Here is a 72,089-nt window from a genome sequence, read left to right on the forward strand (position 1 = left end):
CCTCCCTCTCCCTCTTTCTCTCTTTCTTTCTATGTCTCTCTCTCTCTCTCAATGATTTTGCCTTTCAAATAAATAAATAGATCCTAATAAAAAGATTTAAAGAGTCAATGAAAATGGTAAAAAATAGTAAAAATAGTCTAATTAAAATGCATGATAATTCTGTCTTTGAAGGAGTAAAAATCACATCATATAGGTTTTAATATATGTATAATTTAATTTTACTTATTTATTATTCGCATTCATTTGAAAGGCATAGAGGCAAAGACTGACATAGATCTTTTATTTGCTGGCTCAATCCCCAAATGTCTGTAACAGCTGAGGCTGAACCAAACCGAAGGCTGGAACTGGGTAATTCCAACCAGGTCTCTCAAGGGGATGGCAGGGACCCAACTACTTGAGCTATTGTTTGCTGCTTTTCAGAGTTTGCATTAGCAGAAGCTAGAGTCATAAGCAGAACTGAGACTCCAACCAAGGCACTTAGATATGGGATTAAGAGTTCCAAGTGACATTTACACATGGCTCCAAACTCTTGCCCTATATGCAGAATGTAAATAGAATAATAATACAAAACTGGGAGTGAATAAACAAACTGAGCTATCCCAAGGATTTTACATTGTCATAGAATGTCAAATTAATTTTTATTACAGTCTAACAAACTATTTGTGTTTTGGTTCATAGGGTAATCATTAAAAGCAAAATAATGTATATTCAGTTAATGAAAGAGAGTGAAATAAAAATAAATTACTTAACTAATTCTAAATAAACAATAGTCATGTAAATGTATAACCAAAAAATAGAAATATATAACAGCAATAAAAAAGATTGGAAGCTAGCAATTAGAATTAGCTCAGAGATTGCAGAAAGTGAGGGTGTGGGCCTGTTTTAGAGCCATCAGGAGAGATCAAACAATGAAATGACTGTGCTCTTATGAGATGTGGTTGAATTGGAGTGGAATGGAGTCCACCTATTTCCTGGTAAACATAGTACACTAGACTATATAATGTTAGAACTCTATGGACTAAATATTTACAGAGGAAGAGATTAAAATGAACAGTGATTAAGAAAATTAAATTGCATTATTGGGTTTGTTTTCTTCAAACATGTTTCGGAAACAATCCCTCGAAACTATTCTCTGCCACTTATGAGAGCAATTTGGGAACTTAAGCCTCATCCTCCATATTTGCACAATGCAAATAGCAACAGAATTAAAATACAAGGATAAGATGTCCTGACAACAAAATCAGAAATGTAAAGTGATCAGTAAGATGGGAAAACCGTGCTTGTTAGAGTTAACTCGTAAAGTCACTGTCTTAGATATCCCATATGACAAAACTGGGAGATGATGTTGTAATCTGAGTTATATTTTCCTAAATATTCTGCTCCTCTGCTCCACCTCACTCTCTGATAAAATACCATAAAGATGAACATTAAGGCTGTAGGTGCGGTAAGAGGAATAGGGCAGCCATACTCCTGAGAAACAGTGGCTTTTCTACTTGCTACTTGTTGAATTCTATATTTAGTGGTGGGATAAGCTTGTGATTACAATGTAAATTGAAAGTGCATAATTTTAAAAATTAAAAAATAGTAAGAAAGGAAGGAGAAGGTTGAATGGGAGTGGAAGAGGGAGTTAAGGTAGGGTAAGAAGCATCATTATGCTATTAAAACTGTATATATGAAACACATGAAATTTGTTCACTTTATGTAAGTAGAAAAAAAGGGGGAAAAGAGGAATGACAAAGGATACAATGCACATCAGAGGGACTGAGATAGGTTTGGTCCTGGGGAAGGACTCTCAGAGGAAGGAGTGTTTGAGCCAAGCCCATGAGCATGAGGAGCCTTGACTTCTCTTGTTTTCATTCAGGAACGTTTGCTCTCAGAGACATTTACTTAGAACACAAACATGTTCTTTCCTGCATGATAGTATAATTCTGTCTTTGAAGGAGTAGCTTTGTTTTCTCAGTTACATGTTTTATGACAGTGCCTTGCCCTCTTCGTAATCACTTAAGAGCAGGTAGCTTTCTCAAACACAGCTTGTATTTGTTTCATCACTACTAAGCACCAGGCACTAGGCTGAAGAGATACCTGTGTAAGTTCTCCTATACATGATAACAGTGTACATGGGGCATTCAGTGAGCATGGTTGAGTTAAAGTGCATGCTGAACACTCTCTATATACTTATTAAATTGATGATGAGTGATATAATGATATAAAAATACAACTGAAATGAATATATAAATGATGGATGGGTAGATAAATTTGTAAATGGATAGCTGAGTAGAGGGAAAATGGAGAAACACAGTGAAATAATTCTTCTAATAGTTTTCACAGATTAGGGTAACACATTTGAGCTATGTCTGATTCCAAGTTTCTATGACTTGTGAAAAGATGCCCACAGAACTTATTGTCTCACACTTTTATCCTAACTTCCATGGAAATAAACAGTGCTTGTTCTGTTATCTAAAACTTTTGCTCCAATGCATCATCAAGTAAATCAGATTTCACATCACGTTTTGTTGTTCTCTTTTGTTTTCAATATATTCAGTCTCCCATAACCAACTTTCTTTTTCCTGTCATAACAAACTATTCACTAATCCTTGATGGGAGCAGACAATCTCTAAGAAGTAATCCTAATAATAATACAGCAATATTTTCTGTAAACAGAAGTAAAAATAAGTAAAGTTGATAAAAATAGATGTCTTGCTGTCTCCAGCAAGAAAGGTCCATGATGAGAGTTAGCAAGATCTAGGTTTAAATTTGAACATGTACCAGCTGTGGGTTTTAGAGAAAGTTACCCAACACATTTTAACTGTCTGTGCTTTGGAATCCTACATCCCATGGTTAAATTATAAATTTAATTAGATTAACTAACTTGTGAAAGTACTCTATTTAGTGCTAGATATGTTAAGTTCTGAATAGAAAACAGCTATTAAAAATTTGATTTTTTTGTAAAAACCCATTGAAAATGGATTAGTTACAGTCCGTATAGATATCTAACAATTTACAAGGTATAAGCCACATACAAATATATTATTTAATTTTTATTTTTCATCTCCCTGTTATTGTCAAGAAAAATATTGTCTCAGAGTGGTAAAGTGATTGACCCAGCTCAAATATCTGGAAGTAAAATAGGGGTTCAGTTTCTCAGATCTTTCCTCTCCAAAAGTATTTGTCATCATCTCTCATATCCCTGAGTGTGCTGTCAATAGGAAATAGACCTAATGAAAGGGAGTAGAGTCCACAAGGCAACCTGAGCAACTAGATTTCACTCTTATGCAGTGTAAATCATCAAATTTCCCCCAAAAGTAAATTGCATGCCCTAGTTCTAACTGGTGGAAGTATAAGTAGATTGGACCTTAGTTACTTCTCATAAGTCATAGCAATTTGTGATGGGAAATGTAGCAACTGTCTCTGGTGTCTCACTCATTTCATAAAGCCTTTCAATGAGGCTCCATAGCTTACAGCAATACTCCCCAGATTAGTGGGCATAGCAACCCTTGGGGAGCTTCCCAGTCCTGATTCTCTAGATGTCAGGAAGGTTCAGAGACCACGTCAGTTGATTCTAAAATAGAAAACTCCTAGCATACAGCATGAAAATGCTGATTCACACAATGAAGATAACACTTGGTAGTGCAGCATTCACATCTTTTTTTTGCCTGTCTTTGTCTATCTCTTCAAATCCCAGCTCTGCCAATAAGCAATGACATCCCATTCATGCTGGACTCTTTGAGAAGCCATACAACCTATCATGCTCTCTCAGGACTTGTTCTTTTGCTCAGGTCAACTTAATACAAGTGCCTTGGCCCCATATATGGATATATTAATTTAGCTGGTTTCTGATGGCACCCTAGCATTGTTCATTTTAAAGTTGTCCTGAGCAATTTCATGTGTTCCCACTGTTTAAAATCAGAGAAGTAATCTCAATTTGTTCTTGAATTTGGCTCCTAGAGTTTATTGTCCTGTTTCTACTTTGTGTCCCCATCATTTCTTTTTTCTGGTTTAATTAGTAACTAATTTAAGAGGTAGAAAGAGAGAAGGAGAGAGACAGAGACAGACAGACAGACAGAAAGAGAAGAGAGAGAGAGATACTATATTCTTGTCCACCGATTCACCCCCCAGAAACTCACAACAGCTAGGCCTGGGCCAGACTGAAGCTGGGAGCCGGGAATTCAGTTCAGTTCTCCCACATGAGGGGCAGGGAGAAGGATACTTTAGACAACACCACTGCCTACCATGGTGGGCACTAGTAGGAAACTGAATCAGGAGTCAAATTGAAAAGTCAACCCAGGCACTTCAACATGGGATGTGAGCATCCCAATATTCCTCCATTTTCAATTCTCTCTACTTGTTAACCCTTATTTACTGCACTGTCATTTGTTTAATAGTCATGTATTTATCATTTCTACTGGAATTCAATTTACTAAAGATGAAATAATATCCCTCTCCAACAAATAATTGTACATTACACAGACACTGCATGCAACAGAGAACAAACTCCTTGTATAATCAATGACAAGTCTACCTTCTCAAGATTTAAATATTTTCTCTTCAAGGCAGCCCATTAAGCAAAAAAATCATGGGAAGAGTGTGTATGTGTGTGTGTGTGTGTGTGTGTGTTTAAGGGGCAGAATGAAGCAATTTCTTTCATACTCAACACAAAGATTTTTCATGCTGGGGTCTAACTCATGGAGGCTCAGAGATTTTGTTGGATGATTGGCTTAACTATTCTAATATGCGAATGCAGACTATCTCTTGGGACTTTCCTCTAAATTGGGAAACCTATTCCATGGTACTAATTAAATGAACAACTGAAGCTTTCTCCTATTGCATAGCCATTTCACCAGATTGAGTTTGATGAATATGGAATTTGGGCTCTTTCTGGATAAGCAGGCAGACTCATTTACATGTATTGTGTTCAGGTCTGGAGGACCATGAGAAACCCCGGTTCATACATCGTTGCCATTGTGAACTTGGATTTTCATGTGTCATAAACACTGGGAGAAGTTCTATGAGATGGGGGAAAGATAGCACCAGGGTAGTTATTGAACAGAGCTTTGTAGAATCTACTGTAAAGGTAATAACGATAAAAGCTAAATTCCAGGTCTGATAAATGCTGTAGCCACAAGCATGTTCCAGGAACTACAGGCTAAATGCAGAGTACCTGGCTCTTCTTCCTGGACAGGTTCGTTTATGAAGAGGGTTAAGGTGTTCCCCACCAGTCTAGAATTAGACCTAGCAAGGCAGTGGTTCAGTTATCTCAAAGTGGGAAAAGCCAGAGAATGGCACAATAAACAGCATGCCAACCAGTTCTTGGAGTCAAAGTTGAGGAAGTTGAATGTTATCAATTTTGAACTTAGGACTTGAAATTGACACAAAGCTAAGAGGTTCCAAGGTTGATTGGGTTTTGGAATTGAATATAAAACAACACTATGAGAAATGGTGACTTGATCAGCCTTTGCCCTGACTGTTGATGAACAACTTAATACGTTAGCCCTCTTAGTATTTTTTTGTTTGTTCTACTTAATACTTTTGGTTGAATACTGTAATCAATACACAGTTATTCTCAATTGTTGAAACTTAACTGAAAAGTGATCACTGTTAAATGTAAGAGTGGGAATAAGAGAGGGAAGAGATGTGCAATTTGGGACATGCTCAAGCTGACTTAACTCAAATGGTAGAGTTAGAAACATACCAGGGGATTCCAGTTCAATCCCATCAAGGTGGCAGGTACCAATGCCATCTCACTAGTCCCAGTGATCAATTTCTGTTCACAATTGATCATAATGATAGGACTAAGAGCCAAAGGGAGCACATAAACAAGAGTAGTGTCTGCAAATACTAGCTGATAGATTAAAAAAGGGAGAGAATGATCCAACATGGGAAGTGAGATACACAGCAGACCCATAGAATGGCAGATATCCTAAACAGCACTCTGGCCTCAGAATCAGCCCTTAAGGCACGCGGATCTGGCTGAAAAGCCCATGAGACTATTTCAGGCATGGAAAGCCAAGACACTCTGGGGAAAAAAAAAACCTAAATGAAAGATCTCCGCAAGTGAAATCCCAGTGAAAAGAACAGGTCATCAAAGAAGGAGGTACCTTTCTCTGAAGGGAGGAGAGAACTTCCACTTTGACTACGACCTTGTCTAAATATGATCAGAGTTGGTGAACTCAAAAGGCTTCCATAGCCTTGGCAGCTCATGACAAGAGCCTAGGGTGATTACTGATGCCATAAACAAGATTGTCAATTTGTTAAGTCAACAACAGGAGTCACTGTGCACTTACTCCTCATGTAGGATCTCTGTCCTTAATGTGCTGTACATTGAGATTTAATGCTATAACTAGTACTCAAACAGTATTTTTCACTTTGTGTTTCTATGTGGGTGCAAACTCTTGAAATCTTTACTTAATATATGCTAAACTGATCTTCCGTATATAAAGAGAATTTAAAGTGAATCTTGATGTGAATGGAAGGGGGAGGGAGAGGGAAAGGGGAGGGTTGTGGGTGGGAGGGAACTTATGGTGGGGGGGAGCCATTGTGATCCATAAGCTGTACTTTGGAAATTTATATTCATTAAATAAAAGTTAAAAACAACAACAACAAAAAAAAAATCCAAGCAAGAAGATCCAAGGAAACAGTTGGAGTCAGAATGAAGATTCAGCGGGATTTTCCAACAGTTCTGTAGGGACATGGTTCACAGGTGGCCCATCCTAAAATAAAAGACACAGAGTCAAAGCTGATGACTTCACTCTTGGCATTGCTGAATAATACAGGATAATCAGTGGTTTCTCACCTTTACTCTTAAATCAGTCTAGTGGTCCATGACCTGAGAAAAATGTGTCAATGATGGGGGGTGCGAGGACACATGCATACAAGGCCTGCCTCATGACATAAACTTCCAATGTATGGTCTACAATATGAAGTTTTTTTCTACTCAACTCTCGTTTTCATTATAAGGCTCATTAAGTTATTTTTTTTTCACTTCAGTTCTACCTCATGTCTCAAATCCTGTGTGTATCTATCTTCCCTCTGAGCCAAAACCATGTAAAATACAGTAGTTTCTCCTTTATCCCAGAGTCCAAGCTGTAGGAGACATAGGGAAGTTCATGCCTTCCCCAAGATACTAGTGGTAGTAGTGTTCCTCCAGACTCCAGTGAACACGATGTGGGATGAGAGCAGACAAAAGGAGTGACGTTTCATTGTTCAGGAAGGTGAGATATCATTCCTCATAGATAATAAATTTCATAAGTTGAGTAGATGAGACATCTAAGATAGTGCTCTTGGGACCTTTGCCTGTTAGATTATTTTGCTAAACATCCAGTTCAGTTCATACCAGATTACACCTCACCCTTGCCAAGCTGAATGAAAGGAAGAACTGTATCCTACAGTGGGGCCCCGTGCAAGAATCTGAACTCATGAACATCCACTCTGATTTGGGAAGTGAAGAAGAGATAGAGTTGGACTTGGAGTTCACACAGTGTTCAACCAAAGCTGACATGACACAGAATCAGAAAAACTGTCTTATCAAAAATTATAGTCTACAGGGGTAAAATGGAGCAAACTTTCACAGAAAAAACATCTTAATTCCTATTCCAGGGAAAGAAATAGAAAGAGATATGTAATGATTTGTAGTTCCAGTGAGCCCATTTAACTTCTTATGCTGGCTTTCTGGATGATTCTTTCCCAAAACTCCCAAAATCGAACACAATAACTTTTCCTCAAACTTGTTAGAGAGATTTTCCTTTACTAAGATGTCCCAAAAATGACTGAGTCTCATGGATTGGCAGATAGATCCATGGAATGTGTATAAGTTATTTAAAAAATAACCTCAATGATCCATCATGGAAATGCACATTTCCAGCTGATTTTTAGATTCATTAGCACATGCAGCCTGCAGATTGTTCATAACTAACTACTGCCACTGCTCTACCAGTGATAGGCACTGTACACCCAGGTGTAATACTGAGTGTCTTGGATCAATTAATTATTGAAATTAGAACTCAATGCAATTAAGGATGGTTTTGAGTTTCTCAAAAACAGCTCCATTACGTGATGAATAAAAGGACATAATAAAAATCCATTGACAGTAAGAAAATAGACAAAAATAAATCTTTTAAGTACTTTTGAATAATATTTGCATCATGTATATTGCCTGTGCAAAGAGGAAGGGTCATATTGAGCCTTTATAACATGCTTTATTATAAAAAAAATCATCTTTATATGTGCTGGTGTTATAAAGAAATTAATGAGCCCAGTATACATGTGGAATCATATTGATGGGACCCAGTTTGAAGAATACATGAATGTACATGATTGTCATATTGTGATTCATCTAAAGAGGGTATAAGGATCCTATATGAGTAGGTTTTCTTAAGGCATGTCATTAATGGATACTTATTTTATACCTTGTCCAGTTATTTCATTGACTTGCTCTTTTGTCTTGCTGCTACAAGCATTCACCACACCAATGCCACATCCACATAACAGCTAGACCAACTTTTCCAACATATAAATCAAACAAGGCTCCTCTCTGCTTGTAACTTCTTAGCTATCGCGGCATGATTCTCAAGCTGTCACGTGGGTAGCAATCACCTGGGTAAATTGTTATACACACATGCCAGGGGCCCACATTCAGAGATTCCAATATGGCACATATCTGTTGGAGTCATAAATATGATATTTAATTAGCATCCCTAGGAATTCCAAAGCAGTGCCCCAGAAATAAATTTCATTGTCTTTGTCAGCCACAATGGCTTGCAACATAAGTCCATGACTCCTCAGCACAATAAGCCAGGACCCAACATGGTCTATCTTTCATCTGTGTTCTGTCCTCATATCCCACATCTCCATGGTTTATCATAGACCCTATCTAGCCTCATCAAAACCTTCCTGCTTCCCAAGTCCCTTGCATTTTCTTCCAGGCCTGACTACTTTTTTCCTGGTGCTCCCACTTTCTAGAATGCCTTTCTTCATACAGCTCCACTGAGATGGGGTAATGACTGTGCGGGTCCTTACCAGTGAGTGACGGCTTAGGAGCTGAAATCCATAATGTCTCAGGATTGTGATATCTTGGAGGTAAGGACATCCTTATCTAGTTAATATTTGGGGTGTGTGTGATTTTTTTATTTATTTTCTCATAGAGAATGAGTTTTCTAATTTTGAAGGAAGGCTTCTGTTGGAGGAAGAAGCTCTGTCACTTCTCCAAGTCTATTTATTCTCTAAGATCCGGCCAGGTTACCACTGTTTACAGGGTGGGATGCTGTTTCTTTCTACCCTGAAATACCTCTGTTCTTCCCTTACCTCACAGTACTATCATCACCGTGCCTGTTTCTAAGGCTGTGGCTAATTCTAGCTGTTACATAAATATATGATACTGTAAGGTATCTCAAAAGAAATTTTGGTGACTCGCTAACACATCCAAGATTAACAAGAGCAGCTGCTCTGGTTGTCAGTTACCTTTCCCTTTCATAAAAATTATCCAACACATTCTTGAGTGCTAACCCTGTACTTAGTACTTTACCCATCTTTGGAGAGCAGAAGTGGACTCTCCTATGGCTCCCTTAAAGTCCCCTTACCTCTTCCCCTGAAGGAATCTTCTGGCTTCTTTGCATTCATCCTCAGCAGTACCCTACCCCTCCAGTGCAGGTCCCAGGAAGACCAAAACAGCCACTGCCACCGGTCCTTCATCCATGGTGTTCCTCACGCTACTCAAATCCTCTCATGTGCTTCATTAGTACTTAACTGTGCTTCCAGAACCAGCTCATGGTTAATCTTCTGGGATCCCTTCTGTATTTGCTACTCCACTCCAAGCAATACTTTCCATGAGCCCAAAGTTTGGTGATGACGCCATGCTGAAGGCACAGTATACACTGTGTAAGGGAAGAAAGTACCTGGGTGTCACCTAGTGCTTCTCCCCAAGCATTATTTTCAGGCATGCGATTCCCTGCTCACCAAGCCCTCCACTCCCACAGTTGGTTCCTCTTGAAGAGATCCCTTTTCCTAGTTTAAACAAAAACTCATATGGTGACTGTCCTCCCCTTAGCGCCTATAAATTCTTGGAACTTACCTTGATTGCAGTGCATAGACTTCTGCTTAGTGTTTGAGTGTGTAGATTCTCAGTGCTTTATGAGGTTGGAGACTTCATCTTGCTAATTTTGTGGACTCCAAGCAAAATGTCTCATTTGACAGAGAATGCATTTTTAAATTAATGTATTTATCAAGTCAATGACATAAGAAGCCTAAGGAAGGTTCCCACTCACTCACACATGTGTGGTTCACACATCTGCTCACTTACTTCTCATTCATTTCATGCATGAGAATCCCTCTGGGGGCCTCTGTTTCCTCAGCTATAAAATGGGAATAATGATACTTCTCTGATCATCTTACTAGAAATTTTTGAAAGTCAAAAGAGATAATATTATTAAGGACTTTAAGACTTCACAATTTTGTTTAACTTTTATTTAATAAATATAAATTTCTAAAGTAGAACTTTTGGATTACAGTGGCTTTTCCCCCACATAATTTCCCTCTCACCTGCAACCCTCCCATCTCCCATTCCCTCTCCCATTCTATTCGCATCAAGATTCATTTTCAATTATCTTTATATACAGAAGATCAATTTAGTATAAATTAAGTAAAGATTTCAACAGTTTGCAATCACACCAAAACACAAAGTGTAAAATACTGTTTGAGTACTAGTTATAGCATTAATCACAATTTTTAAAAATACTGCAGTGAGCCAGGTATAAAAACATATAGACACATTCTAGAATTTTTCCATGAAGTTAATGTTTATTTTAAAGCAGCAATATCTAAAAGGATTTTATAATATGAGATATTTCCTAAAACAAGGTTTTGTGGAAGCCAACTTTGGTAAGAATGCATTTTTAGGACGCTGATGAAGCTTTTACACCAAGAATTTCAGAGTCTTCAGTATGTGAATGCTATTGTACATAGGCCAGAGTTACTGATGCACAGATTCTCCGTATTTTGGCCAGAGAACCTTGCTGGTCTGGAATTAGCTAATACAACATTCCTATCTGCCCAAGAACACATTGTGGAGAAATGTGCAGGAAGATATTCCATTCAGATCCATATTCCTCAGCCAAGTCAGCACCAACTACACACCACAAAAGATCATTTTTCCAAATTTACAAAATAGGAGATCTTCAGAAAACAGATGAGACTCCCAAGAGAGGCAGTAGAGGATATTAGATTATCTCCGGAAGCCCAATAAAGCTGCAGCATATTTCAAGACAAGTTTAGTCTTATCACTATGACTGTTTTGCACCATTTGCCATCCATGGCAGAATGCATTTTCCGTATTGCCTTTTCCTCTAGCCATATTTCTCTGTGTTTTTAAGAGTTATTTATTTATTTGAAATGCAGAGTCACAGAGGGTGGGAGAGACAGAGAGATCTTCCACCCACTGATTCACTCTTCAGATGGCCACAACATTAACAGCTGGGCCAGATTAAAGTCCAGAGCCTGGAACTCCATCCTGGTCTGCCAGATGGGTAACAGAGACCCAAGCACTCAAACCACCTTCTGCTGCTTTCCCAGGCACATCTGCAAGGAGCTTTATCGGAAGTGGAGCAGGTGGGATTTGAACCAGCACTCATATGGGATGCTTGCATTGCCTGGGGCAGCTTAACTTGGGCCATAACACCACCCTCTTAACTCTCCACCCTTCTTAACTTCAGACCACTAAATGACAGACTTTTTTTGCTGAGTGAGGTCTGTCTGGCAGTTATAAACCCACTTGCCTCCCCACTATTCACTGGCAGGATTCTTTGCCTCCTCTCTAACCAGTTTGCTCAGTGCTTTCCCGGTTATTCCACTCAGTTGCCATCTCTGGGCTCACCATAAAGGTTTCCTTCCTCTGCTTCATACTCCTTTCCTTTTCCTCCTCTCCCCTTTCCTCTTTTCTCTTTATTTCATCCACTCATTAGCACACAAGCATCCACCTATTACCATCTTAACTATTGGAAACACAAACACAACTAAAACTGCGTTCTTTTCCTTCAAGAAACTTAAAGAGGCAAATATGCAAACCTGAAGTCTGCAGTGCAATGTGCTCAGCTTAAAATGGACAAGATACAGTGGTGCTCACACACATGTATCAGGGAAAGAAATCTTCTAGGGAGAACTAAAGGAGATCGGGAAAGCCTTCCCAGAAGTGCCTAAGAGACATACCTTGAATAATAACATCACTGCACAGACCAGGAGATGTCTAGTCAGGAGGACAAATGTGTGCGAAGACACAAAACTCAGAAAGCAAAATATATACAAGGAATTGCTGCTAATAATAAGAGCTGACACTTTGGGACGCATACTGTGTTCAAGGCACTGCCCTATGCCTTACTCAGTAACTCTTTGGTTATGTTTTTTTTTTATTATGCTCATCACACAGACGAGAAAATTGAAGCAGAGGGACACAGATCTAGTTAATTGTTGGAGTGGTGATTGGACTTTAGATTTTAAGCTTTTAAAAATCTCTAAAGTCCAATCACCACTCCAACAATTAACTAGATCTGTGTCCCTCTGCTTCAATTTTCTCGTCTGTGTGATGAGCATAAGAGTATTTCAGGCATGGAAAGCCAAGACACTCTGGGGGAAAAAAAAAAACCTAAATGAAAGATCTCTGTGAGTGAGATCCCAGTGGAAAGAATGGGTCATCAAAGAAGGAGGTACCTTTCTCTGAAGGGAGGAGAGAACTTCCACTTTGACCATGGCCTTGTCTAAATATGATCAGAGTCAGTGAACTCAGGGGGCTTCCATAGCCTTGGCAGCTCATGACAAGAGCCTAGGGTGATTACTGATGCCATAAACAAGAGTGTCAATTTGTTAAGTCAACAACAGGAGTCACTGTGCACTTACTTCTCATGTAGGATCTCTGTCTTTAATGTGCTGTACATTGTGATTTAATGCTATAACTAGTACTCAAAGAGTATTTTTCACTTTATGTTTCTGTGTGGGAGCAAACTGTGGAAATCTTTAGTTAATATATGCGAAACTGATCTTCTGTATATAAAGAGAATCAAAAATTAATCTTGATATGAATGGAAGGGGAGAGGGAGCGGGAAAGGGGAGGGTTGCGGGTGGGAGGGACGTTATGGGGGGGAAAGCCATTGTAATCCATAAGCTGTACTTTGGAAGTTTATATTCATTAAATAAAAGTTAAAAAAAATCTAGGCATTCAATCACAGTTGTGTGCCTGTAGGAGTGACTGATACTAATGAATATGAAAGCATATAAGGAACAGTCACAGAGGATTTTTATGTCCCTCTCAGGTGTCTGAACATTCTGAATCGCTTCTCTGGTTACTCTGACTGTATCACTCTCCACTTGTTAAATCCCAAGTACTCACTGTTTGTGGGTTGGCCCTTTACTTCCCCATAATCTACCCACATCCCTTGAACTGAACAAGTTGATGATTGATGCGTCTTTCATTCCTCACCTCCTAATTAGATGGTGAGTCCTCTGGTTGCAAGCATCGCATATTTTCTTTATCCCCTTGGTATGCAACATAAAGCTCTGCATATCACAGATATTTAGTTGAAATGGAAACAGGGAATGAGCCTGTGAATCAGTATTAGAAGTAGTAACTCAAGGCTTTATTATTTGTGGAGCATTTTCATATACAATCTTTGCTCTGATGGTAGGTATGTGCTTAATCCCTATTTCAGAAATGAGAAAACTTGGGCTCAGTATGTGGGGATGAATAGTGGCATTCAGTGTTGGAATAGCAAAAGAAATGATACCAATTGAGGTTCTGAACCCCTCATCATTGATAGTCATGTTCAAAAATGCCTTAACAGAAAGGAACAGGCGTTACTGGAATGGAGTCTCTATTGATGTGTTTAATCTTGAGTCCCTTTCTAAAGTCTCTCTCATCCCTGGAAGCTGGCCTATGATCCAGGTTTCTTTCACTGCAGCAAAAGAACAGTTCATGGAGGCAAAAATGCATGATGTTGGCTGAGTTGCTAAGAAACCCAGAACGTTTTTAAATATGCCAGGTCACTGTCCCACAGAGAGACCAATAATATGTCATGTCTCCATAGTAACCCACTGTGAACAGGATGTGAGTTGAAAATAGAAGAAACCAAGAGGGTAGTAATCAGCAATAGGTAAAGCTGGAGAACGCTGAGTAAGAAACTAGTATGTGTAAAATACCGAGGGAATTAGTAGTCACGCCTGTGTATTGGAGTCAAAGAAACTGGGTTAGCATCCATACCCCACCACTGAAAGTTGTAAGACTTAGGCAAAACAATAAAACTCTTTGAATTGCATGTTCCCCAGCTGGAAAGAAGTGCTGTATGCTGCCCTACTTAACTCCCAGGGATGTTGTGAGATAAAGGCCTATGAAGATAGAAAATATTTTTTGAAGAACATTAGAATCTTTGCCTTTAAAGGGGTATACTCTCCCACATAAACTGGAGTGGTAAATAACTTAAAGTTCAATTTTTTTTTTAGTTTGAGAGAGGGAGAGAGAGAGAGAGAGAGAGAGAGAGAGAACCAATTAGAGCTGAAGTCAGGTGCCAGGAATAACCCAGGCACTCTAATATGGGATGTAAGCTTCTCAAAAGCTAGGCTGAATGCCTACTGCTAAAAGTTCATTTTAGTTGGCTTTGGTTTATATTACTCAGAAAAAAATTTATGTTGCCAACAGATTGTCCTTCAGATTTGGCTTCACGAGGCGGATGTTAATTTCCCCGGCTGTTTGCTGGAAAGGGTATGTATTTGGGGATTTGAACCCAGATTTCAGCCCATTTCCCTATTTGTATGATCTGGATCTAGTTATTTTGCCTCTTAGCCATAGGATTTTTTTTTTGTAAAGTAACAATGGAAATATTGACAAGTAGCATGCTTACACTCTTGCAAGGATGCCTCTGCATGATCCCTGTGTCTCATTGGGCTCAGGACTTTTCAGCCCCTCCTCAAAGCAGCACCAGGATTTCTGTCTATGGGTTTATTACAGGGCCTGGCCCTAATTCCTGGAGTATGGACTGGGGAGTAGATCATTATCTCTAGCCAGTGTGGCTTTTCTTTCATGGGATATGGCAAGATTCAGTTACCAGAATGTATTAATATGCAGATTCAGGATGACTCCCTCACACTGGTCACAGGACAAGTTCAGGGCTCTGGGATAGCAGCAGCCAACTGCTAACCCTCAGGCTAGAACTACAAGTATAGATCAATGCATCAGTTCTCATCCATCTGCATACAAGTGTGGTGCCAACTCTGATCTACATCACCTTAGGGTGGTAGTATAGAGGCACGTGTGTTTTACCATGCACACTCCTTCCCATTGACACCCAGGGGGGCCACCTCCTATACTGCAAGTGTCATATGGAAGGCAGGACTCAGAAGTTGGCTATACCTGTATCCTATGAGGTCTTTGGAGAACACAGCTGATCAAAATCAATGAGCCCTCTAATTGGATGCCTCTGTTTGACTGATTGAGTGATGTTATGCTTTCCCCAGAGTTGGTCTTAAGTCATGCTGAATGTGTGATGAACTTTTCTTGCATGAAGTATATTAATTTTTTTTCTACTGCTCACATTTCTCCATGCTGGTGACAGTAGATGAGAGGCAGGAATATGTTCAACATTGAAAGAGATGTTGATTAGAATGTCCATAGTCCATATCAAAGTGATTGGGTTTGAGTCTCAGCTCCACTGTCAATTCCAACTTCCTGCTCATATCACCCTTGGAGGCAGGAGGTGATCAGTCAGCTCTCTGGGTCCTGGCTATCCATGTAGGAAGACCTGCACTGAGTTTCCAGCTCCCAGCTTTGGCCTGGCCCAGCCTCACCTGTAAAAAGAACTAAAGGAGTGAACGAGAAGATGGGAGACTTGTCTCTTTCTGTCTTTCTCATTTTTGCTGAAGGAAGGGAGAGAATGAGGGAGGGAAGAAGAAAGAGAAAAAAAAAATTGGGAGAGAAAGCACTTTACTGAGTGCAGTGATTATAGCCTTAGGAGTTCAATAGAAGGCATACTGGAGCAGTATTATATGGTTCTACTCTCAGACTGTGAAATTCTAAGTAGTTAATATAATATGACTAGAAAATACACTATCATTCAAATGTCTCTACATATTTTGAGTTAGATGGCCATTTGCAGCCATCATCAACAGAGCATTAGGGTCACAGGAAACAGGTATCCATGGATGACTTAAAGGCTGATACTGTGTCATGAGCAATGTTATAATTGATGATTGCTGACAAATAATGCTAGGGAGCTGCTGACCCAAGGAGATCTATGTTGTTCTGACACAAACAGATTACAAAGAGCCATGGTATTATAAGTAGTGCTTCATTAATTTGCAATGTGAAATATGAAATTTGAACAATGCTGGTATATTTGACAATGAACAGCATGGAGAAACTCTTGAACTTGAACACACAAAAAAAGATGCCCAGACACTATGAACCTATATAAGCACAATGACTGAATAATAAACAAATACCTAAGTACCTCATCTCTGCCCATTATTCTAAATCACCATGCATAAAATACAGTGCTTCTCTTGGGGCAATTAGTTCTATAATATATTTTTAATAAAATTGCATGTACAGACAAGGATCCCACCAAAAACATTTCTACAAGGCTCCATAAATCCTAAGGTGACTTATATTTACTATACTTTTACCCAAGGAATATTGAAAATATCATTTCTATCACCATTACTTCCAATACTACCACTCCCATAATAACAATAATTATAATGATGACCATTAAATAGTTAAGAAGCCTTTCTTGGCCCATGCCTCTCTCCCACCCCTGAGAAAAAAATGGCCCCTCTCTCCTTCCCCTCTCCTGCTTTTCACAGTGTCAAGGGTTCCACACTGCACCTGTTTCCTGACATCTTGCTCTCACTCTCAGATGTATGAGTGCCTGGACAGTGGCCAAATACAATTCCCTTCTGAATTCACAGAATTTACCATAAATTCTGGTGCTGCATAGGCACTCAATAAAGGTTTGATGAGTGAATGAATTATGGATGAATTAATCTATAAATTATAAAATGAGATAGAAATGACAATATGAGTACAGTAACATTATCATTTCCTGACAGAATCATATTTTAGGACAGGATGGTCCAGAATCCTGAAAGGATGAAAGGATACAAAGGTACAGAGTTTATTTTCAGGTTAAAAAAAGAATATTAAAAATATTCCTCAGCAGGTACCTTAGACAAACGTTTCTAGGAGTCTTAAAGCCTTTCACCACCACTGGAATCAGCTGCAGTGCCCTAAAAACTACAAATTGCTGAACCCCACATCCATCCTCCTGCATCATGGAAAATGAGGGCTTGTGCCTTGGAATCTGCCTACTTAAAGAAGCTTTTCAGTTGTTTTTTCGTACTCTGATGTTTGAGACACATTTCTGTGTACTTACACTTTCATCTCAAAACTTGCATTCATGTGATTTAATTTAATCACATGAATTCTTGATCCTTTATTTAGAAGGGAAATAGGATTCGATCCCAGGACTCTCCATGAGTCGATATTGTAGAGTCCTTTACCTGCAATTGCATTCTTTTCTTTAGATATCATGTTAGTATTTCTAACATTTTGCTTTTATTGCATGTCATGTGGCTCATGTGGCTCCTTGTCTACAGCGTAGGCTCCTGGGGTTGTTGATTGTGACAACCTTGTGTATTATTGTGTTTCCAAACACGATCACAGTACCTGGTCTTTGTGAGTGAATGAATGAATGAATGAATGAGTCAGTAGAAATGACTGGATAAGTAAATAATGGGATGAAGAAAATATTTCTACTTGATGTTAATTTCACCACATTCGATCTATTTATACTTTTTGTTTGAAGTGAATGGAGGGAAGTTAGTGGGGGGGGGGAGCCATTGTAATCCATAAACTGTACTTTGGAAATTTATATTTACTAAATAAAAGTTTAAAAAATATTTCTCCTACTAGGTTGCTTTTCTCTTCTCAGCTAGTTCCTGAGAAAAGTACATTTTTATAGCTGCTTAATTCAGAATAGCACATTTTCTGGGAAAAAAGAAGGGAAAAAATAGAACACAATCAGCAGACCACTACCCTTCCTCTCTGTGTTATCCACATAGAAGCATTTGGAACCTGAATGCATCTTAACAAGAACAGAAAATGTCAAATGTGAACCAAGGCCTGCCAAACAAGAAGATGGGCAGGTAAATCAATCAATTTTCAAGACAATCAAAAGTATGAAGGATATCTCATGACACAGCCTTCAATTCTGAACTCATTCTATCCTGAGGTTAAACTAAGTCTGACACCTCCTCTTATATCTACAGTGCTTGATAATATGTCTTTGATGTGCTTAAGAGGAGAAGAAACAGTTGGCTTGTCTTAACCCTTAAATCTTTGACCAAAAGGGATTTAAACTTGGTAGGAGGGGGCAGAAATTAACCATGCTATTATATTTCTTCCATCTCCACCCATCCCCACAGTTGCAATGTGATGGAACCTGAGGAGTTGGAGGAGGTAGGAAAGAATAAGGGGGTATAATTACTGATCATTTTTCATTTGATACATATTTATTGAGTACATACAAAGTACCAGATACTGACATATACACTAAGAGATGCAGATGTAACAAACACTGTCCCATGAACCTTATAGTCTAAGGTGGAAACCCACATTACTCAGTCACACACACACAGATTATTAAGAGTTGTTGAATGTCTTGAAGAAAAACTAGCAAATGGATACGATGTATATTGAAGGCCCGTGGATTGAGAACATGATGCTATAACATTGAAGTTGAGCCCTAAGGAATGAATAGGAGCAACTGGGAAAACAGTGGAAAGGAGATGTGTGTTCCAAGCAAGGAAATAACACATTTGAAAGTTTCAAGTGTGGGGCAGAGCTTGATCAACATCATAAAATAAGAATATAATAAAATGTAATTGTTGTGTGGATTCCCCAGAGAAGAAAAGCCTGAAACAATGGCTCATCTGCGGTATCACTTTATTACTGAACGCAACTCCAGGGACTCCAGGGAACAGAAGTGACGGAAAAGTACAGTGAGGTAGAGAAGGAAAAAAGTGATTCAGATGAAGATTCCAAATCAATTTGGCAGCCAGGGACCTTCTGGAGAGATGCTGCCATTCAGGATGATACCTGGGGCAGTGGGGCATGAAGATAAACATGGATTCATAGCTCTTTCCGTTGGTTAAGAAGCATTCTGTATCCTTCAATCTGAGGTGTATGTGTGCAGGTATGAAGCTGTATCTAGGATCCTGGGGCAGGACATGAGAGCTGCATTGTGTACAAGGCCAGGTCTGTGATGTGGCACTAGGAGCCCATTCAGAGCTGCCTATAGCAATGAGGAAGGAGTGGGAGGCAAGGAAGCCTCAGAATCTTAAGTGGCACACAGCTGGCACATGCTCAGATATTAGAAGAACCAGGCATGAACATTGCCATCAGGTCTCAACTGCAGATGAAATGTGGGACCTTGAATAAGTAAGTCCTCATCTACAAATCATGAAGCAATGCCTGCTTCTTGCCCCACCTCCTCATTTCCCATTTTCTGAGATAACTCATGGTCATCTGACCTCCAGACCCTGCTCATGGAGGTCGCCAGTTGTAGGCATGGTCCACATTGCTCAATCCCTTCTCCAGTTCTCACCTGGTTGAGATGGCACAGACACCCGGCTCTGTTCAAGAATTGCTCTTCCATTAAGGCACACGTGGCTAGATTCTCTTGCACCTCATAGTCAACCCACCTCCACCTGGCTCTCAGGTGTTCTAGGTCCATTATTTCCCAGGAAATATCAGGAAACCCCAGGAACTTTATATACAGCCTCATCCACCCTTAAGCTTCAGATCTGGATTTCCACCTGCCAAATCCACATTAAATGAAAAAATCTAGTATGGAATTCTCTGTTCCTATCTCCCCTTTGACATGGTCTTTCTCAATGACCTTTCGCTAAGAGAAGTAAACCCTAATATCCCAAAATATCAACTGTATTCCATAAATTGGCTTCTCTCCTATACATGTGGATGTTACTACTGATGTAGTATCCTGAGGAAACGAGATAATGTTCATGGAGATATTTTCTGGGTTCCAGGGTTTTGTTAAATAGCCACAATTGAATAACCTACTTCTATAGCAGCTTTTACTATTCTGAGAATTGTAGTCTTCATATGTAAAATAATATTTAACTAGTTGATAAGTTGATTAACTTTAGTCATTTAAAGACCTAACTATGAAAACCAAAGCTCTAAAATAATTGGGAGTTGTATTGAACAATATCTGTATATTTGGATAAGGAGATATGTTTTATTAAACTCTAAAAAAAAACAGAAATCATTTTATAAAATTTTGATCTATTGAGCTACATGGTACTGAACATCTTCTGTTCACAAAAGACACCATACACTGAAGCCGAGAAGATAAAACACTGGGAGGTGAAACTTGTTCTGCTTGTTTCTTGTGTTTTCTTCTGAAGTCTGCATCCCCTAGTACAGTGTTTACTACTATACTAGCGTTGCTCTAATGAAAAATTAAAAACCTGGTGGTTTAAACATCAGAAATGCATTGTCTGAGTTCTGGGGCTGGAGGGCTGAGACTGAGTCAATGCTGGCCCCATCTGAAGCTGTGAGACAGAATGTGTTCCATGGCTCTTTCTGGGTGTCTGGTGGGCGGAGGGCGATCTTGGCATTCCTCAGCCTGTTGCTGCATCAGCAGACCCTGATCTCTGGCTATGTTCATGTAATATTTTCCTTGTGTGTGTGTGTGTGTCTGTCTGTCTGTCTCTCTGTCTAAATTTGCTCCTTTTATAAGGAGCAATGGATGAGGAGCTCACACCCTGCCATATGAAACCATCTTATTGCATCTTCAATAATTCCATTGTCAACTAAGGTCACATCACAAGGATTGTAGGTAAAGATACACCATAGACATTTGGTGGGGAGGGGTCACAATCAACCTCTATTACAATGTAAGCTTCAGGAGAATGAAACAACTTTTCCTTTAATCATTGCTATGCCTGCAAAACAGAGAAGAGTATCTGGAATGTAGTAGAAGGCCAATGTTATATATATATATATATATATATATAAAATAAATGCATGTATCAATCAATCAGCCCAATCCATTTCCCCAGAATTAATGTTCTCCACTTTACAATTGTGTCTCATCTTCTTTTTATGTTATACCTTCCAGCCTCTCTAAAGTTTACTCCTAATTAATCTCTATAAAACTGTTCTCCCATTGATATTACAATAAACATCCTAATTAATCATTAAATCATAGCTAGAATGATAATCATGAACATAATCATTAGTGTAATATTTAAAAAGTTGCGCTCTGCTCACTAGCATAATTATGGTTAATTATGTGTCAGCCCAAAAGTATGTATTTCTTCTAGAGGTGAAAAAGGGCATCATCAAGACATCAATCTACATACCAGCCACGTTTGGCATGGATGACTTAGCTGTCCTCTCAGGCTTAGAGAACCCCTTTCATTCCAACAGGTCTGTCTGTGCCTGATAAATCTTAAACTAAACAAGTTGGGATCTAAACAAATTCCTGTTCAACTGAGGCACACATAATAGTTAGACTACAGAAGAAAATCTTCAAGACAGGGACCTAAAACTTTAATGACTGCCCAATATTTAGGAAGGAAAAGCCAGATTCAGAATGCAGGGATAACCCAAAGAATTATTTTAATTCTCAAATTTTAAGAGGTAGAGTGTCATTTATTCATTCAAAAATAAAAATGTTTTGGGGCACCTACTGTATAGCTGGCACTGTACCAAAAAATGGGACTGTGACAGAAGAGAAGACAACAACGTTCCCTACTTTACAGAATTTATAATCTAACAGATGGGAGAATACATTTATGAGACAAGTGACTGTAGACAAAAGTAATGGATTCCAGTTATTAAACAGGAGAAATAAATGATTATTGAATAGAATGCAATAAGACCAAATTTTTAGTTTATTTTAGGAAATCAAGGAGGGTTTTCAACCCCAAAATGTAATGACTTTTAAAATAAAATTAAAAGACATCCATAGTCTCTGGGTTTCATGGATAAAACAGTAATGGACAATATTTGACTCACAGTAAAGAGCCTGTGATGATTATAATTAATGGGATCTGTCGCCACTGAACTTTAACTGTATTACACCAAAATTCAGACTGCTGAACTGGAAAACTGCTGTGCAGATATGCACTCTTGGATCAAAGGAGAGAGTCCATTTTTGCTCTCTCTTCATGGAGTCTGATCACCCTGGCAATGCATTCAATGGGCAGAGTCTGTGAGGTCCAACTTCTTACTAAAATAGGCCCTGCTCCCTCTGGATAGTGGATCAGAAATTTATACCATGAGCTTCTGCCTAAGTCCAGCATCCAAGTCTCTTCTAAATGGGCATTTAACCTAAGAAATCAGGGGTGCTGACCACCATGCAATTTGTCCAATGGGCCTGCGCTAGACCTTCCTTGAATTTTCATGCCTTTAGATGAAGGTGGCTTTGGAGCTAATATTCTTAATCCCAAAACTAGATGTTTGAATGAGCAATAAGAGCTCCTGACATATATTTGCATGCAAGGAGGAGGACACCTGGAGAAACTCTTTGAACTAGATTCTGACCTTCAAGAGAGTTCATTTTTAGTTTAAAAGGTGGGATTTAGAATCAGGTGGTTGTGGCCATGCATCTTGGCTCTGTCAACTGCTGGAAACATGACAATCAGAATTTCTTCAAATGTTTAAGCTTCAGCTTCATAATCTGAAAATAGAGTTAAGAACAGCACTTGCTTTGTAAGATCTTGTAAGGACAAAAATAGGTGAAACATGTAAGTAAGTGTCTAGAACAATGATTAACACACTGTATATGTTCCAGAAGTATATACTCTGATTATAGTCCATGGCAGAATTTTTTCAGCTATATACAGATTCCAATGCAGGCAAATTAGGAAAAACTACTAGTAATCTATTGGTTCATATGCTGCACCGCTGTTCCCATAGGAATAGACTGTCTTATTCTCACGGAAGCTAGTGCATTTAACATATCCGTGTATCATCCCAGGTAGTCTCAGCCTCCGCTATCTCCCAAACCTCCACGCACTAGCTTTTCCTCAGCAATCACTATGACCCACTGACCCCACGTAGCTCCAGGTAAACACAGACTGCGTGTTTGCAGTCTGGCTCTTCCTATCTCTTTTATTTCAGGTGAAAAACCACACTGTAGGTCGTGGGACTTGAGTTTTTCATCAGTTGACGAAAGGACTGATTCAGAAATGCATTAAAGTAATTCCTGGCGCTGCAGAGTTTGACAGAGGGGGCCGGGGAAAGGGAAAAGCCCACTGTGAATTTTCTCTATTTCTTTCTGTGTGTGCAGAAAAGTCAAAAAGAAAAAAATTCCACATAGCCAGGTAGAAGCATCTTTGTAGAAACCAATGGGATCTCTACCTGGTCCATCACAATAGAGGCCACTCAGCGTGTTCCATGTATTAGTGCATACATTTTTCTGCGTTACTTCACTTTTCTCTCACTCTTGCCATTCTCATATTGTATTCCCCAATTTAATCCTCAATGCCTAATTTCTACTTCAGAATTTGTCTCTGGAAAAATCTTTCCTGAGGCTCTTGCTCACAGGCATAGTCTCACAAGATTCTCATACAGTGTTTGGGAATTGGGTTTCCCACTGGTCTGAAGGAAGTCTAAACTCTATTTCAGGTGGTAAGTGCAATTCATTGGCACTGTGAGTACCTGGGATCCTACATAGGATGAAGGGGAGAAGAAGAAGTTTTGGGAGACTGGGTTACCATGGAGCTTGGTCAATTTGGTAGCATGAGAACATATAAGAATTGTGAGGTAGATTGAGATTTTCTGTTATGGGCAGTGGGGCATGGCACCCAAAAAATGACATACACAAAAACCCACAAATAGTCCAATGATGTTAATTGCCAGCTTAAAGCATGATCTAAAAGCTTGAAACCTCCATGATAAACTAAAAGAAATGTTTAAGCCTTGCCTCCAGACACCAGACTGTACAGTAAAATGGGGGTGAGAGAATTGCCAATGTTAAAAAAAAAGTCTCAACAAATCTCATGTAAAAATCAGACCCTTGATATGCACCTTGATATGCAAAAAAATGGAATCTTGGCTCCTGACTAGATGAGATAGAAAAAGGCATAAGAATAGTTGGGTTAAGAAGCATGAGAATCTTGAACCTCATAATTCTCTGAACACCTCTCATGGAATAAGAAGCTTTTTATGTTATTTTCCAAGTGAGAAATTTTCCTTTGCCTGGAAACCATGCATTAGATTTTCCTGAAACTTGTGCTTTGCATGATGATACTTGATCTCATATCACCCTCCTTCCTCTCTCCATACGCTGCTTGATAACTGCAGTCCTGTCCATCAGAGATCTGTAGGTAAGAAATGCACATTGAAGGACTTGCAAGATCTAGCCGATATGTCCTGGCAGAAACTGCAATAACACAGATGAGACTAAGTCTCAATTCTTCATAGTGTTAAACCAGTTTAGCAAAATAGAATACTGAAGAAGAGAGAATTCCCTAGCATGAGAGTACTTACTTAATACTTGAAATTCGTTATCCAGGAGTAATCCACATAGTTGGCTGGAATTGTTGACTCCTTAAGCCCCAGACTTTAATGTGGCTTTCAGTAAAATGAAGTAGAAGTGCCAGAACTTCTTTGGCATAATATCAATTAAAGGTTTTCTATTGAGTTTGATTTTTTCATCATTCAAGACAAACACACCTGCCACCCTTATTGTCATAGCAGAAGCAGCAATGGTTTGCTAGGTCCCCTTGGTGGCAAGCCAGCTTGTTATAGCTACCATGGCCAACACTACAATGAGCCACATGTAGAGAACCACCTGGAAGAGACTGCTCATCTGCATAATGGCTAGACTGTACTCATGGGACCTCGTTCAACTTGCCAGAATACTATGTCTTCTTCCATTTGCCTGAAAACATGCAATAACCTTACCATAATTAGATGCCTCACAAGATGGCTATTTTTTCTCACTACCTCCAAGCCAATAATGAGGATTTGATCTTGGCTCAATCTAAGTGAAGACACATAATCTGTTCTCCAGGATAAAAGAAATATATACCAAATCAATGCAGCAGTCACTAATATATATCAGAGTAGACTTGGAGAACTCATCTGTAATTCGAGAATTATAGTCTAGGAAGGAATATCCAATAATTGCCTCAGTTGGCTCATCAGTATTGGATACAATGATTATCTACAGTAAATGAGATGAAGATGTTGGAACTCCATTAGCATAGTACTGATGAACAAACAGAATGATTAGGAAAGTGGGGTGTTACAACGGATGTAACTGAATTCCTCAGCGATGCTTCTTCAACCAAGGTGACAAGGAACATAATGGTGGGAGTTACCAGGTATTTTTGAAGTTCAGAGGAGGCTGCCCTTTAGATGGTATTTGGGACCCATTTTGAGTTTGAGGTGCCTTCAAGAAGTGACATTAATTGGCTTAATCTTTATTGACTCCCCTTGCTTTATGGCTAGTAACAAAAACAGGTACTCAAAGAATTCCTGCAGGTTGAAAGAATTTAGACCAAATACCAGAAATGTCTCAGCCATGGAGCTGAACTTAAATGAACTTCTATCTCTGTTTTCTTTCCCCTAGTTTTATGAAAAACATGAGGTCACATATATACACACACACACACAACTTTTTAGTACATTTCTCACCAATAAACTTTTATTTCCACAGTAGTCTAGTTAAAACAGTGCCCACCAAAATGAACTCATGCTTGCCTATCTGCCTTTGAAAATTCTCTGTTTTCTTTCCTTTGATAGATAGGAGAGAAAATTAAAAAAAAAAAAATGTTGAGCTCTCTGTTCCACTAAAGGCAAAAGGAAAAGGTCGCTGGAGTTCTTCTTCAAATTCTCTTCTTTGTGGTGGATGAAACTTTCTAAATCAGGGTCAAATCACTTCAGGCAATCCACTATAAAGTAGAACATTCTTATGAAATTGCACTATTTTGGAGATATCCAGGTGCTTTTTTTATTCCACCAATACAACTTCCTCCCACTTGTTTGCTATTTATAAAGACCCCCTTCATTTCCTCACCAAATGGTTGAGTTTCAACTCATCTCAACAACCAAAAGCCCAGCTGTCTTTTGAAACAAAGAAAAATATCCTCCTGTAGAATCTGAAATGGCTGTTCCCAGGGCAGAAGAGGATTTAGGCATACATGTCTAGCAGTGGTTCAGCCATTTGGAACTTCTCATGGTGGAATGGGGGATGTCACCTATGTCTACTCCCCTGCCAAGCTGAGTCAGCTACAGAGGAAGCACTCAGTAAATTGTGAGTTGATTTACTATGTGCCTGGGACTGGTTCTAAGCATGAAAAGTCAACAGCATGCCGTAACTAATTCCAGTCAATGTTGTTGAATGCTTCTGTGTGTTGACCACTCGTCCCACATGATAACCTGCTATTATCTCTAGTCTCTAGATGAGAAAACAGAGGCCTGTTGCTGTTGCAGAATCCATCTAAGGTTATATAGTTTCTGAGGAATAGAAACAATATTTGAACACAGGCTCCCAGCTGTAGGGTGGCACAAGATATAGGGTCACTCACTGAAACAGAACTACAGAAACTATGCCTTAAGAGCTCAGCAAGTCCACAGGAGTTGTACTTCCAGTTCCTAAAATCGGTGTCCAGGAATATTTCTTGATAATTCCTGCATCCTCACCCAGATCACTGATAAGTAAGTCCTACCACACCTCAACTTTCTCTTTCTCTTCCCAACCTCCCTGACTACTTCCACGCACATGCCTGTCTATACTCGGTATCTGTCTGGTTGTATAGATTCTAGGACTCAGCTTTCATCAGCTCCACACTGACTTTAATGTTTAAAAGGCTCGGTTCATCTGCCTCAAGACAACAGACACAATTTATTGGTGACACTGAATGACATATTTAGCTGTATCTTCCTATATCTTAGCAAAATATATCAGAGTGCACATAAGAATATTCAAATAAGCAACTCATGCCCTTAGTTAAGTTAAAACAAATGTCATTCTCATGAGCTTTCCTAATGATGTGAAAGCTTTTTTTGTTTGTTTGGTTATTGCTTAAATTTATATGAGTGCTAACTATATCAACATTTATCTCTTGAACCTAAGTCTCAGACAGCTGAGTTTAAGTTGTTATTTTTCAGTCACTTCACTTTGTTATTTAATATCTTGGATAGATTTTGTATATTGAATCAATTCTGAATTACATATCACAGATTTGTATCGTGAAAAGATCTTAAATAATTTTCCATAATAATGTTACTGCCTTCTCTGGTCCCTCCACCATTGAGCATTCATTGTTGTATGAGTGCATTCTTAGAGATTCCCTAACATGTGAACGCACTAGCCTTCTGAATCGCAGGCTAACATGTGGTCACTAAATTATTCATTCAACCATAGTAGTTTCCCTAAACTGTGCTCTGTGGTCAAAAACAGTTTCCCAAGATAGACTTAATCTTTGTCCTCATGGAGCTTGTACTCAAGAAAACATTGGCAGCAATTTTTGGACTATAAGATACAATCAAACTCAGGTTGAAACCAACCCAGAGGAAGGCAGGTAAAGGATTCAAGAAGGGTATAGATCCTGGTGACATTTACTTATGCCCTCAGGCTGTGTCTGAACATAGCATTATCAAAGCACTTTCTACATCTCCTGTAGCTTTTATATCCATTTGTATCAGGTTCTGTTTTGCATCACAGCTGCCATGCTTTTAGTAAAGCCAGAATTTAATGATAAATTTATGACATTACAAGAAGACCAAAAAACAAATATCTCAGAGTAAAGACAAAAGACCTAGTATCAAGTTCAGTCTCATTCCTGCCTTCAACCCATACCTACCTATAGATGTGAGAGGGTCAGTGTACAGTGACAGATTAGTCACTGGTGACAGGAGATGGAGGATTTGAGGTAAGCATGAGGTGTTATGCTACCAATGTAAAAAGAAATGTTTTGTTTGTAAAAGCCTTTCTCTCTAAGTCAGTATTGGCCAGGATATGGCCTGACTTCTGTGCCGTGGGAGGTGCAATGTGGGCCGTAAAATCCCTCAAGATTCAGCCAAACCTGTTCTACCTGTTGTGTCTTCAATACTGAATATAAGGGTCAGTTACATAAAAGCTAGAGAAATTTCCCTGGAGTGCCGCTTGGAGTAGTTCATTAAAGAGAAAGGTAAAATTCAATAATTAAATATTATCAAAAATCTGTCATTCCAAGGTTAAAAGCAAAACTAGTTATTTGCCCCAAGGATTTTCAAAGACCTCCTCACTGAGATTGGAGTTTCCTTATAAATTGAACCTAAGTAAGTAATTCAGTAAGGTAGACAAATGTGTTTATGAATTGCACGAGACTTCTCTGTGCTTGTCTTCTCAGTCTTATCCCCTCCTCATCACCCTAGGGAAGATGCTCTACTCTGATCTATTACAGTACAAAGTCTCTAATCTTTTCATACGTATCTTCCCATGCCTAGAAAAGCCTGGTATGTAGTATCAGTTCAACAAATATTCAACAAAAAGAAATAAAATATGATTCTGTTAAAATTCACTCTTCAAATCATGACAATAAGTAGAACTTGTACTAGCTATAAATTGTTAAAGTGAACTTCTGTGTATTTCCATTCACCCTCCTCTATACTGCCCATCTTTCTTTTAATAAATTAATGGATTTCTTTCTTACAACAAATCTTTATATTTGTAACACTTTTCATGTGTCAAAGAATGTGATAGGCTTTAAAGTTTAAAACCTTCCCAGAGGAGTGACTAGGACAGGGGGGAGTTAGAAATGCAAACATTGGGCCGGCGCCACGGCTCACTAGGCTAATCCTCCACCTTGCGGCACCGGCACACAGGGTTCTAGTCCCAGTCGGGGTGCCGGATTCTATCCCGGTTGCCCCTCTTCCAGGCCAGCTCTCTGCTGTGGCCAGGGAGTGCAGTGGAGGATGGCCCAGGTGCTTGGGCCCTGCACCCCATGGGAGACCAGGAGAAGTACCTGGTTCCTGGCTTTGGATCAGCATGGTGCGCCGGCCGCAGCGCACCAGCTGTGGCGGTCATTGGAGGGTGAACCAACGCCAAAGGAAGACCTTTCTCTCTGTCTCTCTCTCTCACTGTCCTCTCTGCCTGTCCAAAAAAAAAAAAAAATGCAAACATTGGAACCTTTGGCAAATCGATTAATAGCTGACATGCCTTTTTTGATCAGTGTCTTCCTCATGTGTTCTAAGCGCCATGATGCCAGGTACCAATTCTGGTTTTTCTTGCATGTGGTATTACCAGTGCCTATTCAGAACCCAATTCATGGTGCATACTTAGATGTATGACTGAGCTGAGAGTAATAAGTGCGAATTTTGATCATTCTGTTTCTTCAGATCTAGAAATTATGGACACAAACCTCCAATTAAAAAACAGGGAACTCCAAGGTGTGTGTACGTACACACGCACACTCACACATACACATACATTTGTTATAAGAAATTCCCCACCTGGTTACAGAAGGTGAGAAGTCCCGGGATGAGCATTCTGCAATCTGGAGATGCAGGAGAAACAATATTGTTGCTCTAGATTGAATCTGACAGCCTGAGAATCAGCAGTCATGGTGTGAACTCCAGTCTAAATCTAAAGGTTGGACAAGACCCTTGTCCCGTCTCAAAGACTGAAAGAGCACATTGCCCTCCCTTCACCTCTGTTGTTCTCTTCAGTCTTCTAATAGATTGATTGAGAAACACCCATACTGTGGAGAGAAATCTTCTTTACTCAGTCTACTGATGCACATGTTGATGTCATCCAGAGGCACTCCCATAGAATTGCCTTAAACCAAAGATCTGAACCCAGCCATGTTGATGCATAGAGTTAACCATTCCCTTACTAATCATATTTTCCGCGGCTTACTAGGCTAATCCTCCGCCTTGCGGCGCCGGCACACCGGGTTCTAGTCCCAGTCGGGGCGCCGGATTCTGTCCCGGTTGCCCCTCTTCCAGGCCAGCTCTTTGCTGTGGCCTGGGAGTGCAGTGGAGGATGGCCCAAGTGCTTGGGCCCTGCACCCCATGGGAGACCAGGAGAAGTACCTGGCTCCTGCCATCGGATCAGCACGGTGCACCGGCCGCGGCGGCCACTGGAAAGTGAACCAACGGCAAAGGAAGACATTTCTCTCTGTCTCTCTCTCTCACTGTCCACTCTGCCTGTCCAAAAAAAAAAAAAAAAAAAAGAATAAATATCTTGTACTTCCTATTTCCTAATTTAGAAAACTCAAAACATTTTCTCTTTCACTTACTCCAATAACATATGGCATATTTCAGTGGCTATCAATGCTTGGTGGGTTAATCTGGTCTTTCAGGGGCTGAAGGAGATAAGGAGCAGTAACTGATTTGAGGAACAGTGTATAGTTCATCCATACATGAGTAAGTAAGCCCCTTTACCTTCACTGAGGATCCAAGGGTAAGAGCCAGCCATCTCAAGAGCTAAACTTAATATGTAGCAACAATTCAACTGTGTAGATACACTAAAATTAACTACTTTATCAGCAGTCATATTTTATGGTAAGCAAGAAATTACCTAAAATGTTTACAAAAATACTATGTCAAGGAAAATGGAATAACTAATTCTAATTTAGGATATAGTAACCTGTTGCTAACATCTATAGCATTAAACTCAATCCTGGACTCCATTGAGAACATCGACAAGCTTAATCCAGACAGAGAAAAGATAGCAAGAAAAATAAGTCTTCTCCCTGGAAGAACTGTAGAAGCACCTAGTGGTGTTTAATCAAGCCAGAGGAGTACTTAAACAGGAATATATGTGTTCTCGAGCCCATCAGTAAGAAGAAGCAGAAAAGTAGTGACCAATTTCTAAGCATTTGCAGAGTGCCAGACCCTAAGCTTCATCACCTAATCTTTTTTTTAACAGTGTCAGGTGCATAGAATTGTTCACATTCTTAATTAGGAAACAGGCTCAGGTAATCAAAGTTTTGCTCATCCTCACATAGATTCTCAATGAAAGAGCAAATAAAATCATCTAACTTCTTCTGAATCTCCTGTTTCTATTATATAAAGATAATGATATATAGGTAAGGCTGGTTGAAAAACCAAAGTAACTAGGTTAAACAATCAAAAAAGGAAAAACACAGCAGAAATTAGAACTGTACAGCAATAGACATGGTTCCTTGTTGAAATGTAAATGTTCCTCAGGTGTTACTGGCAAGAATGTGTAGCAACTTCTCCAAGATACTATATAGCAAATTCCTATTATGGAAATAATAATTGTACATGCCCACAAAGGTCAGCCTCAAATCTGGGACTGTATGATTTTAAATTGCACTTCAATTCCTTGCTATTCAGACAGAAAGCAAAATGCCGAATGTGTGGGCACTCAGAGGCAAGAAAGTGGCAACTGTTTGTATTTGTATGATCTAGGACAACGGTGCTAAATAATTGTTTTTGAATTAATGAATAAGTGAAAATACTGACTAAAGCAATTATAAAGCATGACTACAAGAAATTTTTTGGCTTCAAGAAATGGGAATGAGCCTTCCTGAATAGATGGGAAAATATTTTAATGAAGTATCATAATTCTCACTTTATTACCTAACATCAATTTTAGTCATTTCTTGAGAATTTTTTAAAAGATGGCTTTTTTCATAACACATTACCTCAGAGACATAGCAATTTTTTTCAGGAAGCACATTTTCTGACAGCCTTTTATCAACCTCTTCAGGCACTGAACTAACAGCTATTCATGCATCATCTGATTAAGTCCTCTCAATAGTCCTAGGAGCAATAGGCAGTTTCAGCCTTCTTTAAAAAATTTTTATTTATTTATTTGAAAGGAAGAGTTACATAGAGAGAGGGAATGACATAGAGACAGATCTTCCATCTGCTGGTTCCCTCCCCAAATGGCTGCAAAGGCCAGAGCTGAACCAGGGTGAAAGCCAGGAGCCTGTCCCTGGGTGGCAGGGGCTCAAGTACTTGATTTTGCTCTTAGCAAATTTAAAACCAAGGTTCTGAGGACTCAGTCATTTCCACAAAAATTACACAGCCCCTAACCAAGGTGACCACAGGCTGCTACATAATGTCAAGCGGTTTTTAAATATCAAGTGTTCAGAGGTAACATCTGATAGATGATATGATCAATTCTATTGCCAGGTAAGCTTCCTATTGCTCTCATGTAAAGGATCAACTATTCTGTTAACTGTATAAAAGAAGACAATTGGAAGTATTTTTCAATTCTGAATTTCTAACCAAGAAATAAAGGCTTGGTCTTCCATGAAGCAGTTGTTTTGGTCTATCCAATAAATGTTGTCATTGGAGTTCTGCACAGGAGGATACCAAGGATCAGAGGTTTAAGATGACTTTAGAATTATACTACAATTTCCACCTACGCTTGAGACTACAGGCACCTACATTCTGAAGTGTGAAGAGAGTTCCACTGCCATCCCGTGTTTGTTTGACTTTGGTTGAATCACTCACATTTCTCGGTCAGTTTTCTCATCATCTACAAAGTGACACCTGAAGAACAAATCACCTAGAAGCACCCAATCATATCCCTCAAATGAAGCTTGGATTTTCTGGCAAATGACTGTAGGTGACAATTTAAAATCAAGACTCAAGACTTAAAAAACTGCACCAAACTGCTTAATCCATCAAATAACTGAGGAAACCAGACACTCAAAGCAGGTTGCTTTTCTTCTCTCTTATATTAATTAAGAAATATCAATCAATAAATTTACTCTAATTTGATACTCAGTACACTTAGCTCCTAGATGGATGGAAAGCCAACATATTTAGCTGGAGTATGATAACTGTTCACATTTGGCAGTGTGAGCTTAGTACTTGCAAAAAGCTGTCAGATTGAAGCTGAAGTGGCTTAAAGCCGATTTCTGCAAATCCAGATTAAAGAGCTTGGGAAAATGCAGGATTGCTCTGAGACGCTTTAAGGGTGTGGAATGAGGCAGGGACTGTCACCTTTGAAATTAATATCATCTTTAACATCATACTTTGATTCTGACTCTGGGGTCACCTAAGAAGTTAGAAGTATTTCTTATTGTTTGTGCACAGAGTTTCAGGGTCACACAGCCTGAGTGTGAACCTGATCTCTGACACTTACTTGCGGGTGATCTTGACCCTAGATATACTTGCTGGTAACTCTGTAGCCCACATCTCTCCCATGCCCAGATCTGAATATATCCAGCCTAAATATCTCAAAGAGAAATCAAGGACATGAGCAGAATGGGAGTGATGATTCTCTTCTCTTTCCTATATTTCTGGTCTTGGTAGAACATATCTGTGAAACAGAAGGTTGTTGAGCCTTTTTCTCCAGTTACTCAAATTAGACCTGATTCTAGCTATCACATGTGTTGAGCTATCATGCAAACAGGATGCTATTTCCTTTAAGGAATCCCTAAACTTACAAAAATCAAGTGTGTATGAAGATGAGGATGAAGAAGAGGATAGGAATAAAAGATGGAGGGAAAAAAATAAATACAGACAATTGAGAAAGTTGTGGCATAAAGGACATGAGGTGAAGAGAATGTGTGGCACCTGGTAACTTGATTTTGTGCATTTAAATTCCAGATCCTGAAAACAGACTCCAGGTGCCCCAAGAAAGATTTTGTAATTTCTAGCAGCTCATTTACAAATTGGAAAATTATAAATGCAAACCTCAGCCCTAAAGTACCAAGTTAAATGGGGTAACAATTGATAATAACCCAGAGCTGATCTTTCCATTAGCCTGTGTGAAGACTGGGAAATGTTATCAGCTGCAAGACATCTACTGAAAGTCAAGAAAGGAGGGCAGGAAATGGCAAATTCCTCTTGACATCATGAAAGCCTATAGTTGCCTGCCAGTGCACAGAGGATCTAGAGAATATGAAAACTCCACCACTGTTCTAAGCACAAGGTTGGAATAGCAATGACTAGCCTAGAAAAAAATAAATCATTTTCAAAATTGAGGAGGTAGATACAGAGTTACATAGAAAATTACAAAATATGCAAAAAAGCAAGCAAATGCAAATTCAATCGTGATGAGTTAATTAAAATTTAAAAATTAATTAATAGAAATCAAAAAATTGATTTTAAAGTATATAAACAAGAAATGAAATTCTTCTCCAGTCTAACCTTTCCATTGCCGAGGTTTGAGATTGTACTGTAAATGGTAAACAGCTTTCTTTTCACAACTAACTGTGTATCATGGATGCCCTCCCATTGGGTCCTTCACCATCAACTCCACTTCATTATTTTTAGTGGTAGTTGAGCATCTCACTATAGAGTATTTCTCATAGATTTGTAGGACATAATTTTAAATTTTCCTTTAAATATTAACTTTAGGGGGCAGGCATTTTGTGCAGCAGCTAAGTCATTGTTTGGGAAGCCCACCATCCCATGATTGGATCATGTCTCACAACTTTGTTGCTGGTACAGCTTCCTGCCAATGCACACCCTACTGATGATGGTTCAAGTACTAGGGTTCCTGCCACCCAGATGGAGTTCCAGGTCCCAACTTTGGTCTGACCTATCCCCAACTGTTATGGGTATATGGGGATGAACAAGTGGATGGAAGATCTTTCTTTCAAATAAAATTAAAATGAATAATATTTGAAAAATATATTAACCTTGGTTTTCAAATATATCTCAAATCTGACATAAATAATATTATATATTATACCAAACAAATTAAATTTTTAAGAATTTATATCTTTTCTTTCTTTCTCTGTTTCTTCAGGAGTTTGTATATAGAAAGTTCTTCCCCAATCTTAGGAAATGTAAGTATTAAACTTATTTTTTCTTATAATATTCATAGTTTCTTTTTCAATATTTTTATTGTGGTAAAGTACAGATGATATAAAGTTTGAATTGTTAAGAGTCAATGACATTTAGCACATTCACAACGTTGTGCAACCATCACCACTAACTAGTTGTCAGATGATTTCCTCACTTGATAGGAAACCCTGTAACAATACAGCAGCTACTCCCACTCCCCAGGTTTCCAGGCAAACACCGGCTTTCAGTTTCTGTGGATTTACCCATTGTGTATATGCCATATAAAGAAAGTCAGACAACAAGCGGTCTTTTGTGTCTGACTTCTTTCACTTAGCATAATGCTATAAATATCAGCCCTGTTAGAGCAAGTATCCATTCTTCCTGCTCTCTATGGCTAAATAATATCCCATTGTCTGAAAATATCGTGTTTTATTGAGCCATTCATCAATTCATGCTATTCGCTCACAAAATTTAGTTTGAACACCTGTTTTCTATTCTTTTGTATATGTACACAAGAGTGGAAATGCTGAATCATAGGGTAATTCTATACTCAATGGGAAACTTCCAAGTTGTTGTCCATAGCAACTGTCCTGTTTTATACACCAACCAAGGATGTATTTGAGATTGCAATTTCTCCACACCCTCGCCAATATTTGCTATATTCTTGTATGTATGTGTGTATGTGTAGGTGTGTGTGTGTGTAGCCATTCTAGTCAGTCTATGGTGGTTCCTCATTATGGGAAGCACGCTTTCCACACCAGCAAAAACATGGAAACAATCCAAATGTTCATTCACAGATGGATCGATATATTAAAAGGTCTTACATTCAGATAATATTCAAGTCTTATTTTGGATAATTTAGTTTCTTATTTGAAAATAGATTTTACTGCATTTAATATGCTAATTTATATTTTAATTCAACTCTGGGCTTTCTAATCATTAAATTGACCTGTTCTACTATTTCTATGCTATGTCATAATATGTTTATCCTCATTGATTTATTGTATGCTTCAGTATTGATTAAAGCAAATTTTTCTTGTTGTTCTTTTCTTCCTCAAAAATGTTCCAGTGAATGTACATACATTAAAGCCACATTAAAGCAGTTTGATGAGTCAGATACTCCGTCAGAAGTGTTTACTGGAGGTTAAAATGTGCATAGATCTTTCTAGAATCTCCCTCTGCTGTTGTCAGCAAAGTGATCTGCAACCTCCTCATGCTAATGGGTACCATAAAAGTGCCTAGGATTTTAGACAGACTAGAAATTTGACATCGGTATCTTACATCATCAGACTGACTGCAGCATATGCATTAAACATCATTTTGCCATGTTTTGGGATTGTGAATGTTAATTATTCTGCTATTTCTGAAAATTACTTTCATCAATACTGAAGTTCTCCTTAACTTTAGGGCCAATGGATAGCTAAAAGGGTGAAAGCAAGTGGTACTTTCTGTTTTGAAGGGAGCAGATAGTGGGAAGACACAGCTTTGTTAATTATGTGAATTCATATAAGATATTTGTAGTTATCAACAATGCTAAAAAACATAATTTGTGTATATTCTAGCATTATTTCATCATTCAACTCAGAAGCAATTTTAGGTACAGGGAAATAGAAAAAAAATCCATCTTATATTGAATCAATATTAAACAGATTTATCTGTAGTTTTGGAGACCGGGAAAAGGTATGACATAGAATAAGTGTCACTTTCAAAGTGCATGCACCAGCGCAATAATACCTCCTACATACTTGTCTGTGGAATATGACAAGTGATTAGTACTTATAGACACCTCAAGGAATGGGTTGAGTGATGGATGGGGTTGTAAAAATTGGTCTGCTCACCCATTTTCTAATTCCCAAAGAAAAATTAGGTGGACACAGGTAGAACAAAGAGGTAGATTTAATAAAATTTAATAATCAACGTTTTCTTTCACAGATAATACTGTACATGAAATTCCATCATTAAAGCCAATGATACTGAGATTGCATTATGCATTTTGCTTTTGCAAGTTTTATTTTTGACATCTAGGTTCAAATCCATCTTGAGTTAATTTTTGTGAAAGATGTCTGTGCTACATACTTTTTATTGAGTGTGGATAGTCACTTGTTCCAACCTCATTTATTAAAAAGACTCCCTTTTTCCCATTGACTTGTCCTTGGTGCTTTGTTAAATATTAGTTGACTTTATTTGTGTGTTTTTATTTCTGAATTTCCTCTTCTGTTTCATCAATCTATATATATGTGCTTTCAAACACACTATCTTGACTACTGTATCCTTAGAGTAAGCCTTAAAGTTAATTAATGTGCATCTTCCAAATTTAATCTTCTCTTGTGGTATCATTTGGCCATTCTAGGTATTTTACTATTCCATCCAGCTTGGTATCCATTTTCTTTTAAAAAAATTATTCATTTATTTCAAAGTCAGAATTAGAGAGAGAGAGAGAGAGAGAGATGGAGAGAGAGATCTTCCCTCTACTGGTTCATCCAGATGGCCTTGGCAGGCAGGAGCCAGGAGCTAGGAGCTTCATTTTGGTCTCCCACATGGGTGGCAAGGGCTCAAACAGTAGCATAATCGTCCACTGCTTTTAATTGTCCACTGCTTTTCCCAGGCCATTAACAAGAAACTGGATTGGAAGTGGACCAGCCTGGACACAAATTGGTGCCCAAATAGGATGCTGGCTTCACAGGTGGTGGCTTTACCCACTACGCCACAATCCTGGCCCCAGAATCCATTATCAATATCTGAAACACAGGTTGCTAAGATTTTGATTAGGACTTCATTGGTTCTACAAATCAGTTGAAAATAGTTGGCATCTTAATGATGTCTTTGTAATTAGCAACCATGAAATATTTCTCCATTAATTTAGCTTGTTAGTTGCATGAGTTTTCCATCATATTTCTGTATATTAACATATATAAATAATATATATGCATTGTTAGGTTTATACTTGCTATTTTATTTTTGGTGATATTGTAAATATTATTTTGCCAATATAAAATCCCAATTGTTTGTTGCTAGCCTGTATGAAACCAGTTGCATTTTTAATAATCTTTTATCCTGCTACATTCCTGTAGTAACTTGTTATTTCTAGATGTTTTTTTTTTATTTTATTGTTTTTTTTTTTAAACTTTTATTTAATGCATATAAATTTCCAAAGTACGACTTATGGATTACAATGGCTTTCCCCCCATACCGTCCCTCCCACCCACAACCCTCCCCTTTCCCACTCCCTCTCCCCTTCCATTCACATCAAGATTCATTTTCGATTATCTTAATATACAGAAGATCAGCTTAGTATACATTAAGTATGGATTTCAACAGTTTGCTCCCACACAGAAACATAAAGTGAAAAATAATAGATGATTTTTTAAAATGATGATGAAATCAGAGCAGACCTATTGTCATGTTTAATCCCAGTGAGAGTCAAGTTGGGAATTGATAATTTCTTTTTTTTTTTTTTTTTTTTTTTTTTTTTTTTTTTTTTTTTTTTACAGAGGATCAGTTTAGTATGCATTAAGTAAGGATTTCAACAGTTTGCACCCCCATAGAAACACAAAGTGAAATATATTGTTTGAGTACTCGTTATAGCATTAAATCTCAATGTACAGCACATTAAGGATAGAGATCCTACATGAGGAGTAAGTGCACAGTGACTCCTGTTGTTGACTTTACCAATTGACACTCCTGTCTATGGCATCAGTAATCTCCCTATGCTCCAGTCATGAGTTTCCAAGGCTATGGAAGCCCTCTGAGTTCTCCGATTCTTATCTTGTTTAGACAAGCTCATAGTCAAAGTGGAGGTTCTCTCCTCCCTTCAGAGAAAGGTACCTCCTTCTTTGATGGCCTGTTCTTTCCACTGGGATCTCACTCGCAGAGATCTTTTGCCAGAGTGTCTTGGCTTTCCATGCCTGAAATACTCTCATGGGCTTTTCAGCCAGATCCGAATGCCTTTAGGGCTGATTCTGAGGCCAGAGTGCTATTTAGGACATCTGCCATTCTATGAGTCTGCTGAGATTCTCACTTCCCATGTTGGATCACTCTCCCCTTTATTTACTCCATCAGTTAGCGTTAGCAGGTACTAGACTTGTCTATGTGCTCCCTTTGACTCCCAGTCCCTTCACCATGACCAACTGTGAACTGAAACTGATCACCTGGAACAGTGAGATGGCATTGGTACATGCCACCTCGATGGGATTGAATTGGAATCCCCTGGTATGCTTCCAACTCCACCACTTGGGGCAAGTCAGCCCGAGCATGTCCCAAATTATACATCTCTTCCCTCTCCCATTCCCACCACCATGTTCAACAGGGATCACATTTCAGTTAATTTTCAACACTTAAGAATAACTGTGCATCAATTACAGATCTAAACCAGTCATATTAAGTAGAACAGATAAAAAAAACTACTAAGAGGGGTAATGTATTTAGTTGTTCATTAACAGTCAGGGCTATGCTGATCAAGCCACCATTTCCCATAGTGTCCACCTCACTCCAACAGGTTTCCCTCTTGGTGTTCAGTCAGTCGTCACCGATCAGGGAGAACATATGGTATTTGTCCCTTTGGGACTGGCTTATTTCACTCAGCATGATGTGTTCCAGATTCCTCCATTTTGTTGCAAATGACTGGATTTCGTTGTTTCTTACTGCGGTATAGTATTCTAAAGAGTACATATCCCATAATTTCTTTATCCAGTCTATCGTTGATGGGCATTTAGGTTGGTTCCAGGTCTTAGCTATTGTGAATTGAGCTGCAATAAACATTAGGGTGCAGACTGCTTTTTTGTTTGCCAATTTAAATTCCTTTGGGTAAATTCCAAGGAGTGGGATGGCTGGGTCGAACGGTAGGGTTATCTTCAGGTTTCTGAGGAATCTCCAGACTGACTTCCATAGTGGCTTGACCAGTTTGCATTCCCACCAACAGTGGGTTAGTGTCCCTTTTTCCCCACATCCTCTCCAGCATCTGTTGTTGGTGGATTTCTGCATGTGAGCCATTCTAACCGGGGTGAGGTGAAACCTCATTGTGGTTTTGATTTGCATTTCCCTGATTGCTAATGACCTTGAACATTTTTTCATGTGCCTGTTGGCCATTTGGATTTCCTCTTTTGAAAAATGTCTATTGAGGTCCTTGGCCCATCTCTTAAGTGGGTTGTTGGTTTTGTTTTTGTGGAGTTTCTTGATCTCTTTGTAGATTCTGGTTATTAACCCTTTGTCTGTTGCATAGTTTGCAAATATTTTTTCCCATTCTGTCGGTTGTCTTTTCACTCTCCTCACTGTTTCTTAACCTGTACTCCTTGTAATTTTCTTTCCCTAAATCAGACTTCTAGTACAATGTTCAACAGGAGAAGCGAAAGAAGGCTCCCTGTTTTATCCTCAATTTTAGTGAGAGAGCATCCAGTTATCACTTTTATTTACTGTATTAATGTAGCTGTTATATAGATATTCTTTATCAAGTTGACAAAGTTCATTCTGTCCCCACTTTTCTGTATGTTTTATGAGTAGTAATTGGATTTAACTAAATGCTTTTTCTGCAACAATTGATAAATTATATGCTATTTGTTTATATACTATTGGTGCTACATTTCATGACTTATGAATATTCAAGCAGATTTACATATCTAGAATAAATCTCACTTATTTGTTATTTATTCTTTTACACACTGGATTTGATTGGCTAATATTTTTAACGATTTTTATACATACAATATGAAACATAATCAGTTTGTACTTTTCCTTTATTATGATATTTTTAGCTACTATTTTTTAAAGATTTTATTTATTTATTTGAGAGGTAGAGTTACATACAGTGAGAGGGAGAGACAGAGAGAAAGGTCTTCCGGCCATTGGTTCACTCACCAAATGGCCACAACAGGCGGAGCTGTGCCAATCTGAAGCCAGGAGCCAGGGACTTCTTCTCAGTCTCCCATGTCAGTGCAGGGGACTAAGGACTTGGACTACTGCTTTCCCAGGCCACAGCAGAGAGCTGGATTGGAAGAGGAGCAGCCGGGACTAGAGCCAACACCCATATGGGATGCCAGCACTGCAGGAGGAGAATCAACCTACAGCACCACAGTGCCAGCCCCTTTATCTACTATTTTTAAAAAGATTTATTTATTTGAAAGGCAGAGGAGAGAGAGCCAGAGAGAGATCTTCCATTTGCTGGTTCATTCTACAAATGACACAACAACCAAGCCTAGGCCAGGCCAATGCCAGGAGCCAGAAACTTCTTCTGTGTCTCCTACGCAAGTACTGGGGACCAGGCATTTGTCCATCTCTCACTGCTTTCCCAGGCATATTAGCAAGGAACTGGATCAGAAGTGGAGGAGCCGAGACTCAAATCAGCGCCCATATGCAATGCCAGTATTACAGGCAGTAACTTTACCTGTTATACAACACTGGCCCCATTTATCTAATTTTGATATTATAATACTGGCTTCAGAATAATTTAAGAAATATTCCTTCTTCTTCTGTTTGTTTGTTTTATTTATTTATTCAGAAAGCAGAGCAGCAGAGAGAGAGAGACTTAACAGACAAAGATCTTCCATCTTTTGATTCATTCCCCAAATGCTAGCTTTAGCTGGGTCTGGGCCAAGTGGGAACCAGGAGCCAGGAACTCAATCGAGCGGGTGGCAGGAACCCAAAATCATATAGGCAGGAAACTGTATCTGAATGCAAGGACCAGAATGCAAGCACTCCAAAATAAGATGGAGGTGCTCTAAGCCATGCTTCATTATCACACCACAGGCTCATCATTCTTTCAGTTTCCCAAAAGAGATTATAGAGAATCTTAGTGAAAAGAAATGATAGCATTTCTACATTGAATATTTGGTAGAATTCACCAATAAAACCACTAGACTTATTTTTTATCTTTGAATGTTATAAATTATTGATTTAATTGCTTTAATTGATATAAGCCCTATCTAGATTATTTATCCTTCTCTAGGCTCTGGTAGTTGTGCCTTTCAGGCAATTGGTCCCTTTCATCTACTGATGAAACCTGTGGTCATAAGTTTATCATACTATTCCTTTACTGTCCTTTTTAATGTCCACAATGTGTCTGGTGCACATACATCCTTCAATTTTTTTCTTGATTATCTTGGTTTGAAGTTCATCAATTTTTTCTATATTTTCAAAGAATTAGCTGCTTTAGCTCTATTGTTTTCATTTAGACATTTCATTTAAGCATTTTAAGGAAATAAAACATACATACCCAGAAATTTCCAAATACTTAGTTAACAAGGGAACAAAATCAAACTAGAGACTGCTTAGAAAGGAAAGCCTATTTTTTCAATACCTATTATATTCCATTAGATAAGACAGAAATGGTTCTCCATCAATCACTGGAGCCTAAAAATCTTTGGGAGAATAGAAATAAGGTTGGATGTAAAATAGTCAATTGATGAAAGTAGAAGATGGATGACAAATCACACCTATGAAAAATGAAAATGGAACTAGGAATCAACAGCCAGCAGGATCATGAGAGATTCTTCGGTATAAACATGTCATTTTTACTGGTGGGAAAAATAAAATTCAAAGAAAGTTGTTTTAACAATGGTAATCACAAAATAACTGTCACAACTAATTTATGTTCATATGTTGGATGACCTGGGTCCTTAACTACATTCCTACTAGGAAAGAAGAGGGTAAAATATTGAAGCAGGGAGGAAGGCAGTTAACGCAGTGTAGCATCAGTCCTTGGGGGTGGTCAGAGAAAGGGATGTGTGAAGAAGTACTTGCGAGCCTGATGATAGCTCCTAGAGAGACTTAGTCAACCAAAGTTTGCTCCAAGTAGTTGTCAATTTCAAGTGCAGTTAGAAAGGTAACAGTTGCACGGATCTTTGTTATCAGCAAGCTTTTACCTGAGAACATAGTAATGAGAAGTAGAATTGGATCAAACTGCTCTGAGACATAAGCATGGCCCAGCAATAAACTTGCATTACATGTTAGGGATTTGGCATGAATAGGTAGAGGTGAAACTGGCATATAGTAGAAAGAATGGAAGAGAACTGTGACCAACTGATGAGTTACATTTATTTGTATGAATCTAGTTAATAACAACTGGGTAGTAAAAAGCTATGGGCCGGCGCCGCAGCTCACTTGGCTAATCCTCTGCCTTGCGGCACCGGCACACCGGGTTCTAGTCCCAGTCGGGGCGCCAGATTCTGTCCCGGTTGCCCTTCTTCCAGGCCAGCTCTCTGCTGTGGCCAGGGAGTGCAGTGGAGGATGGCCCAAGTGCTTGGGCCCTGCACCCCATGGGAGACCAGGATAAGTACCTGGCTCCTGCCATCGGATCAGCGGGGTGTGCTGACCACAGCTCACTGGCCACGGCGGTCATTGGAGGGTGAACCAACGGCAAAAGGAAGACCTTTCTCTCTCTCTCTGTCCACTCTGCCTGTCAAAAAATAAAAAAAAGCTATAATTTGATAGTCAAATGAATTCACCTCAAGTTAAATGGCTACCTAGTTTTCAGCAGTGATAGTATCTCCAGATTTTGCCCACTAAGGGACTGGGATAGATTATGTACTACTATCCTGGTGAGAACTGGCTGGAAATTGGTTGGAACTAAGCAAGTAGAAAGAAATAAATGATTGGATTGAAAAGTGCTGGAAATGATGGGCTGACAGCTGATGCCTGGCTACCCATTGCCAAGGTCAAGTCAAACTGGCAGGTTGGAAGCTATGCTATCTACCCCAACATTAGAACTTTAAGCCAGAGACACCAGCTGTGATGTTTCTGGGACATTTCCAGAGAAACCAGAGCCGGTCCCAAACAAAAATGCAAAAACAAGAGGGGACATATGAAGGTTGGTAAACACAGAATAACACTGGCTGTTTGGTCCAAAAGACTTTTTAAGCCCATAATCATGGGTTCAGGCAAAATGTCAAGAACAGCAGAAAATTGAAGAAAAGAGTCCAAACTAGGATATAGTGAGGGAATTCAGGGTGAAATGTGCATTGATCTAAAATGGTGAGATTTTTATTTTTTATTGGGTGCTAGCTGTAGGATGCCCCAATTTTTCATTTATTCCACAAACATGTATTCAGTGGTTACTATGTTTAGACACTGTGTTCAGTTGAAGAGGTACAACTGTAAATTCTAAAGTGTGTTTCCTTCATGCAACCTCAAGTCCATTAGGAGAAATCACGAGGAAAGTAACATTCACTGGACAATGTGACAAGGGTTATTACAAAGAAGGTATATGGTACTGTGGAAATCCTAGATAAGGCCCCAAGACTTCTATTGGAAAATAAAGGAAATCTTCTCCAAGGAACTAATATCTAAGTTGGGAGCATAATGTAAAGTAAGAATCAATTTGGTGAGATGAGCTTAGGAGAATCCTTTAGGCAAAAGCTGACACCAAGGGAAGCATGGCACAAACGTGTATTTTATTCAGTATAACTACAGTTCAGTGCATGTGATGTGCATGATGCATCTCCATATGCATTGATACATTCATATACATGTGTAGGAAGTGAGCAATGAGAGACAAAGGTGGTTAGGTAACCACAGACCAGGTCCCAAATGGCCCTGCACAAAATACTTTTTGTACCCAAAGCAAGGAAGACTTTTTGGTTTTTCAGCACATTGATTTGTAAAGAATTGAGTTTTAGCAAATGACAGTTAACCCCACTCAAACCAGTTACTAGAAGGAACTGACTCATAATATCAAGAGCAAATGAATAAACAGGTCTAAAAGGAATCAAAATAACTATGTGATGATAAAGTTCTACTTTTTCCTTTCATTGTTTGCCTGTTGGTTTCCCGTCTCTATTTTGTCAGCATTTCTTTATATGAGAGAGACATGCACACTACAGTCTTACCTTTTTGTTTAAAATAATTATTTTTATTTTAAATGCAGAGTTAGAGAGAGAGAGAGAACTCTTTCACCTTCTGGTTCTTTCCCCCAAAAGGCCACAGTGGCCAAGGCTGGGCCACACGAAAGCCAGGAGCCTGGAATTCCATCTGGGTCTCGCATGTGGGTGACAGAGACTCAAGCACTTCATGCATCTTCTACTGCTTTCCGAGATACACCAGCAGGGAGTTGGATCAAAAGTGGAGAAGTCAGGGCATGGCAGATAAAGTCCCTGCCTGATATGCCAGCATCCCATAGGGATGTGGTGCTGGTTCCTGTCCAGCAGCTCCACTTCCAATCCAGCTCCCTACTGATGACCTGGGAAAAGCAGTGGGAGATGGCCCAAGTGTTTGGACCCCACCCTCCACATGGGAGGCATGGATGAAGCTAGTAGCTTCAGCCTGGCCCAGCCCTGGCCATTGCAATTGTGATGAGAGTGAACCAGCAGTCGGAAGACCTGTGTGTGTGTGTGTGTGTGTGTGTGTGTGTGTGTTTCCCTCTCTCTGTAACTCTGACTTTCAAATAAATAAAATCTTTAAAAAATGTGGAGCAGTGGTGACTCAAACAGACACTCATATGGGATGCCAGAGTTGCAGGTGGGACTTAATATTCTGCACTACAATACCAGCCCAACAACTTTACTTTATAGTATTTTGTAGGTATTAATAGCTACTAGAAGAAGGATAATGAAATAGGCAAAATTCACATTTTTTAGATTATGTTATATGGCATAGTTTGACCTAAAGATAGAAGAATAGACAAGAGAGGCTTGATCTAATTGTATTGGCAATATCATTTTGAAAGACACAGAGACAGAGAAAACACAGAGAGAGAAAGAGGATGAAGCAAGTTTCATATATATATATATATATATATCTTCTATCCATGGGTTCATTCCCCCAGATGCCTGCAACAGCTAGAGTTGTGCCAGGCTGAAGCCAGGATCCTGGTACTCAATCTGGATCTCCCCCATGAATGCCCAGGATCCAAGTATTTGAACAATCATCTGCTGCCTCCCAAGTGCCCATTAGCAGGAAGGTGGATGAGAACCAGGACTAAAAACAGGCACTGTAATATGGGATTTGGCATCCCAAGTGGCAGCCTAATTGCTGAGCCAAATGCCTGCCCTGTGTGAGCTCTTCCAAAGCTGAATATTTTCTCCAAATGTTGGCAGAAGAATTTAGAAATCCAAAGCATGAGGCATATTTGACGTGCTATTGTTGGCTTGAAGCTAGAGGGGATACACTGGTAAATAATACAAACAGTTTCTAGCAGGTAAAGTGTCCCCTCCCTTAGTCCTCCCCTTTGATATCCAGCAAGGAAACTGGGAGTTCAGTCCTAGGACTGAGTAACTGTGATCTGCCTCCAAGAGTGACCTTGTAAGTGAATTATTCTTCAGACTCCAGAGAAAATGCAGACTGACAAGAACACTAATTTCAGTCTTGTGAAATCCTGAGCAGGAAACTTAGTCATTTTGTGTCAGACTACTCATCTAGTTACGTGTGAACTAATCAACCAGTATTGTTTTAAGCCACTAAGTTTGTGGAAATATTTCATGTAGCAAGAGAAAAGTAACACAAAGAGTCTGTGCCGTGAAACTTGCTTCCACTCTGTAGGTTCTCAGAAAAATATTCTCATTGGCCCTTGTATGGTATGTGCCTAAATCTGAACCAACCACTGAATCCAAGGTAAAGAGAATACTCTGATTTGCATAGATAGGTCATAGGTCCACCCTCTAACCAGTCATTGGAATCAAAGTGGGAAGTGCAACTTATAAAAGGTAGATTTCTTACGAAACATTGTCAAAAATGTGGATGAGGTAGAGGATGTACAATGTGTGGATGCTGCATATAGAAGATGGAAGGATTATGCTACAACAAGAGAGAAGCACTTTCAGCATCACAGTTATGAATGATCAACCTATCTGAAGACTGAATAAAGGATTAGACACAGACAAGACAGGATAGAGGTGATGAATGTGGAGATTATTGCAATAATCTCTTAGAGAGATGACTATCATCTGAACATGAGCAGTGGTGGTAGGAAGTAACATACCTCCTAGCCCAAAGGTTGGCGCAAAGTAAACACTAAATAACTTGCTGAATAAGTAAATGCGTGAATGAATGTAGAGAGTGTTGGTGGTACTGTGAATGCTTCTAGTGGTACTTAAGAGCTTTAACCAAAATTGAATGAAACCACTAGGAAAAAAGTCATTCTTTTAAATGTTTCTTGAGTGACACAAACTGTATCTTCAAGCTGCAGAACCCCAGGCTTCATCCGCAGAGCAAGCGTGTCAGACTGTGCACATTAGAGTGCACAATGCCTTCATGCGTCACTGGGGCATAATTACATAACGCCCTCCATGCCTACAATCTGCCTTCACAGACCTCTTGCTGTTACTTATGAAACGCAGCAAGCTGACACACTTCGCATTTCCTCCTTTGCCATATGTCTCCAGTCTCTTGTCATCATCGTTCATCACCAAGATAACCCCTCCCTACTTCCTTTCCACTAATTTGCATGACCAAAATGTCCTCCCAATCAAATCAAGCCCCTTGTCCTCAGGTGCCTGCTGTGGCTGCCTTGCCTGAAAGCTGTGTCTGGACTGTGATCTTGTTTTGCTCTGTGTTTTCCACTTCATTAACTCCAAAATTGTCCTTAGATGCGCAAAGCTATTTCTCTCCATTAACTCTCAGCAATATGGCCAAGTGTTCAGATGTAGATCCTATTAAGTACACAGAGTTGGGAGAGGGGACTGGACCACAGCTGATATCTGGATATGAACTCTCTTCTTTTTACCCATATTGAGGTTGCAAAACCTTAGCAGGAAGTATCAGTGAATCATGTGAAGTCCCACTGAAAAAACTGTAAGACTTAGGGACAGGAAACATATTTAACAACTATTTGAGGAATGTCCCTGTGTCTGTTGTCATGCCAAGAGCTGGAGATAAAATGATTTGGAAAATAGGAGTGGTCTCAGCATTTTTGAAGTTTACAGTTGAGTGGTGAGATGAACATTAGTCATATAATCAGACAAAGGTAATAATCAGCTGTAGGAATGCTCTTTAGAAGCATGATAGTAAAGAAATCCCTACCAAAGTGAAATGATATTGACTTAAGATCTGATGGATATGCAAGGCTTAAGTCGCTAAAAGGGGCAGAGGAATTAACTGATACGGGGTCTGTCTTCTGAAGCCATTCCTAATAAATTCTTTCACTTATATATGACTTCTCTCAAATAATATCCAATTTATCCTATCCATGTTTGTTTATTTTTGCTTTCACAAAATAAGGAAAATATGCTAGTTCCAAATCTTATCCTTGCTATCTAACTCTTTTTTTTCCTCACGGTGGTTCCTCATTTGTTTGTTAACGCCCTGATCTAATTTGCTCATTGTGAATTCAGAAATGTGCCCAATTTAAAAGTTAAATTATCTTAGATAGGTATGTAGAGGCAAAAGCAAAATATGTGAGACTTCAATATCTCTGTGGTTTCAAACATTCACTGAGATCTTAGGACATATCCCCTGCAGACAAGGGGGAATTCTTGTATACACTTTTGCGACTACAAAAAGATTTATGTAAACCTCACAGTATCTACAAATAAATCCTCTAGTGTAGACAGAAAGATAAAGCGAAAGGAAGCAAAGCATACTAATACCCACATACAAAGAAAAAATCACTAAATGATAATGGAAAACACAGAGGAAGAAAGGAAACTGGAAAAGTAAAAAAAAATAGCTTAAAATGGCAGCAGTATAGGTGTTTTAAGTGTAAGTAGATTAAATTCTCCAATGAAAGGACACAGCATGCCTAAATAGATTTAAAAAGAAAGATCCAGCAAAAATCTATGCTGCCTACAGGAGTTTCACTTTAGCTTTAAAGATACACATAGCTCAAAAGTGAAGGGATAGAAAAAGTCCATGAAATCATGATCAAAAGACAATAGGTGTGGTAATAATCATCAGAAAATCAGATGTTTAGTGAAAATCTGTCACTACGGACACTCTATACGCTCTACAATTATAAAAGGTTCAGTTCATCAAAAAGATTTGAAGGGGCAGACATTTGGTGCAATGCTTAAGTCTCTTTGGGTACCCACGTTTTATATTGGAGTGCCGGGTTTGAGTCTCAGCTCCTCTTCAAATCCAGCTTCCTGTTAGTGCACATCCTGGGAGGCAGAAGGTGATGGCTCAAGTACTGGGTCCCTGACACACACATGGGAGACCTGAATTCAGTTCCAAGCTCCTGACTTTGGCTTTGTCCAGCTAGCTGTTGGAGGAATGAAATAGCAGATGAAAAATCTCACTCTCTCTTCACCTCTCTCTCCTCTCTCTGCCTTTCAAATAAAATAAAAACAATTTTTATCTGTATAAATAGAATAGATTTAATGTAGTTCATAGATACAATCCTAAGAATATGATACTTCCCTCCTTCCCTTCCTTCTGCCTGCTTCCTTACTCCTCTCCCTCCTTCCCCTCCTTCCTTCATGATCATGTTAATATTTAACTCACAAAAATCCAATGGGTCAAAGATAAAATCAACAGGGAAATTTTAAATATATATCTTGAGATAAATTAAATTAGAAACACAACATATAAAAATGTTTGGGATGCAGCAAAATCAACTCTAAGAGGAACATCTATAGCTATAACTGCCTACATTAAAGAAAGATCCCAAACAATAACTGAATTTTATATCTTAGTGATGAGTAAATACAACAGAATTGATAAACTGTTAGCTGGCTAGCAAAGAAAAAAAGAGAGGACTCTAATAAATAAAATCAATAATTGCAACTGATCTGACAAAAATGCAAATGTTCGTAAAAGACTTTGAGCAAATAATTTACCAACACATTGGATGACCTAGAATAAGTGGAAAAATTACAAGAATGATGCAAAATACTAGGGTCCAATCATGGGAACTAGAAAAGCTGAACTTACCAATAATGTGTAAGAAGATAGAAACAATAGTAATAAAAAAATTACCTCTCAAAGAGGAAAGCCCAGACCAGATGGCTTCATAAATGAATTCTACCAAGCATTTAAAGTATAATGGATTCCAATCCTTGAAGAGCATTCCAGTGGCCAGCTTTGTGGCACAGTGATGTTTTTGTTTTGTTTTTGTTGTTGTTGTTGTTTTGACAGGCAGAGTTAGACAATGAGAGAGAGAGAGAGAGAGAGAGAGAGAGAAAGGTCTTCCTTCTGTTGGTTCATCCCCAAAATGGCCGCTACGGCCAGTGCACTGCACCGATCCAAAGCCAGGAGCCAGGTGCTTCCTCCTGGTCTCCCATCAGGGTGCAGGGCCCAAGCAGTTGGACCATCCTCCTCTGCACTCCTGGGCCACAGCAGAGAGCTGGACTGGAAGAGGAGCAACCGGGACAGAATCCGGCACCCCAACCAGGACTAGAACCTGGGGTGCCGGCGCTGCAGGTGGAGGATTAGCCTAGTGAGCCGCGGTGCTGGCCAAGCACAGTGGTTTTATGCCACTGCCTGCAACCTCAGAATCCCATATCAAAGCATTGGTTCTAGCCCTTTCTGTGCCTCTTCCAATCCAGTTCCCTGTTAATGTGCCTGGAAAAGCGTAGGAAGATGACTCAAATTCTTGGGCCCCTGTTCCCACATGGCAGACCTGGATGGAATCCTGGCTTTGGTGTCATCCAGCCCTGGGCCATTGAAGCCACTCTGGGGAGTGCACCAGCTGATGAAATGTAGGCTAAATATAAAAAGCTGGCCACTCACATCCTGTTCAAGGGTATGATGAAAACATTCATTTAAGATCAAGCTCAATACTAGCGTGCCTACTCTCTCCACTATATGTCAACACGGTATTATAAGTTCTAATTGAAGCAATTACGCAAGAAAAGATAAATAAAAATTAACCAGCTTAAAAGGGAGAGCTTGAATTGTTTGGAGATGACATTATTTTATATATTGAAACCTTGTGTACTCCACCAAAAAACCTTTTAGAACTAATAATGGGATTCAGTAAAGTTGCAAGATACAAAATCAAAAACAAAAATCAGTTGTTTCCATCTACTAATAATAAACTATACATAAAAGCAAATTAAGAAAAAATTCCATTTTCAATAGCATAAAAAATTTTTTTTTTTTTTTGACAGGCAGAGTGGACAGTGAGAGAGAGAGACAGAGAGAGAAAGGTCTTCCTTTGCCGTTGGTTCACCCTCCAATGGCCGCCGCTGCAGCCGGCGCACCGCGCTGATCCGATGGCAGGAGCCAGGATCCAGGTGCTTTTTCCTGGTCTCCCATGGGGTGCAGGGCCCAAGCACCTGGGCCATCCTCCACTGCACTCCCTGGCCATAGCAGAGAGCTGGCCTGGAAGAGGGGCAACCGGGACAGAATCCGGCGCCCTGACCGGGACTAGAACCCGGTGTGCCGGCGCCGCAAGGTGGAGGATTAGCCTATTGAGCCACGGCGCCGGCCTAGCATAAAAATTTTAGAATTAATTTTGCCAGGGGAGGGGCCAGTGCTATGGCATAGTAGGCTAAGCTTCCATGTACGATACCAGCATCCTCTAATGGCTCTAGTTCAAATCTCGACTTCTCCTCTTCTGATCCAGCTCTCTGCTTATGGCCTGGGAAATTGGTAGAAGATGGCCAAAACTGCTTAGGCACTTGAACCCACATGGGAGACCCAGTAGAAGCCCCCAGATCTTGGATTCAGATCCACTTAGCTCTCACCATTGCAGCCACTGGGGAGTGAACAAGCAGATGGAAGACCTTTCTCTCTCTCTCTCCGTCTCTCTCTGTCTGTAACTGCCTCTCAAATAAATAAAATCTTTTAATAAAATTCTTTTAACCATAGGAGTAAAAGATCTGCATTGTGAAACCTATAACATATTGATTAAAGAAATTGCAGAAGACTGAAATAAATGGAAAGATCACCTGTTTACATGGATAGGAAAAATTAATATAGCTAAAACGCCTATACTACCCAAATCAGTCTACTGATTCAATGCAATGCCTATCACAATGCCAATGGCATTTTTCACAGAAAGAATAAACACTATTCTAAATTCTGTGTGGAACTTCAAAAAGACCCAAATAGCCAGAGAAATATTGAGTAAGAAGAATAAAACTGGAGCATCATGCTTCTTGATTTTAAACTATATTATCTAGCTGTAGTATTCAAAACAATATAAAACCATCATGACAACAAGCATGTTAATCAATGTAACATTTTTACTAAAAAAAATGTAAGCTATGTTAGTTGGGTGTGTTAACTACCTGGATTGTGGCAATAATTATACAATGTATGTGCATATCACACCATCAGATTATATACCTAAATATATACACATTTTCAAATATATACCTCAAAAAACTAGAATCATTAAAATTAAAAAGAACCAAAAGGAAGATATGCCCCAGAGCCTCCTTGCGCCAGTCTGTGTTCACTGTTCTTGCTGTATGCTTCCTAATTTCAGAATTTAATACTATCATTTCACTTTTATACTATGTGATCCGATTTCTTCATGGCCAAGAAACAAGTTGAGTGAAAGTACATTTAACTGAATCAAGTTGGCATCTCTGAGCTTCACTGTGCCTTCTGAATGACAGTAAAGCAGGAATGAGGGCATAAACTCCTACAGACTTTCCTATTCTCTGATATTGAGCACCAATGCTATTCCATTCTAATTGGTGGTGTGCCAGTTTCTGAAGAAGCTTGCCTTTCACACTTTGTGTTCGCTCAATGCACACTTAGTGCCTCCAGGGTTATTGACAATAGTTGGTCAAATCTGCCACTTCACCAGCACTGAGAGCAACCATATAATTTTCCAGCTTTGAAGAAGCATTAATTTGGTTTCCTGCACTGCAAACCAATGACACTGAAACTGACTGAAGTCCTCTGAATGACACCAAAGGAACAGAAGATATGAATCTTCAAAAAGATATGGCCAGGAATTCATAGGCCCACAAAGCTTATGACCATGATAGATATGGATTCAACCAAGACCATTTGAGGTGCTGGATTCTCTCCTTCACTCAGTCTTGCACCATATTACAGTCCAATATGATTATGACCATTTCAGAAAAAAAGTCACTGCCAGGCCAACAATAAGGTACCTGTGGAACAGGTAAAGGTTTCTGAGGGTCACCTTGCTCTTACCTTGTGAGAGATCCAATGAGACCTTCTTTTCTTTGCTTGCCAGAGCACCAAGTTATTTTCTTTCTGCAACCATGACTTGGTTATTGATTTTCCTTGCCACTAAGATGTGACATCTAATCTATATCTGCACTTACAAATCCATCTATGGCTGTAATTTATTGATCTCGGTTTTGAGACACTGTATACACTTCAATTTGTCTTATCTTTATATAAAATCCTGCAAGTTATGAATCATTAGCCTCACTTTCTAGTTGAAGGATTTGAGGCATAGGAACAGCAAGTAACTCATCTCCGAGATATAGTTACTAAAGGCAGAGGTGGGATTCAGATCCTGGATTTGCAATCCAGAGGCTCTGTTTTAAATCACTAATCTATACTATCTATACTACCTTACTAACTGTGCGACCACTTGCCCTTCCATGACGCTTTCCTAACCTAGTCTTCAATGGAATCTTTTCTCTTAGAATTAGATTTTTTATGAAGAGGTGATCTGGAACCACCGGGGTTCAGTGCCCTACCCTGGCTGCTACTGTATAATAATTAGCAAGTTATATAACATGTTTTTCTTTGCAAAAATTGAAACACTAACAGAACTTACTGAGATTTTTTTCTATTTTAATCTTTATTTATACTAATAAAGCAGATCATGTATCTCATAACTACAATTCTAAGAGGGTAACCATACTTCCCTGCTTCCTATTCTCCCTCCTTCAAGCTACTTCCTTCCTTCCTTTCTTTGTTTCTTCAGTTTTTGCAAAAACAATTTCACTCCTCTCTATAACCACAGGCTTAATGCACCACTAACCATAATATTCAATAAGTAAAAAATAGAAAGATCACAGATCCACAGGGATATAAACAAGGGCTAAAAGATAGCAATCGAATCATAAGATGTCCATTCCTACACATTTTTTATATTCTATATTAACTACCACATTATCAGAGAGAACATATGATATTTTTCTTTTGGAGACTGGCTTATTTCACTAAGCATAACAGTTCCTGATAACTGAGTCAATGAACAAAGCATTTAGAAGGTTGTTTATTACCTGTTAGACATTTCCAAGAGTTAGGACGTTACTTCTACGTTAGCGGTACAGCCTACTCTACCCTATGGTCCAATTGTGCTGCTTGTTTTATCCTCACATACACAAAGGCACAGAGTAGGAATTCATTACTTATTCATTCAATGAATGATGGAATGAAAGACCAGAACGATTCAATTTTGTACCACACCTGTACCTACATTGCCTGGCATTCACCTTCTAGATAACTTTCCCAAGTTTAACAATGCAATCAAGTAATTTAAGCTAAGAAATAGCTGGTAGCAGGGCCAGCGCTGTGGCATAGCAGGTAAAGCTGTTGCCTGCAGTGCCAGCATCCCACATGGGTACTGGTCTGACCCCAGGCTGCTCCACTTCCAATCCAGCTCTCTGTTATGGCCTGGGAGAGCAGTACAAGATGGCCCAAGTCCTTGGGCCCCTCAACCTGCATGGGAGACCTTGAAGAAACTCCTGGCTCCTGGCTTCAGATAGGCACAGCTCCAGCCATTGCGGCTGTCTAGGGAGTGAACCAGTGGATGGAAGGCTTCTCTCTCTCTCTCTCTTTCTCTCTCTCTCTCTCTCTCCGACTCTGCCTCTCTGAAACTCTGCCTTTCAAATAAATAAATACATCTTTAAAAAAATAACTGATAGCAATGAAATATTAAACCATCAAAGGGGATCTCACTACACTCCCAGACTATCTTAATTTCAAAAGGGAATCCTTGGGGCCGGTGCTGTAGCACAGTAGGTAAGGCCACCACCTGCAGTACCAGCATCCCATTTGGGCACCAGTTCAAGTCCCAGCTGCTCCGCTTCAGATCCAGCTCACTGCAGTGGTCTGGGAAAGCAGTAGAAGATGGCTCAAGTCCTTGGGCACCTGCACCCATGAGGGAGACCAAGAAGAACCTCCTGGCTACTGGCTTTGGATTGGCTCAGTTCTGGCTGTTGCAGTCATCTGGGGAGTGAACCAGCAGATGGAAGACCTCTCTCTCTCTCTCTCTCTCTCTCTCTCTCTCTCTCTCTCCCTCTGTCTCTGTCTCTCTGTAACTCAGCCTTTCAAATAAATAAATAAATCTTCAAAAACAAAAGAGAGAGAGAATCCTGATTTCCATTATTATAGCTAATATTTATGGAGCATTTACTTGAGTTAGGTATTGAGGAAAGCACTGAGAGTTATACAAAGGGAAATATAACATGCAGTATGTGTTCAACAAAATGACATTCTTATGGGAAAAGAAAGATATTTCAGACATACTGTAAGAGAAGGACATGAGAATTAGTGAAAACTCAGTACTTCTTAGTCACATTTTGTTTACTCAAAATTTTATATGTGTTGTCTCATTTAATGTGTAGAACTATTGTAATTGGGAATGCATTTATCATTGCTTTGAAGATACACAAACTGAGGATCCAGTAAGTTAAATAATTTTCCCAGAGTAGTACAACAGGAAAGTAATCAGGCTAGAGTTTGAATCCATGCTGGTTAGTAGCATAAATGAAGCAGAACAAACATCATGGGGAAAATGGGTATAGAAATTTAGTCAAGTCATTTAACCCTACTTGGACCTATTTCTTTGTATAAAAGATCTAGGTTATAAAAATGATTTAGAACTAAAATGAGACCCTAAAGTTTATCTAATGTAATGTTCTTCAACTGCCCTACCTTTCCCTAAATTTTTCCATGAAATGTTTAGTTACTACTTAAATTGGAAATCAGTTGCTAAGACTAAATCACCATTTGTGCAAGCACTTTATAGTATCACGCGGCACCTCCTCTTCCACCACACTCTTCACGGTCATTCATCTCGTACTGTACCTATGCCAGTCATGGCCCTCAGTTATCCAGAATCTCAGTATGCAGAGCTGCTCCTCATGTAACCTCTGCCAGGGCACCAAATAAAACAATAGAGCCATAGATTAAAATAGCATTTTCCAGGAAGACTCCTTTAACACTCCATAACAGCACCCAAATTCACATTCACCATGGAGTCCCTGTACATTTTTTTTCTGTAAAGAGCAAGACAGGCTTTCAGAACATGTCTTCCTGACATATCTGGAAGGCAGGAAGAGTTTTGGTGGTGTCAGTAATGGTGATTTGCCTCTCATGATCTGGATTTCATCTCTTCCATCTCCAAACTATTGTTGTAAAACTCTGTTGATCTGGTAAAGTCACAGGGAATAAACATATTGTTGAAGAAATGTGGAACACCATAAATGGCATTTTTCATTTATGTAAATATAAACAATTACCTTCAACTTCTAAAGACATCATCACCTGGAAAGGAAAACAAAACAAGACAGATTAATGATGCTGATTCTTTCAAATACAATTGAGGTGTGTTCGGGGACTAATAATTTTCAAGTCCTAATGGATGAAACCAAATAAAAATTTAAGTGACTTTTTCAAAATTGTGTGTGCATTATTCCACTAGGCAGTTAAAACACATTCTGTCAAATCATAATATTAAGAATAAGTCTGGTTACAGTCAATTTCATTCTAATATAGCTTCTAAAACATTTACTATTTTCTATTGCCTACTAATAGGGATAATTAAATGCTATTGAATCAATTATGTTTAGCAATATGATCACAATGTCCAATTAATTTAATGGAGTTATTTTTGAATTTGTGTAGATCACTTTTATTTAATACTGTACTTTAACAAAGACCTATCATTGTTTCATTGTACAACTTGGGCACAAGTTCAGCTATATTAAATTTCACTATTGCCAATTATTTATAAGCAGCATATAAATTCTTATTTTATTGCATAACTTGTGTACATTGGCTATTTTTGCTCTTTATTGCCTTAATCAGCATTATTCTTAGCTATACATCATTAAAGGTAGATTCTGTGATCTATTTTGAAAGGTTTTTATTTCATTCTTCAAATTCATATAAGCATTTCTTTTCAAATTCTAAATGAAACTTTAAAAAACTTAAGACATAAAAATTGTACATACTTATGGGGCCTTATGTGAATTTTCATTGCACACATACATTGTATAAAGTCCAATTATGGTAAATATATTTGCCTTTCTATCATTTAACATGTCTTTATAATGAAAACATCCAAAATCTTAACTTCCAGTTTTGTTTAACAGAACAAACAGTAATTTGACGTTATCTATAATTACTCTACATTGTAACAGAACATTAGTACCTCTCACTCCTCTTTAAGCTATAAACTTGAACCTGCCTGTGAACTGTTCCCTGCCCACCATCTACTTCCTTCCCCAGCCTGTGTTAACCACTCACAGTGGTCCTGAACATGCCTCTTCACTGATGTAGACCCTTCTGCCTTGAGCCAACTGATGAATTTGGACTCTGTGTCACAGATGCTTCCCCCATCCCTGTCCCTACCTGGAGATGCAAGCTTGACCTATGAAGTGTTAAGTGACAGTACGCCCCAGCTGGTCTGAATTTGAATCTATTGCTCAATTAAATTAGTAATAATGCTCTCCTTTGCTTTCAAAAAACACATCAGTTCATGGGATAAATAAAAGGGCTACTCTATCAATGGGAAGGCACCTGGATCTCAAACTTGCAGTATAGAAACATAAACTGGCTGTGTTAGAAAAATCTCTCCCTTCCTCCTTTTCTCTTTCCTTCCTTCTTCCCTCTTTTCCTTCCTTTCTCCTTTCCTCCCTCACTCCCTCCCTTCCTTCCTCCCTTCACTCCTTCCTTCCCTCCTTACCTCTTTTCTTTCTTTCCTTCCCTCCAAAGGAAGGGTTATGTTATAGAAAGTATATAAGCATCAGTATTATTGTGTGAAGTTCACATGTAGCAAAACTCTCTGAGGCTCACCTTTCTCCCCAGTTAATGTGTAACACCAAAACATATCCATTTTCTACAGGACTAGTATGGAAATTAAATAACAGATAGTAATTTTTAACATTTATTTATTTATTAAGAGTGTCAATTGTTAAATCAACAACAGGAGTCACTGTGCACTTGCTCCCCATGTAGGATCTCTGTCCTTAATGAGTTGTACTATGGGAATTAACAGTAAAACTTGTCTTCAAACAGTACTTTATGCTTTCTGTGTCTGTGTCTGTGTGGGTGCAAACTGTTGAAATATTTACTTATATAGAGTTGATCTTCTGTATATAGAGATATTTAAAAATGAATATTAGTGAAGGATGAGATGGGAGAGGGAGTACGAGGTGGGATGGGAGTTGGGGTGGGAGGGCGAGTATGGGGGGGAAGAACTGCTATATTCCAAAAAGCTGTACCTATGAAATTTATATTCATTAAATAAATGCTTTCAACAAAAAAGATTTATTTATTTATTTATTTGAAAAGTAAAGTTACAGAGAGGTAGAGGAAGAGAGAAAAAGAAATCTTCCAGTCCACTCCCAAAATGGCTGCAAGCCGGCCAATAGGAAGCCAGGAACTTCTTCCGAGTCTCCCATGCAGGAGCAGAGGCCCAAGCACTTGGGCCATATTGTGCTGCTTTCCCAGGCCATAGCAGAGAGCTGGATCGGAAATGGCAGAGAGCAGCCAGGACTATAACTGCAGGCAGTAGCTTTACCTGTTATGCCACAGCACTGGCCCCAACAGATAATATTTATAAAGCAGATTGAACTGGATTTGATGGGTAAGGACATGATTCTAGAGGTAGCGTGGTTTGGGCTCAAAACCTGACTTTACCCCTTTTCTTACCCAGCTTATGCTTCGATTTTATCACCTGTAAACTGGGAACAACCTTATAATATATGGTAATAAAGAGACTTAAATGAGATAACAATATGAGAAGGATTTAGAACTTTGCTTTATTTGCATTTCATGAGTGCTTTATGAGTATTTTCATAATAGTCATGATACATTATAGTTGTCATCATTACTATCATTTCTGACTGTTGTGCTACGCTAGAAAGGAACAAATTATATAAATGGTGCAGTAACTGGGGCCCTCTTTCCTTCTGCCATCCTTTGGTGTTCACACCAAGGCCGTACCTCCCCCAGTGTGCTCCTCGCCAAGGGCTGAGTCCAGCAGGGGTACTAGTTCTGGGTGATTTTTGATTGCTTTATTTATAGAAGGGGTACAATTTTCATGTATGTCACATATATAGATTTAGGATCACAGTGATACTTCCCTGTCTACCCTCCCTCCTCCTTTTCTTCTTTTTCTTTTCATTTTTACAATGACATACTCTCCATTTATTTTATAATCATAACCTTAACCCCCCAGTAAGTAAAGAATTCAACAGAAAATATGAAGAAAAAAAAAACACTCTTCCTCAACGGTAGAGACAGGGAAGCAATAACCAAATCTCAAAATGCCAATTTTGCTATGATACATTGCTTTTTTTGTACTAATAGTTACCGCAGATAGGGGAAAACATACGATTTCTGTCTTTGGGTGACTGGCTTATTTCAGTAAGATAATGGTTGCTAATGGCTCTGTGGGATTTACGCAGGACGAGGGACTGTTCCACGATGAAATCTTTGCTCAAACATCGCCCGGAGCCCAGCCATGACTTTCAGAGCTGCACCGCCATCTGAGACTCATCCAGGTAGGTTCCAGGAGCTGCATTGGTTTGGATCCTCCAGAGAAGCAGGTGACAAGGGTGACTTCATGTGCAGGAGATTTATTGAGGAAACATCTGTGAAAAACAAAAGGAGAAGAAGAGCCTTCAGAGCGTGCAGGGGCCTGAGGCCTATGAAAGGGGAGAAGGGGGAAAGAGGATTGGGTAGACAGAGCCTGAAGGCGCAGGGAAGCTCTGAGGAGGTCTCCTCCGTTTTTATTCCTATCACAGAGCAGGTATGTTCCCTGAGGCCGTGCAGCTGTCAGCAAAGAGCTGTCTCATCTGACTCTTGACTTGGGGGGGGGGGAGTGGATGCTGGGAAGCCCACTCTTGTGGTTGTTCATGGGCCTTGATCTTTGCCATGAGGGTCTCTCAGCAGGGCTGTTTCACTAGCTGGCACCTAGCCGCCCTCAGGGCAAGCAGAAAGAGAGAGAGGAAAAGAGACAGCAAATACATCCGCAAAGGAAAACACAGTTGTTTTCAACCTAAGCTCAATGGAAAACCTTTGCTTCTGCGGTATTCTGTTAATCAGAGGTGGTCAGTAATCCAGCCCACACTTCAGGAGGGGAGCGTGCTCAAGGGTGTGAAGACAAGACGGGGATCACTGGGGTCCTCCCTAGACACTCGTCCCAGAATGGAGACGGAGCTCCTCCAATGCCCTCTCGGAGCCTCTCTCCCCAGCTGGAGACGTCATCTCAGGGTATTGCCACAGCTTCCTTCTCTCTTTATCCAAACAATAAACTCTGTAAAGGCAAGAATGCTTTGTCTCTAACCACAGTCATATTCCCAATGCCTAGCACAGAGGTGAGCAATATAAATATTTGTTAAATAAATTAATTTGGAAGAAATATATCTTAAAAGTATTAATACTTTGCTACCATGTTAAATAGAAAACAACCCTATTTAACTTGATTTATCTTGACAGTTAAACATTATCATTAAAAACTCTTGTTGTGCCAGATTGTACTATTTATACCAATTGTACTACAAAGTTATTCCGGAAATATTTGTGATGACACAGTGCTGTTAGCTTGTAAAATACTGATATCTTTTCAACTTTGTGAAATAAAAACAACTGTTTTTCCCAAAGTGTGTGTGTGTGTGTGCGCATGTATTTTGTAGTAGCGATTGAATTTTGATAGCTATTTTTCCTTGTTTACTCTCCCTCAAAACTGTGACTCTATCTTATTATTCCTTCTATGAGCCCTGTGAATGATTCCTTCCCTCCCAGTTGGTGTCTCATAAATATAAAGGGCACAACCTCTCTGGAAGTTGCAGATTAAAAGGGGTTGGTTTTACCTCAAATGTTCAGGAAGGTCAGCTTCCATTGGGAATCTCAGACCTATTCAGTGGGCCATGGTTTTTCAAATGTGGTCACTGGGAATAGCAATTTTCCACCCTTAAAGATCTGTCACCAACACCTTCATCTCCTGAGAGTCATAGACTGGGTCTCAGCTGTATGAGTGTGCTTATTCTACTTGATCTGAAATCCTTTGAAAGCAGATTGATTCCTTCTAAACAAATTCTCCATTTGAAATTGTGCCTCCACCTGCCTCCCCCAAAGCATTTCAATAGCCCAGGGGTACAGCCACCCAGCTGCTTAAATCCTATCAACTGTCTTCCTCGTTATTTTTCAGCATTTAACAACACATACATTAATTCATCTTACCATGTGGTTCCTGATTAGGGTATAGCTTTGAGTTTGGAGTAAATCATGGCCTGTTACAATGTGGGTACTGCTTGTTGTCTACCTCTCACTACACCTGCTGCATGAGGTCCTTGACTGTTAGTGGCCAGGGCTGTGAGTGAATGACAAGTTGCTCATGGCAAAGGGGAGTGGGAATACCACTCCCCAGGTTCTCTGATGAAGACCTTAGGACATTCACACAATTGCACACACATCATTTTTGGTGATACATGCACACTGCTTGTTCCATGTTATGCTCCATCTCTGACATCAGTCTCAGCCCTGAATCATGACCTAATTGATCTTTCTCCACCCTAGAACTAAACTCTTGCTGTTAATTATGTAATACTGTAACTTCTTTGCTGTCTTCTTGGTGTGAAAAGTTACATGAGATAACAAATATAAATTTCCCAGCAAGGACTGTGCTTTCTGTCCTCCCTTGTTCTCTCCTTTCTTCTCTCTTCTCTCTTTTATTTCACTTTTTTTCTCTCCTTTGGCACGGTCAGCTGACTTTTCTAATATTATACAGCTATTGAGGCACCTGAGATCATGACAGGCAGGTGAAGATTGCTAACACTGCTAGGAAAGAGTGTGAAACAGATGATATCTCGTACGATATGAGAAACAAGAGGATTGGGAATATGGGTAAGGAGGAAGCATGGATGGAAGGGACATGACCTAGGTGTTAGGACTTTTTCCCTAAGGAAACAACCTCCCATGTATTAATCTCACACCTGATGGTTAGTGGCTGGTCATCAAACACTTGATAACAACACAGAAGCTCCCACAGAATACCAGATCATCAAGCTAGTTCCACAGTGTACATCATTTAGTGAAGTTATTTAACTGTGCAGCCTTGGTTTCAGTTCTACAAATGGGATAATATCTGCTTCTTGGCATAGATGAGAACTTGAAGTAAGGTAAATATGTAAAGCATCCAGCAACACAGTCTGGCTCCTGTGCTGACTGTTGTCATCATCATATCATCATTTTGATTCTCCGTGGCTGGGTGTTCTAGAGCCTTTACATTGAGACTTTGAGTAACTGAGATATTTGAGACAGAAATGAAGAGAAGAGAATGTCCGTTTGTGTACACAGTTGTATGTTTTGCCTGTTCCTCCCAATTGCTTCTCCAAACAATACTGTGAATGTGAAGCAAGAATCGCTTTATGTGGAAGACAATGTGGAAGCATATGTATGTTATGTAACCATTGAATAGTCCCCACCCAAGAGAGGCAGAGTTAGAATTTGGTTCTTTGGTTATGAAGTCTGTTTATTTCTCTTTGTGCATATGTAATATTTTAAGGTTAATTGAATATGTTATTATTAGAAAAATTTTAGGTGATAAGTACTCCTCTACCATTTGAAATGATTTTCTAGATTTTAGTGGGGAAGCATAGTGGAATTCATTTAATTTGCTTTAAAGTGTACTAATTTAACTTAATTTCATTGGAAAGAGTACTCAGGAAAATCATCCAGTTTTGGTTCAAAGTCAGGCTTACATAAAGCTCCAACAAACATGACCACTCCATGACAGACCTCTGAGAAGAGTGATTTCCAGAATCTCATGATGCCTACCTTTGCTCTATCCACCTATGCAGCCTCCTGCAGGCAGCCACCTCCTTCTGGGGGATCAGGACTTCTCTCTGTTTGCCCCTAATGGAGAAGGTGCTTAGAAAAAGAATAGTTGCGGCTGATGATGTGATGTAGTAGGTTAAGCTGTATCTGCAGTGCTGGTACCTGTATGGATGCCAGTTCAAATCCCAGCTGCTCCACTTTTGATCCAGCTCCATGCTAAAGCACCTGGGAAAGCAGTGGAAGATGCCCAAGTCCTTGGGCCCCTGCACATATGTGTGAGACCAGGAAGAAGCTCCTAGCTCATGGCTTCAGCCTGGATCAACTCTGGCCATTGCAGCCATTTGGGAAGTAAAACAATGAGAAATTGGAGACCTCCCTTTCTGTCTCCCTCCCTCTCTCTCTCCCTGTAACTCTGCCTTTCAAATAAATAAATAAACCTTGAAAAGAAAAGAAAAAGAACAGTTTCCAGCAGGTGAGCCTGCCTTCTGATTACTGATGAAGTGGATAAGCCATGTTTCAACCCTGCAGTCCTGGCATCCAGGAGTAACTGCTCTGTTTTCGAAGGTAGGCAAAGCTGACCGTCTTGCAGAGTAGAAAGGTATGAGGTATATCTCTGAGAATTACTGTGAAGCCTCAGAGCTAACTAGAAGCACTTTCTCATCTCCAGCATATTCCCTAGTGGAATACTTTTATTTCTACTGAATTGACACAGCCTGCCAAGCTCTAAAATATGAAATGTCTTCTTTCTAGAAAAAAAATTTTCCTTGAACTCCTGGTTGTCTGATGTATCTAAAATCTTGGGCTAACTGTTTTATCTTTGAGAGTCCCAGTTAAGTACTCTGCACAATGATACTCAGTAGACCTTGGTCACAGCCTTATCATGAAGATGGCAGTGGTATTCATCCTTGGGCATGAAACTCCTGGGTCATGGTCACTCTCTCCAATATTAGTCTTGTCTTGGTGATTTGAACATCCACTAGGACAGCATTTCCCTCACCCTTGCTTCTCACTTTCTTGATTGTTCACCCATCAATAATTTGTGTTTTCCTTCTAATCCCACTAAGTCACTGGCCATACCCCAAATTCCTTTCCTCTCCATGAATTAATCTCCAGAACATTCCTCTGTTCCCAAAACTCTGGTAATTCTTTGACTCCATTAGGATCCACATTCCATAAGACTGCCATTTTTTACTCTCCTACCCTCATCCCACTATCTACTACCTTCCTTCCCAGTGTAGAGTCCTTGGCTCATCATCAAAACTGCCTTCAGCAGTCCTCAACTCCTTTGCCTCCCTGCTCCTTCATCAAAGTCCTTGAAGGACAAATCATGTTGGTTAAATGAGTCCCCATTTGTTAAGTTTCAGAACAAGCTAGGCTGGGGGAAATGCTCATACATATTCATATAAAAATACTTTAAAATGCCAAAGTCGTTCCCCCAAAGAAGGCTCCTAGTTGTGAGAGCAGTCCTATTACTATTCTCTGTGGGTGCTTCACATTCCCAATCATTTTCAAAACTGTTGCACACCTTCCCTATCATCATATCTGAACCTTCTCCTCCATAGATTTCATCTGGCCTCCCATGCCCCTAAGAAAACAGAAACAAGTAAAAGAGAATTCCTTTAAACTCCCCTCACCTCACTTATATCCTCACTACCTTTGTTCCCATTCCCTCAACCTTCTCTGCAAGCACTATGAATGCATTGGGGTCTCACCAGATCTTTCAGTTTTACGACAGGCAGCAGCTCCTCAGAAGGCAGAAGACACTGTTAAGATATCTCACAACAGGGGTGAGCTCCTGGGGCAGAAATTAAGTTGCTGCTTTGGGAAGCCCCCATTGGACACCAGAGTTCCTAGGTGCAGGTCCTGATACCACATTCCTGCTAACACACACCCTAGAAGACAGCAGATGCCGGTTCAAGTAGTAGGGTCCCTGCTACCCATGTGAGATATGTGAACTGTGTTCCTGATTGCTGGCTTTAGCCTACTCCAATCCCAGCTTTTGTGGGGATATGGGGAGTGAATCAGCAGATGTGAGCTCTTTGTATTTGTCATTCTTTTGGTGCCTTTCAAATAAATAATATAAATGAGATTTTTAAAAAAATGTTTACTTCATAGTAGTAAACACCTACACCAATAAAGGCCAACCAACTGTAAGAAATAATATAAAGACACCCTCTCTACCCTCCACCCATTCTCTCCATTGCTAACACAGCTAAAGCTAGTTCACTGTCATAACCAGGAGACTGACATTTCTAGAACCCACCAACCTTATTCAGATTGTATCTGCTTTATATGTATTCACGTGTGCATGTATGAACTTAGCTATATGCAGTTTAACCACATATGTACTTTGCATGTACTTTGCATGACCACTCCAGAATCAACACACAGGACAGTTCCATCAAAGAATTCCTTACACTATTCCTTTGTAGGTGCAGCCACGTCTCTCCCTGCTGAATCGCATCATCCATTCTTCTTCTTCTTCTTTTTTTGACAGGCAGAGTGGACAGTGAGAGAGAGAGACAGAGAGAAAGGTCTTCCTTTTGCCATTGGTTCACCCTCCAATGGCCGCTGCGGCTGGCACGTTGCGGCCGGCGCATCGCGCAGATCCGAAGCCAGGAGCCAGGTGCTTCTCCTGGTCTCCCATGCGAGTGCAGGGCCCAAGCACTTGGGCCATCCTCCACTGCACTCCCGGGCCACAGCAGAGAGCTGGCCTGGAAGAGGGGCAACCGGGACAGAATCCGGCGCCCCGACCAGGACTAGAACCCGGTGTGCCGTCGCCACAAGGCGGAGGATTAGCCTATTGAGCCACGGCACCGGCCAATCTATTCTTCTATAATTTTGTCATCTCTGGAGTTCATATTAAATGTAATCATTTGAAATTAACTTTTTTTTTTTTTACTCAGCATAAATCCTTTGAGATTTGCCCAAGTTGTTGCATCAGTAGTGGGGGTTTTGTTTTCATTGTATTGTTTGAACAAAACACAGCTTGTTTAAACATTCATCCACTGAATGACATGTTGATTGTTTACAGTTCAGATCTGTTGCAGGTACAGCTGCTCTAAACATTCATGTATAGTTCTTTTTATGTGAGTACAATTTTTCATTTTGTGAAATGAATGCCAAGGGTGTCATTTACTTTAGAGTCATTTTTTACTCTAAAATTTGTTTCTTTCACAAATATTAAAGAAACACCTATTTAAAATCAGGAACTAAGGTAGTAATAAAGTAATAAATTTTATGAAGGAATATCTCTGGGTGGATAGGAGGGGACTGATATGAAAAACGTCAGTCTGGCTCCCTCTCTGGAACTGCTTTGAAAGATCCCCTGTGAAAAGTTCCAATTTGATTTCATGGCCCAACTCAGCTCCGTCTTCCAAAGTGACAACCAGCTTGACTCTGGGTCAACGCAAATGGAAAACGAGGATAGAAACAGGACATTTTCTCAATGCTGCTATAAGAATTAAATGCAAGAATGGATACAAACATCTTTATCAAATACCTGGTTTATACTAATTTCACACTTAACTTCTATCATATAGCTTCTTTTTAACACAAGAATTATTTCTTCCAAAGAAAGTCATGTGGGATTGTGTTTTTTGATTGCATTAAAGATCTTGCAGATTTTTTCTCTGGTAATAGCAGAATTGGGTTTTGTGTGTTACACTCCAAAGCAAACACTAATCACAGTGAACAAGAATCTAGGGCACAAAACCCATGAGCCTGCCCCATAGGTATTTGTCCACTCTTCAAATTTGTAAGATTAGGATCTAGATGATTTAAAAGGAATGTATTGTACCACCCTACTTTTTGTTTCACAGACAAAATACAGTTTTTAAACTTAACTTTTGCTTCATTGTGGTTCTCACTGAAGATAATTTTGTGCTGTTCTACAGGAAACTGCATAAAAGTTGTATTTCCCACAAAATAGTGAGTTCTTGAGATGCAGGAATTCTCTCTCTCTCTCCCCCTCACTCTCTCCATTGAAACTACTGTATCAGTTAATCACCTGAATTAATTAGTGGACAGCATTCACTATTAATAGATACTCAAGAGATATTTTCCAAGTAAATGTGAAAACACATTTACATCTAGATGCTTCCAAAGTGATCATATTAAATGCAAATTTTAAAACCTTAAGTGATTTTCCCTTAGAAAATTCATAGTGGAATAAGTTGCAAAGCTGAACCTGAGTTCAAAATGTTTCTGCCTCATACTGTGTGACCCAACTATCTTGAATAAGTTACTTTACCTCTCTGAACTTTAAGTTTCCCATCTTTAAAAAGAGAAAAAAAAAAAAACACAATATTAACAATAGCTCATGCTTATTGAGCACCTTTTCTATACTAATATTCAAATTTATAAATATAAAACTTCATTTAATCTACTCAAAAAGTTTATAAGTTAGATAATTCTATTACTGTAACTTTCAGTTGAGAATGCAGCTTAAAGATGAGAAAAAAGTTTATCAGTATTAGATACCATTTAGATGGAAGATAATTGGTTTTAATCTATCCATTTTTATTCGGAATGCACATTTATCTCATAGGCTTGTTGTGAGAATTAATTGGGATATTGCAAAAAAAATCATGAGCAAAATAAATGCTTAGTAAATCTAATTTTTATCAACACAGACCAAAAAAAAAAAAAAAAACACTAATTACACAGCATTCTAAATTTCTACCTAATTCTCTATCTCACTCTCTAGGCAACAGGCTCATTTGTATATTTTGTCAACTAGAACATGGTAGATGTTCTACTAATAAAAGTTACTTTGTTCTCTGGTTTAACTCCATGCCTCCAATTGCAACGTGTGCAGCAGGAAGAATCTGATTGTGCATAGAGAATCCAGCACCTGGGAAACAGTACTTTAGCCACTGAGCCACTCATCTACAATTAGTACTAAGCAAATGTGCTACTTTGCTTCAAGTTTAATGCCTCAGGTGCTTTTCTCTTAACTTTCTAATAATTTAATATTCATACCTTAACAAAATATCTTCGGCAAAAATCATCAAAACTATAATATACTGTTATTTGGGTGCCATCATGGTTGCTGATGTAAATAGAAATTGGAACAACTTTTTAAAAGGAACTTGTTTCATGTGGCTTTAAAAGCTTAAAGGAGATTAACAGGGAGATAACAGTGAAAGTGACAGAACTAGGACTTCTGAAAATTGTCTGCCAAAGAAAAGCAGTGGAAATCATGGCAAAATTTTCAGATAGCAACTTTTTCAATACTCTGGAAATAAAACACAGGTCTGCAGCAGTTGAGGGAAGCACTTATGGAAGAAGTATTGAATATGTGTGGGATCGGTGATGTCTATGGAATTTAAACTCTCCTCATTCTCATCCTTTCTGTGGTACCTGCATGGTGAATGTCAGAAGTCCAATTACAAGGAAAACCAGCATCCTGGTAGCCGTAAGAACAGGCAGGACACAGGTTGCCTTCAAAGCCCTATTCTCAGAGAATTTAAATTATTTGACTTGTCTGCTGGTTTCTGGAAAGACAAATCTCCAAGCCACCCTCACTGAAATCCACTGAGTCTGACCAGTGAAAATTGTGTACCCTCCAGTGATTTTAGCTGGAAACAAAGAGACAATTGTTTTACAAGGCAGCTCCCTGAATTGGTGGGCAACAGTTGGGACCATGGGCTAATATATTAAGAGGAAAATCTGAGGGATATGGATTTGTGTGGCTTTGAAATGCTTCAACACAGTCCTGGGAAGCTGAAAGTTCACGTGTACTTGCTGACCTGTGGACATTTCCAGGGCCGTGTGCCTGCTGAGTGAGACCTTGGAAATCCCTGAGCACACCACTGCGGTTAACCTTGAAACTCCACACAAACAAGAGCGGCATCAAAAGTGGAGTTAGAAATGGCCTGGCTGACTACTGAAGCTGTACTCCAAGAACCACACAGTCTATTGCAAAGAATCAGAGACTTTTAAGTTCCTAAAGAAATGCCTTCCTAATATTTAGGCATCTGAAGAAATACTTTTCTAATGATTAGGTGACCCTAGGCTGACTGAGCAGGATCTCAAATGGCCACACAAGACAAGAAACATATATTTCACAGAATTAATAAACAGAAATTATCAAAGAAACAGCAAATGGCAACAGCAACAAAAACCCAGAGGAGATAGGAGCCAGCGTCATCTCATTAAATTTTCAGTAAAAACTGTCACTGAAGAAGTCCAGACATTTTGCTTACCAAAGACTTAAAGAGTGATTTAAAGTATGTTCAAAGAACCAAAGTCAAAATGTCCAAAGATACTAGGAGTTTATGAGAGAAGTATCATCACAGGGAATACCAATAAAGAGGCCAACATATGTTTTAAAAATTATGGAGTTTTGGGGTCGGTGTAGCAAGTAAAGCTACCACCTGAGATACTAGCATCCTGTACAACTGCCAATTCAATCCCCGGCTTCCCCAAGTCCCTGGGACCTGCAAACCACATGAGAGACCCGGATGAAGCTCCTGGCTCATGGTTTCAGTCAGGCTCAGCCCCAGCCATTCTGCCATTGCAGCCATTTGAGGAGTGAACCGGCAGATGGAAGATCTCTCTCTTCCTCTCTCTGTAACTTGGCCTTTCAAATATAATAAATCTATTTTTTTAATATTAGGGAGTTTAAAATCCTAACAACTGAAATGAAAATTTCACTAGAGGGCCTGGCACTGCGGCATAGTGAGTAAAAGTGTGCCTGCAGTGCCAGCATCCCACATGGGCGCATTTGAATCCCAGCTGCTCCACTTCCAATCCAGCTCTCTGCTGTGGCCTGGGAAAGCAATAGAAGATGGCCCAAGTCCTTGATCCCCTGCATCCACGTGGGAGACCTGGAAGAAGCACCTGACTCCTGGCTTCAGATCGGCTCAGCTCCCACTGTTGCGGCCATCTGAGGAGTGAACCAGTGAATGGAAGACCCCTCTCTCTCCCTTTCTCTATCTCTGCCTCTCTGTAACTCTGCCTTTTAAATAAATAAATATTTTTTAAAAAATCACTAGAAGTGCTCAAAGCAGATATAGGAAAGTGGAAGAAATCAAAATATTTTAAATATAGGTCAATAGAGATTAGGAAGTGTAAGAAAAACAAAAAGAAAATGGAACAAAGTCTAGAGACATGGGAAACCCTGCCAAGTATACCAGCATCTACATACGGTGCTGCACAAAGAAAAGGAGTTAGAGAAAACAGCTAAAAACCATTCAAAAGAAAAAGACAGTCAATCAAGAAATTTGCGATCAGCAAATCTATCCTTCAAATATAAGAACAAAATTAAGAAATTCTCAAATTTAAAAAATAAAAACTTAGGAAATAGCTAGCAGGTCTATCTTACAAGAAATCTTAAAATTATTCCTTAAGGCTTAAAAAAAGGACAATAGAGAAATTAAACTCTATTTTTTTGCAGATACAAAAGTGAAGTAAAACGATTGGGAGTTCCACAATCAGTTACTCATGGAATTATGGGATCCAGCAAATGTACTCCTAGGGATACACCAAAAAAATTAGAACAGTTATTTAAACAAAAATTTGTATAAAAATTGTGGTAAAATGGCAGCAATATTCTCCTAGCCCAAATATGGAACAACTCAAATCTGCTTCAATGGGATACAACAAATTAGTCAATCACAAACCATATACCAAACATTTATTAGTGGCATAATAATCAATTTACTTATACTAAGATACTTTAATGATATTTATACTACATATATTTGGAAGTTATTTGACTCTCCAAATGGCAAAATTGTACCTCTGACTGCACATGCATTGTGGTTATCCATAGAACGGAATATTAGCCCTAGAAAAAAATAAACTTCTGATTCATACTGCAATATGAGTGAACAATAAAAATAGCATGCTCCATGAAAGAGATAGGCCACAAAACAACACACGTTATGTGAGGCCTTTTATAGGCTCTGTCTAGAACAGGCAAATCCATCGGAACAGAAAGAGGATTTTTAGTTTCCCAGACCAGAGACAGGGAGAAAGGAGAGACTGCTCACGGGTGTGTGGCTTCCACAGAGTCTGATAAAAGTGTTCCGAGTGCCTGGCCTTGTAGCATAGTGAGTTAAGCCATTGTCTGCAATGCCAGAATCCTGTATGAGCACAGGTTCCACTCCCGGTTGCTCCACTTCCTATCCAGCTCCCTGATAGTGTTCCAGGGAAAGCAGCAGCGGATGACCCAAGAGCTTGAGTTCCTGCACTGACATGGGAGACCCCTCGTCATAGCTCCTAGCTTCGGGATGGTCCAGCCCCGTCTGTTGTAGACATTTGGGGAGTAAACCAGCAGATGGAAGATTTCTCTCTCTCTCCTTCACTCTCTGTGACTCTGCCTTTCAAATAAATAAATATTATAAAAAACAAAGAAAATTTTCTAAGTGGTTGCAGAACTTTGTGTAGAATAAAACTCATTTTACCATTTAAAAGGTGAATTTATGATAGGCAAATATCTCAGTTTACAAATGCATCTACAAGATTTTTATGAAAGTCTGTTTTGCTATTGCAGAAAGAAATGGAGGGATTGGTTTCAAAAAAAGACATTCCAGTTCTACAACAGACTATTTCATAGCTTTAAATCATAGATTAGAACTAAATTTTATAATATGTAAAAATGTTGATATCTTTGTCAATCTTTACAAAATAACATTCTCTTTCAATTTATTGAGCATTAATTAGGAAGCACTGTGTTTATGTAGTTTCAAAAATAATGCACACACATCCACAAATGCATTCACAAATACATACATTCCATAACGATGCTATACATGTAAATTAGTAAATTGTCAAGTTGGGTGAGTAAGACAATAAGATATATACCTTTTTTCTGTTTCTTTAACCACAACTACAAAATTTTCTATAATAAAATCTTTACTTTCATATGAAAAAATTACATTCTAAGAAAAAATTTGAACACTGGTTTCTAAAGGAACAACCACAGAATTGACAGAGTTGCAGGCGTGGGGAACATCTGGTCTGCGGCTGTACAACTAAAATCATCTGTCCTGGCCCGGCCAAAGCAACTGCAGGTGGGACTTGAAATTCAGCAAATCTGTAGCAGGCTAGTGTTTCAGTTGATAATTTTGTATGGTCCTTGAGTGATGCTATAAATATCCCAACAGCATCTGGCTGAAAAATAGTTCCCTACCCCTGCAAGTAATTATCATCAAATGTTTTTGAGCACTAATGTAAGTTCTAAACAGAAGTACATTCCCCCAATGCATATGCCCATGTAAAGCTTATATATTATATACATGTCCTGTTGTGCAATTATTTCATAACTTCTTTCTATTTTTTTTAGTTAATGTTTAAAAGATGTGTATATTTATTTGAAAGGCAGAGTTACAAAGAGAGAGGTAGAGATGGAGAGAGAGATTTTCCATCTATTGGTTATTCCCCAAATGGCAACAATGGCTGTGGCTAGGTCAGGGTGAAGCCAGGAGCCAGGAGATTCTTCCAGGTCTCCCATGTGGGTACAGGGACCCAAGCTCTTGGGCCATCGTCTGCT

The 72,089-nt window shown here is 39.3% G+C and overlaps 1 long non-coding RNA gene across 1 annotated transcript; it reads right to left on the reverse strand.

The window, feature by feature from the left end:
- Nucleotides 1–4,962: 4,962 nt before the first annotated feature.
- On the reverse strand, nucleotides 4,963–53,174 carry LOC149126342 (uncharacterized). Its single transcript, XR_016235980.1, has 3 exons — nucleotides 52,748–53,174; nucleotides 48,721–48,890; nucleotides 4,963–6,707 (listed from the first exon to the last, which is right to left on the reverse strand). It is a non-coding gene; the product is annotated as an uncharacterized LOC149126342 (long non-coding RNA).
- Between the last annotated feature and the right edge of the window lie 18,915 nt (nucleotides 53,175–72,089).

The sequence above is a fragment of the Oryctolagus cuniculus genome, chromosome 6, assembly GCF_051225735.1.
Source record: "Oryctolagus cuniculus isolate XC-2025 breed Fujian yellow rabbit chromosome 6, ASM5122573v1, whole genome shotgun sequence".
NCBI lineage: Eukaryota > Metazoa > Chordata > Mammalia > Lagomorpha > Leporidae > Oryctolagus > Oryctolagus cuniculus.